At 38.8% G+C, this 72,089-nt stretch overlaps 2 protein-coding genes and 2 non-coding genes across 4 annotated transcripts; 1 reads left to right on the forward strand and 3 right to left on the reverse strand.

Annotated features, from left to right (window-relative positions):
* Positions 1 to 15,960: 15,960 nt before the first annotated feature.
* Positions 15,961 to 19,479, reverse strand: LOC107607415 (uncharacterized). The gene is made up of 4 exons (XM_088494840.1): positions 19,268 to 19,479; positions 18,450 to 19,183; positions 17,476 to 17,607; positions 15,961 to 16,334 (listed from the first exon to the last, which is right to left on the reverse strand). Exons 1-4 carry the CDS (start codon positions 19,477 to 19,479, stop codon positions 15,961 to 15,963), a joined length of 1,452 nt encoding a protein of 483 aa, XP_088350966.1.
* Positions 19,480 to 34,622: 15,143 nt separating this feature from the next.
* Positions 34,623 to 34,729, forward strand: LOC148553580 (small nucleolar RNA R71). The gene has a single exon (XR_015893442.1). It is a non-coding gene; the product is annotated as a small nucleolar RNA R71 (small nucleolar RNA).
* A 24,184-nt stretch (positions 34,730 to 58,913) lies between these two features.
* On the reverse strand, positions 58,914 to 60,620 carry LOC148553581 (uncharacterized). The gene is made up of 3 exons (XM_088494841.1): positions 60,187 to 60,620; positions 59,221 to 59,460; positions 58,914 to 59,103 (listed from the first exon to the last, which is right to left on the reverse strand). Exons 1-3 carry the CDS (start codon positions 60,618 to 60,620, stop codon positions 58,914 to 58,916), a joined length of 864 nt encoding a protein of 287 aa, XP_088350967.1.
* Positions 60,621 to 66,102: 5,482 nt separating this feature from the next.
* On the reverse strand, positions 66,103 to 66,206 carry LOC148553582 (small nucleolar RNA R71). Its single transcript, XR_015893601.1, has one exon. It is a non-coding gene; the product is annotated as a small nucleolar RNA R71 (small nucleolar RNA).
* Between the last annotated feature and the right edge of the window lie 5,883 nt (positions 66,207 to 72,089).

The raw sequence follows: 72,089 nt of genomic DNA on the forward strand, positions 1-72,089 counted from the left end.
ATATATATATATATATATATATATATATATATATATATATATATATCCTTACCTTTACCTCAGCCCCATTACAACCCTGAAAAGACCTCATGATGTTTGCATTGATATGCTAAACATTTATTGATTGGTTAGATGAAGAACAAAGTTTTAGAAAGCATGACTAGAGAAGAGTAGAGTGATTACCCTAGACACTTGAGAGACTAGAGTGATATACACTACCAGTGAGGGTTCAATGCTTGATTCTATGTTCCCTGCTTTCATGAGCTATCTTCTTACAAGTTTACTTGTCTTTTATTATATGATTTGAATTAGTGAAATTTGAATTATTTTTGTCATAGAAAACTTATTTACTTTTAACCAAGTAGGTAGAAACATTTTGTATGCAGTTGCATTCACATAGATAGGTTGCATTGCATACTCTCTATCATTCCTCTTCACTTCTTTATAGCTTCTCTTGAGCTTAGCATGAGGACATGCTAATGTTTAAGTGTGGGGAGGTTGATAAACCACTATTTTGTGGTTTATCTTGTGCTCAATTGAGTGGATTTTATCAATCTTTCATACACTTATTCATATGATTTGCATGAGTTTATGTTTTCTTCCTGATTTTGTGCTATAATTGAAAACATGCTTATTCGGCCTTAATTTTTATATGTTTAATCTTCTCTTATTACCATTCAATGCCTTGATATGTGTGTTAAGTGTTTTCAGATCTTCTAAGGCAGGAATGACTTAAAGGATAGAAAGGAAACATACAAAAATGGAAGGAAAGCACAAAATGGAGTTTTTGAAGAAACTGGCAGCGACGCGAACGCATGGACGACGCGGTCGCATGCCCAGCGCGAAAAGGCAGCGACAGGAACGCGTGACTAATGCAGACGCGCGCCATGACCAGAACACAGATGACGCGTACGCGTGACCGAAGCGAACGCGTGATAAAGAAAACTCCAGATGACGTGACTGCGTGACCCACGCGGACACGTGACAGACGCCACGCACCAGAAATTACAGAAAACGCTCCCAGCGATTTCTGAAACCCTTTTTGGCCCAGATCCAAGTCCAGAAGGCACAGATTAGAGGTTATAACGTGGGGGAATGCATCCATTCATTAACAAGTCTCCAATTATTCACTTTTCATAGTTTAGATGTAGTTTTTAGAGAGAGAGAGGTTCTCTCCTCTCTCTTAGGTTTTAGGATTAGGATTCCTCTTAAAGGATTTAGAATTTCAACTCTTCATCAGGTTCAATATTCCTTTTACTTTATATTTCTCTTTTACTTTAAGATATTTTAATGCTATCTTTTAATTACTTATGTTGCCAGATTGGCTTATGCATTCTTTATGTTTAGATTGATTTTATCTTATTAATGCAATTGAGGTATTTCAGATCTAAGATTCTTATTTATCTTTTTATATTATTTGCTTTAATTGATTAACTAGAAGCTCTTGAGTTATCAACTATCCGTGATTGGTTGTTATGTCGGCTAAATTGACTGGTATTCCACTAACTCTAGTCTTTCCTTAGGAGTTGGCTAGGACTTGGGAATCTGACTAATTAGTTCACTTGACTTTCCCTTGCTTTCATAAGGGTTAACTAAGTGGGATTAACTTCCATTCTCATAGTAGTAACTAGGATAGGACTTCCGGATTTTCATACCTTGCCAAAAGTTTATTTTATAGTTATTTATTTATTTTATTTGTCATTTAAATTACTTGTTCCTTACTTTCAAAACCCCCAATTTACAAAACTCATAACCAATAATAAGAACATACCTTCCTGCAGTTCCTTGAGAAGACGACCCAAGGTTTAAATACTTCGGTTATCAATTTTAAAGGGGTTTGTTACTTGTGACAACCAAAACGTTTGTAAGAAATGAATTCTTGTCGGTCTAGAAACTATACTTACAACGGGAATTTATTTGCAAAAATTTTAGATCACGAGAGTTTCGTTCTTCAACGACCTGGGATTCCTACTCCCAGTATTTTTATTTTGATTTTGTAACAACCCTTCTAAATTGATAAGCGGATTTTCATCGATTAGGATCTGTACTTGCAACGTTATTTCTATATTAATTTCTTAATCGGCTAATTTCTATCGCATCACGCTCCAATCATCAAAATGAAACCACCAAGCTTGATCCAAAGCCTCAACCAACTCCAACAAACACCAAAGCTCAAACTAACAACACATATATCACCAAATCAAAATCTAAGATACACAAAACAACTGAACACAAGGGTTTAGTGAAACCCTACCTTACCCAATGAGATTACGGGTAAAATCCAATAATTACCCACTACTAGAGATCACCTAAACAAGCAAAACCACAAAATCTCCTCAAAAACCAAACCCCAAAAATGCAGAAACTTAGGGCTGGGAACTAGAGCATGAAAAGAGAGATCTTACCATATTTTATTAGATAGAAATGTAGAGCTCGATAAGAGCTTCGCGTGGTCACAAACGGCTCGTCAATCGGAGTTTTGTAGGTCAAGATATGGCTCCCGGAAGATGGAGGTGAATAATACTCTCCTTCTTCCTCTCTTCTTACCGCCCCTCTCTCTCTTTCATTTCTGAAAATTGAGTCCAAATGCCTCTTAGTTAGGGCATTTATATGTTGGACTTGGGCTCGGTCCAACCCGCTAAGTGTTTTTGGTCCGTTTGGCTCACTTTGGGCCAAAACCTTTAAGATTAGTGCCCGATTTTCAATTCTAAATTATTTTTTTCTTTTCAAAACAATAAATCAATTTTTCAAAATCTTATTTTTCTCAAAACACAGTATCAGACAGACTTAATCCGGTTTGACCGGTTCGACTACCGGTTCGCGGTTCTTCTCGATTTTTGTCAGAAAATACATTTTCTGACTCAGAAAAATTTACTGAAATCAAATTTTACCTTTTTATTTTCAAATTAAAATTTCTAAATTTTTAATCTATCTTGGGCACTTAAAATTATTAGTTTTATTAAAATGGTTTAGCTGGTTCTTACATGCGAGCCATAGGATCTATGTGAGGCGGTGAGGTAGGAGGAGAAGGTGACAATGTAAAGGTTTGGTCTTGGGAGCGTGTAGAGGGTTTTAATTTCGTTGGAAGCTTGAGAACTTTTTCATTGGGAGGCTTTTGCAGAATGGTTTTCTTCCTTATTGGTTGAACCTTGGTTTTGAATGAGGAGCACTAATGGTAGTCGGGAGAAACTGAAGAGATGGATGAGGGAGTTATGAAGAGAGAAGCCCGACGGTTGGTAACTACTTCAAGAAAAAGGTTTCTTGAAATATGCAACTGCATCACTGATGAGATATTTTGATGAGAAACGAATTTCTACCAAAACACCCAAAACTAACCGGCAAGTGTACCGGGTCGTATCAAGTAATAAAAACTCACGGAAGTGAGGTCGATCCCACAGGGATTGAAGGATTGAGCAATTTTAGTTTAGTGGTTGATTTAGTCAAGCGAATCAAGTGTTGGTTGGGTGATTTGTGATTTGCAGAATGTAAATTGCATGAAATTAAAGAGAGCGGGAAAGTAAATTGCTGAAACTTAAAGGACAAGAAATTAAATGACAGAAACTTAAAGTGCAAGAAATGTAAATTGCAGAATCTTAAAGTGCAAGAAATGTAAATTGCTTGAAAAGTAAAGGGGATTGGGATGAGGATTTGCAGAATTTAAACAAGGGAAAACTAAATTGCATCAAACAGAAGAGGAAAAGGGAGTTGGGATTGAACCGGATCTTATAACAGCAAAGTAAATGAACAATGAAAGCATTAAACAGAGAATTGAAATGAGAATTTAGATCTCAGGACCCAGAGACTAGAAAACCAAGTCTAGATCTCAATGCCTTCCTAGATCCCACAAGAACAATAGCAAGGAAATTGTAAATTGCAAAGAAAAGAGATGAAGATCAAGTAACAGAAACAGAAATGCTAATTCAATTAACAGTAAAGGAAATAGAGAGATCCAAGATTGAGATTGAAACAGAATTTCTTCAATTCTCCAATCCAAGATCCAAGACAAAAGTCAAATGAAATTGAAAGCAATGAAAGCAAGAAATTAAAGTTCACTCAAGTTCAAAAGCTCTTCGAAAACTATTATGAAAATTCTAAAAGGAAAGCTCTAAAAGAAAACTCTCCAGCAAAAAGCTCTCTGAACAAATTGAATTCTATCCTATTTATACACTTTCCAAAATGATCTTCAAGCCTTGAGTTGGGCCTTTGTTCTTGGTGGAATTGGGTTGAAAGAGGCCTTGGTTGATTGCTCTTGAAGATTGAAGAAGAACCGAAGTGAACCAATTGAACCGGAAATGGAGTTAGCCAACGTTGGTCTTCAACGTTAGGGTCAAAGTTAGGGGTCTAACTTTGACCCTAACTTTTCATATCAGCAAACCACATTCTTCTGGTTTAGACGTTGGCGCCAACGTTAGGGGTCTAACTTTGACCCTAACGTTGGCCTTGCTTGGTGTGATTGGTGCCAACGTTAGCCTCCACGTTAGGGGGCTAACGTTGGCGCAAACGTTGCCTACTCCCCCATTGTGATTTAAGTGCCAACGTTAGCCTCCAAGTTAGGGGGCTAACGTTGGCGCAAACGTTGGTAGCCCAGGGAGAAACTCTCAAGTTCCAACGTTAGCCTCCAAGTTAGGGGGCTAACGTTGGAGCTAACGTTGGCTACTTCCAAAGAGTGATTCATATGCCCAACGTTAGCCTCCAAGTTAGGGGGCTAACGTTGGGGCTAACTTCATGCAACCCGGTTCAATTTTCACTTATTCCATTGTCCTCTCTTCACTCCTAGCCATTCCTCTTTGCTTCAACCTTTCTCCAAGCCTTCTTCACCTATCATTGATCAACCAAACTAATCAAAGTTTTGCTCAAAATCATGAGGTATTCAATCTTCCACAATATGCAACAAATATAGTTCAAAACCTCATGAAATGGCATGAATTCACATATGGTTGGTTCAATCAAGGGAAACATGAAAATCTACTCAATTAGCTTGCTTGTAGCTTAAGAAAGTGCATAATTCTAATGAAAACAAAAGAAAAAGACTAGCTAAAATGGGCTAAGATGACTTGTCATCACAACACCAAACTTAAAGCTTGCTTGTCCCCAAGCAAGAAATGAATTTATTAAGAAGAAAGAATGAAATGGAAGAGGAAGTTCATGCTAGCAAAGTGTTATTGATAGTTCATGGGGTTTTATGTGGATATGCAAATGCTCACTTCTTATTGACTCCTAGGCCTAGAAAGTTTCCTTCAAGTTTCAAGTGACATACTGCTATGACCTCTCATTATTCCTTTATCCTTGGCTATTACTTTATTCAAAAGCTTTATTTGAGTGTCATGTGTAGCAAGTTCATTTTCTTTTTATACTTGACACATTATTCACCATAGACACTTGGCTCACATTCCTTCTTAAAACATTGATGCCCAGCACCTCTTTGGGCTACTAAATGCTTTGTAGTTAGGTTGCTCTTGATAGTGGATTTTCAGCTGATGATCCCGGGTTAGTTAACCCAAGTCACCAAGTGTTGAGGCACTCCTAAGAGCTTACTAATCCAAGCAGATCCTAGTACAAAAACATCACAGGCATATATTTCAGAGTTCAAGCTATTGGTGTCCAGCTTTATTTCTTTTTGTTTTTCTTTTGTTTTGCCACCTTTTAGCTTTCTTTGTTCTTTCTTTCTTTTTTTTGTTTTTCTTTCTAACCAAGGAATTCTATTCAATTGAGATTCATAGACAATAGGCCACTCTCTACTTAGAAGGAGATATCTTAGCTCTTTATTCACTAAAGTGAGTTATAATGCAATCACACACACCACCACTTACTTTTATTCCACTTCTAACTAACAGAGACCATTTCACTTCACATTCAAACTGTTCTTTTATTAAATTTAAAGATGCAGGGGACAACACATACTTCTTGTTAAGTGAAAATGAACACACAAGCCAACACATAAAAAACCAGCCTACAAAAACATAATTGATGCATACTACACTAACAGTTTCTGTTAAAATGGGCATATTCATACTTCCAAATTTGAGCAATTCAATACTGATGGAGTTAAATGACAATACAACCTCTTGGTGGCTCCTTCTTCTTTCATCTCAGCTAATGGTGAGTAGTCCTCCCATAAGAGTGATTGATTTTCTGCAGTGTTAATGGAAGTTGCTTGTTTCTCAAGCCCTTATGTGATTTGTTAGTGTGCAAGACTTTCTTGTAGGCGTTTGAACTTACTTTGGTGTGTGAACACCAAACTCAGTCTCTTGCCATGTTTCTTATCCATAACCATATGTGAAAGCTTAAATCTTCGCTAAAGGTAATAAAATTGAAAACTAGAAACAGACAATGCTTAAATGATTTGTCAGATTGCTTGGAGCTGGTAGCTCTTTATATAGAAAGTGAGAATGTGCTTTTAAGTAAGATTTTGGTGGAACACCAAACTTAGAATCCTTCATTCCCCCTTAATATGTTTTGGTGTGAAACACCAAACTTAGCTCCTTGCAATACATACTACTCATTTAACCTTTTTATTGAACTAACTATGAAAGAAAAGTACCTCCGGTTGGGTTGCCTCCCAACAAGCGCTCTTTTATTGTCACTAGCTTGACATCTTTCAATTCTTTTTAAGAGGGCTGTAGGTGTTGAACCTCTTTTTCCTTAACCCATTGTCCTCCTAAGTACAACTTTGCTCTGTGCCCATTCACAGTGAATTGATTCTTTGTTGCCTCATCTAGCAGTTCAATATTCCCATAGGGAAAAATCTTTGTCACCAAGTATGGGCCAGTCCACTTAGACTTCAGTTTGCCAGGGAAGATTTTAAGCCTTGAATTATACAGGAGTACTTGTTGTCCAGGCTTGAATTCCTTCTTTGTGATCTTCTTGTCATGCCACTTCTTAGCTTTCTCCTTGTATATCTTCGCATTTTCATAAGCTTCCAGTCTGAATTCATCCAGTTCATTTAGTTGTAACAACCTTTTTTCTCCTGCAGCTTGGGGGTCAAGGTTGAGGAGTTTAGTGGCCCAAAAAGCTCTATGTTCAAGCTCTACAGGGAGGTGGCAGGATTTGCCATACAATAGCTGAAAGGGTGACTTGCCAATAGGAGTTTTAAAAGCTGTCCTATATGCCCACAGTGCATCCTCTAGCTTTCTAGCCCAATCCTTTCTTGTGATTCCCACTGTTTTCTCTAGGATCTTCTTTAATTCTCTATTTGCAAGTTCAGCTTGGCCGTTAGTCTGAGGGTGGTAGGGTGTGGCTACTTTGTGAATTACTCCATATTTGTGAAGGAGTTTCTCCAATTGTTTGTTGCAAAAGTGACTACCACCATCACTAATAAGACTTTTGGGCACTCCAAACCTAGTGAAGATGTGCTTTTTGAGGAATTGGAGGACGATCTGTGCATCACAGGTGGTTGTGGCTATAGCTTCTACCCATTTTGAGACATATTCCACTGCTACCAGGATGTATCTAAAAGAATAGGAAGGAGGAAAAGGCCCCATGAAATCAATTCCCCACAGATCGAACAATTCTAATTCCAAGATAAAATTTTGAGGCATCTCATTCCTTCTTGTTAATCCTCCTGCTTTCTGGCATTCATTACATTGGTGTACATATCTTCTGGCATCCTTGAAAATAGTTGGCCAATAGAAGCCACTCTGTAGTATTTTTGCGGCTGTTTTTTCTGGGCCAAAGTGTCCACCATAAGCTGAACCATGACAATGCCACAAGATGTCCCTCACTTCACTTTCAGGAATACACCTCCTGATCACTCCATCAGAGCATCTCTTGAATAAGAAGGGTTCATCCCATAAAAATTTCCTTGCTTCTTTAATCAACTTCTTCACTTGTTGCTTAGAGAATTCTTGCGGTATCTTCCTTCCCACTTTGTAATTTGCTATGTCAGCAAACCAAGGTGCTTGATGGATCTGCAGAAGGTGCTCATCTGGGAAGCTTTCATTTATTGGCTGGGATGCTTTTTGATTTGTTTCATGTGGTAGTCTTGACAGATGATCAGCGACCTGGTTTTCAGTGCCCTTCCTATCTCTTATTTCAATGTCAAATTCTTGTAGAAGCAGTATCCACCTGATGAGTCTTGGTTTAGCATCCTGTTTTGACATCAAATACTTAAGTGCAGCATGATCAGTATAAACTACAACCTTCGATCCTATCAGATATGATCTAAACTTATCAAATGCATAAACTACAGCTAGCAACTCTTTTTCTGTTGTAGTGTAATTTCTTTGGGCCTCATTCAACACTTTACTTGCGTAATATATGACATGATGCAAATTCCCCTTCTTTTGCCCAAGTACAGCACCAATTGCAATGTCACTTGCATCACACATGAGTTCAAAAGGTAATCCCCAATCTGGGGGTGTGATTATTGGTGCTGTTGTGAGTTTATTTTTTAAAGTTTCAAATGCATGCTGACAGTTTTCATCAAAAACAAAAGGGTTATCAAGCATTAACAGATTACTTAAAGGTTTGGCTATTTTTGAAAAGTCCTTGATAAACCTTCTGTAAAATCCGGCATGCCCCAAGAAACTTCTAACAGATTTCACATTAATTGGTGGAGGGAGTTTTTCTATAATCTCAACTTTTGCCTTATCAACCTCTATCCCTTTTCTTGAGACTTTATGGCCAAGAACAATTCCTTCGGGTACCATAAAATGGCATTTCTCCCAGTTTAAAACCAAATTAGTTTCTTGGCACCGTTTCAAGACAAGAGTTAAATGGTTTAGGCAAGCATTGAAATTATCACCAAAAACAGAGAAGTCATCCATGAAGACTTCTAAAAATTTTTCGACCATATCAGAAAAAATGGAGAGCATACACCTTTGAAATGTGGCAGGGGCGTTGCAGAGCCCAAAAGGCATCCGCCTATACGCAAAAACTCCAAATGGACATGTGAAGGCAGTTTTCTCTTGGTCCTTGGGGTCTACCACGATTTGATTATACCCAGAATATCCGTCCAAGAAACAGTAATAGGCATGGCCGGCTAACCTTTCCAGCATCTGATCAATGAATGGGAGAGGGAAATGATCCTTCCTGGTGGCATCATTCAATCTTCTATAGTCTATGCACATTCTCCACCCAGTCACTGTTCTAGTAGGGATCAACTCATTCTTCTCATTAGTGATGACTGTCATTCCTCCCTTCTTTGGTACAACTTGAACTGGGCTTACCCATGGGCTGTCAGATATTGGGAATATTATCCCTGCATTCCACAACTTCATTACTTCCTTCTGGACAACTTCCTTCATTGTAGGATTTAGCCTTCTTTGTGGTTGAACCACTGGTTTGGAATTATCTTCCAAGAGGATCTTATGCATACATACTGCAGGGCTGATTCCCTTCAGATCATCAATGGTCCATCCTAAAGCATCTTTGTGAGCTTTGAGTACATCAAGAAGTTCTCCTTCTTCCTTCTTTGACAGGGATGAATTAATGATTACTGGGAGGCTCTCCGATGTGCCAAGGAATGCATATTTGAGATGGGTGGGTAAAGGTTTCAATTCTTGTCTTCGTACATCTTCTTTCTTATCTTGCCTTTCATATTGCTCAGTAAAGGTCTCAGCCACTTGTTCCTCTGTTGTTTCTTGATTTCCTTCTTGCTCTTGAAACTTTTCTTCCAAAGTTTCTTCCACCAAACTATCTATCATATCCACTCTCACATAATCTTCTTGCTCAGGAGCGTTTTGCATTGATTTGAACACATTTATAATCATTTGTTCATTATGGACCCTGAAGGTCATTTCTCCTTTTTCAACATCAATGATGGCCCTTGCTGTGTGTAGAAATGGCCTTCCCAGAATGATTGAGTCGTTTCCTTCTTCTTCGGTATCCAAAATTACAAAATCTGCTGGGAAGATAAACTCCCCAATCTTTACTAACAGATTCTCCACAATTCCATTAGGTGTCTTGATTGATCTGTCAGCCATGACTAGCGACATCCTGGTGGGTTTAAGTTCTTCTATGGCAAGTTTTCTCATCATTGAGAGAGGCATTAAGTTGATGCTGGCACCCAGGTCACAGAGGGCCTTGTTGAGAATTATCTTGCCAATAGTGCATGAGACTACAAAGCTTCCCGGATCCTTAAGTTTTGGTGGAATACCCCGTTGGATTACAGCACTGCATTCCTCTGTGAGTAATATGGTTTCCCTTTCAAGCCAACTTCTTTTCTTGTTGATAAGATCCTTCAGAAACTTGGAATATAGAGGCATTTGCTCAAGTGCTTCGGCTAAGGGAATATTGATTTCTAACTTCTTGAAAATCTCAAGGAATTTGTGAAAATGCTTGTCATTAATCTCTTTGTTGAACCTCTGAGGGTATGGCAAGGGAGGAGTGAAGTTATTTCCCTGCCTTTGGTCCTTAGTTGGTCCTTCAATTACTTCCTTTCCCTTTCTTGATTTTTGTGGCTGATCTTCTTTTTCTTGAACTTGATTCTGAGTTGGCTTGCTTGCTGCCTCCTTCTTGTCATTGACTTTCTCTTCTTCAGCTTGTTTCTTGTCACTTTCCTTTGGCTTCTTGGTTGCTTCTTCATTTTTCACCAAGACTTTTCCACTCCTCAATTGTATTGCCTTGCATTCTTCCTTAGGATTTGGGATTGTGTCACTTGGCAGTGAGCTTGAAAATTTCTCAACAGAAATCTGTTTGGAGATTTGCCCAATTTGCCTCTCTAGGCTCTTCATGGAGGCTTCATGGTTCTTGGTTGTCATTTCTTGGTGTTTCCACATTTTGTCTATCAAGGTTTCCAAGTTGGTGAGTCTGTGAGATTCAGGTGATGCTTGTGGTGGGTTGTGAAATGTGGATGGTGGATGGTAGACATTTTGGTTGGTGGGTTGGTTATTAGATTGGTAATGGTTGGGGTTGGAGTAGTTGTTTTGAGGTTTTCTGTAGGGGTTTTGGTTGGTTTGCTGCTGGTTGTGGTTTTGGTTGTTTCTTAAAGTGTTTTGGTTTGAGTTTCTCTGCCATGGTTGTTGATTTTGGTTGTGATTGTCTCCCCACCTAAGGTTTGGGTGGTTCTTCCAAGAAGGGTTGTAAGTGTCACCATATACTTCATTTGGCCCAGAATTTTGGTTGTGCATGTACTGGGCTTGTTCTTGTTGTTGCTCCTCTTGAGTCTCTTCACTCTGACCCCATGTGGTTGATGGCTGGCTAGTGTTGACTGCTGCAACTTGGAGACTGTCAATCCTCTTAGCCATTTGCTCAAATTGTTGTTGAAATTGCTGCTGCATCATCTTGTTTTGAGCTAGGATTGAATCCACTCCGTCTAGTTCCATTACTCCTCTTCTTTGTGATGGTTGGCGGCTTCTTTGATGAGCAAAGAAATATTGATTGTTGGCCACCATGTCCACAAGATTCTGAGCTTCCTCAGCAGTTTTCATTAGTTGTAGTGAACCTCCAGCAGAATGATCTAATGCCTCCTGAGATTTCAATGTCAGGCCTTCATAGAAATTTTGCAGCACATCCCATTCATTGAACATCTCTGGAGGGCACTTTCTGATTAAGGCTTTGTACCTCTCCCATGCTTCATACAAGGATTCAGCATCTAATTGTGTGAATGTCTGCACCTCAGTTTTCAGCCTGATGACTCTCTGGGGTGGATAGAATTTGGCTAGAAATTTAGCCACCAAGTCATCCCAACTAGTGATACTTGCTTGGGGAAAAGTTTCAAGCCATTGTGCAGCCTTATCCCTTAATGAGAACGGGAACAGCAGAAGCTTGTAAGTCTCAGGATTCACACCATTGGATTTGACAGTGTCACAGATCCTCAAGAAGGTAGATAGATGTTGATTTGGATCCTCCAATGGTCCTCCTCCAAATGAGCAGTTATTCTGGACCAATGTGATGAGTTGTGGCTTCAGTTCAAAGTTATTTGCATTGACATTAGGGGTGAGAATGCTGCTTCCACAATGTCTAGCATTTGCAAAAGTATAGGAAGCCAATACTCTCCTCTGTTGTGGTGGATTATTAACTCCTTCTCCTGGATTAGATGTATCTCCTTCCATCTCGTGGTATTCTTCCTCAGATTCTTCTTCTCCAACAATACTTTTCCCTCTTTCGGCTCTTCTTAACCTCCTGAGAGTTCTTTCGTCTTGTTCATGAAAATTGGGTATGGCTCTTTGTGTACCTGACATACAAGCAGAACATAAGAGCACACAAACCAGTGATACTTCAATCTACTGCTAGAATGAAGTTTTAGTTAGCTTAAGCAAAAATTCAAACAGTTAGTGGGTTAATCAAAGGTTAAAGAAAAATAAAGAAAAAGTGCTTGATCTAGATTACCACCTCACTTAATCATTGTCAATCTAATCAATCCCCGGCAACGGCGCCAAAAACTTGATGAGATATTTTGATGAGAAACGAATTTCTACCAAAACACCCAAAACTAACCGGCAAGTGTACCGGGTCGTATCAAGTAATAAAAACTCACGGAAGTGAGGTCGATCCCACAGGGATTGAAGGATTGAGCAATTTTAGTTTAGTGGTTGATTTAGTCAAGCGAATCAAGTGTTGGTTGGGTGATTTGTGATTTGCAGAATGTAAATTGCATGAAATTAAAGAGAGCGGGAAAGTAAATTGCTGAAACTTAAAGGACAAGAAATTAAATGACAGAAACTTAAAGTGCAAGAAATGTAAATTGCAGAATCTTAAAGTGCAAGAAATGTAAATTGCTTGAAAAGTAAAGGGGATTGGGATGAGGATTTGCAGAATTTAAACAAGGGAAAACTAAATTGCATCAAACAGAAGAGGAAAAGGGAGTTGGGATTGAACCGGATCTTATAACAGCAAAGTAAATGAACAATGAAAGCATTAAACAGAGAATTGAAATGAGAATTTAGATCTCAGGACCCAGAGACTAGAAAACCAAGTCTAGATCTCAATGCCTTCCTAGATCCCACAAGAACAATAGCAAGGAAATTGTAAATTGCAAAGAAAAGAGATGAAGATCAAGTAACAGAAACAGAAATGCTAATTCAATTAACAGTAAAGGAAATAGAGAGATCCAAGATTGAGATTGAAACAGAATTTCTTCAATTCTCCAATCCAAGATCCAAGACAAAAGTCAAATGAAATTGAAAGCAATGAAAGCAAGAAATTAAAGTTCACTCAAGTTCAAAAGCTCTTCGAAAACTATTATGAAAATTCTAAAAGGAAAGCTCTAAAAGAAAACTCTCCAGCAAAAAGCTCTCTGAACAAATTGAATTCTATCCTATTTATACACTTTCCAAAATGATCTTCAAGCCTTGAGTTGGGCCTTTGTTCTTGGTGGAATTGGGTTGAAAGAGGCCTTGGTTGATTGCTCTTGAAGATTGAAGAAGAACCGAAGTGAACCAATTGAACCGGAAATGGAGTTAGCCAACGTTGGTCTTCAACGTTAGGGTCAAAGTTAGGGGTCTAACTTTGACCCTAACTTTTCATATCAGCAAACCACATTCTTCTGGTTTAGACGTTGGCGCCAACGTTAGGGGTCTAACTTTGACCCTAACGTTGGCCTTGCTTGGTGTGATTGGTGCCAACGTTAGCCTCCACGTTAGGGGGCTAACGTTGGCGCAAACGTTGCCTACTCCCCCATTGTGATTTAAGTGCCAACGTTAGCCTCCAAGTTAGGGGGCTAACGTTGGCGCAAACGTTGGTAGCCCAGGGAGAAACTCTCAAGTTCCAACGTTAGCCTCCAAGTTAGGGGGCTAACGTTGGAGCTAACGTTGGCTACTTCCAAAGAGTGATTCATATGCCCAACGTTAGCCTCCAAGTTAGGGGGCTAACGTTGGGGCTAACTTCATGCAACCCGGTTCAATTTTCACTTATTCCATTGTCCTCTCTTCACTCCTAGCCATTCCTCTTTGCTTCAACCTTTCTCCAAGCCTTCTTCACCTATCATTGATCAACCAAACTAATCAAAGTTTTGCTCAAAATCATGAGGTATTCAATCTTCCACAATATGCAACAAATATAGTTCAAAACCTCATGAAATGGCATGAATTCACATATGGTTGGTTCAATCAAGGGAAACATGAAAATCTACTCAATTAGCTTGCTTGTAGCTTAAGAAAGTGCATAATTCTAATGAAAACAAAAGAAAAAGACTAGCTAAAATGGGCTAAGATGACTTGTCATCAATCACCTATGATTTGACCTTGAAAATACTTGACATCAAGAAAAGAAATAGTGATTTTAAAAAAATAAAAAATTAAAAACATTATTTACATGAAACCTTTTAACTAAAAGACAAAACACATAAAAAATCACATGGGTTTAAAGAAACATATTGGACCACCACATGTAACACTCATTGGGCCCAAAGATGGTTGTGTTTAAGGAAACATATTAGACCACACAGAATCTGAATTTTGAGATTGGTCCAGATGATTCAGCACGTGCCTTAGAGCCCAGAAAACGAAGTTCAAAGAGACAATTCTTCATTTGCCCAAAATTGTCTCATACCTTCATGTGAGACAAAAACTTCAACAAACCCATCAGCAATGCGCAAAAAATGAATCATGACTAATAATTCCTAGATTAGTCCTAAGCATGCAAAATCTGTCTTCAGCTAGAGGTTTGGTGAAAATATCTGCTAATTGGTCCTCTGATTTAAGAAATTGAATGCTAATATTCCCCTTCTGAACATGTTCCCTTATTGAGTGAAATATCACTTCAATAAGTTTAGTTCTAGAGTGCAAGACTGGATTTTTAGAAATATTAATGGCACTCATATTATCACATAACAAAGGAATATTTTCAGCATTTAATTTATAATCAGCAAGTTGCGTTTTCAACCAAATAAGCTGAGAACAACAAGAGGAAGTAGCTATATACTCAACCTCTGCAGTGGATAAGGCTACTGTGGACTGCTTCTTGCTTGACCAAACGTTTAGGGACTTCCCAAGAAAGCAGCATATGCCTGATGTACTCCTTCTATCCACTTTATCTCCAGTAAAATCTGCATCACAGTAACCAACTGCAAAAAAATCATCAATCTTAGGGTACCATAAGCTAAAATTGGATGTGCAATGAACATATCTAATGATCCTCTTAACTGCTGAAAGATGTGACTCTTTAGGTTTAGATTGGAATCTAAAACACATTCCAACACTTTGCACAATATCAGATCTAGAGGAAGTTAAGTACAAAAGAGAGCCAATCATTCCACTATACTTAGTCTCATCTACATCTTTCTCAGCTTCACCCTTTTCTAATTTTGAATTAGGGTGCATGGGAGTTCCCATGGGTTTAGCATTTTCCATACCAAATTTCATAACTAGTTCCTTGGCATACTTTTCTTGATTAATGAAAATACCATTTTCCGTTTGCTTAATTTGAAGCCCAAGGAAAAAATTAAGTTCACCCATCATACTCATGTCAAATTTACTTGTCATGAGTTTTCCAAATTCAGTACAAAGGGATTCATTTACTGATCCAAAAATAATGTCACCAACACAAATTTGGACTAGAATGAAAGAATCATTTGAATTCTTAATAAATAGAGTAGTGTCTGTGGTGCCTCTTTGAAAGCCATTTTTCAAAAGAAAAAAACTAAGTCTCTCATACCACGCCCTAGGAGCTTGTCTTAATCCATAGAGAGCTTTAGAAAGTTCGAAAACATGGTTAGGAAATTCCTTATTTTCAAAACCAGGTGGCTATGCCACATACACTTCTCTATCTATCACAGCATTTAAGAATACACATTCACATCCATTTTATAAAATTTGAAACCACAATAAGCAGCATAAACAAGAAGAAGTCTTATGGCTTCCATTTGGGCGACATAAGCAAAGGATTCATCAAAATCTATTCCCTCTTCTTGGCTGTATCCTTGTGCCACCAATCTTGCTTTATTTCTAGCAATGCTTCCATCCTCACCCAACTTGTTCCGAAATATCCACTTGGTGCCTGTCACTTTCTTGTCACATGGCTTTGGAACTAATATCCAAACTTTGTTCTTTTCAAACTCATGAAGCTCTTCCTCCATTGCTTTTACCCAGGATGGTCATCAAGAGCTTCCTTGATGTTTTGAGGCTCCATTTGAGAGAGAAAAGCAATGTTTGTTTCTTCATTTTCTTTTCTAGTGGAGGAATGAGTTTTGACACCTTGTGAAACATCCCCAATGACGAATTCGTAAGGATAGTTCTTGAGGAATCTCCACTTACGAGGTCTTGTGGACTTAGTAACAGAATCGATTACTGAGGGATTCAATGAACTTTTGGTTTCAGGATGATCACCAGATTCATGAGACAAAACAAAATTGTCTCCTACAGGATTTTCTGCAACTGCAGTTTCAGATTCATTTTGTTCAGAATTTTTACTCTCATGATTTTGGCCTTTTTCATCATCCTTTTGACCCTGGTTACCTGCATCACAATCTTCCAAAATTCTTCGAACCAATTTAGTGTCACAAAATGTAACATGTATGGACTCCTCAATTATTCTAGCATCTTGATGATTAACACTCATATGCCTTTGGATCAAAATTTTCCAAATTATCTTTGTTATTTTGAACAAAACATTTGCATCCAAAGATATGCAAGTAATTTAAGTTTGGTGGGTGACCTTTCCAAAGTTCATAATGTGTTTTCTTCAAAAATTTCCTTATGATGGTTGTATTCAAAATGTGGCAAGTTGTGTTAACTGCTTTAGTCCAAAGGAATTTTGGAACATTACTTTCACAAAGCATGGCTCTTGTCATTTCTTCAATACTTCTATTTCTTCTTTCCACAACACTAGTTTTTTGTGGTGTCCTTGGATAAAAGAATTTGTGTGATATCCTAAATTCCTCACAAAAAGATTCAAATAATTGATTTTAAAATTCAATTCCATGATCACTTCTTATTGAGGAGATCTTTAAATCCTTTTCATTTTGAACTTTCTTGCTAAAAGTTTCAAAAGCCAAAAAGGCTTCATTTTTGTGTGCAAGAAATAAAACCCAACCAAATCTAATGTAGTCATCCACTATTACTAAACCAACATGTTTACCACCTAAGCTCTGAGTTCTTGTTGGACCAAATAAATCAATATGTATCAATTCCAATGGTCTATTAGTGGAGATGTCTTCCTTTGATTTAAATGAATTCTTTGTTTGTTTTTCCATTTGACAAGCATCACAAGTGATGTCTTTGTCGAATTTTATCAAAGGAAGACCTCTTGCTAATTCTTTCTTAACAAGCTTGTTTATTTGAAACATGCTAGCATGGCCCAATCTCTTATGCCATAGCCAATTTTCAAATCCTTTAGAGTGAAAACAAGCTACATTTTGATCCTTTAGTTCATCAAGTGTAAGTCCATACACATTATCACAATACTTAGCAATAAACATTACATCATTGGTCTTTCCATTCACAACACAGTACTCCAATCTTTTGAAAGTCACCAATTAGCCCAGGTCACACAATTGACTTATACTCAAAAGATTATGCCTTAAACCATTAACCAAAAAGACATCACTAATGAAAGTAGAGTGATCATTACCTACTTTTCAAACAGTAACAATTTTACCTTTTCCATCATCTCCAAAGGTCACAAAACCTCCATCATAGTTGTTTAATTTGATGAAGAAAGTGGACCTTCCAGTCATGTGCCTAGAGCACCCACTATCCAAGTACCACATATCTTTCTTTTTCTTTGATGCTAGGCAAATTTGTATATGATTTCAATCAACCTTAGGTATCCAAATTAATTTGGATCCTTTGAAGTTAATCCACCTTGGTTGCCCAAGTGCATTAAAGTCACAAACAACATTGTAAGTTTGGTTTCCTACTTTTTTTTCAATGAAGCATTGTAAGTAAGAGTAACCAGTTTTCTTACAATTAAAGCAACTATTTCTTGATGCATGTTGCTGAAATTGATTTGAATTTCGATGCTAAAAATGATTAAGGACTTGAGTTTTTTTTATTTTTAGAAGATGTGCATTTCTTTTAACACAGTTATTTTTGTTGTTAATGTTCCTTTTTGTAAAGGCATTCAAACCATAATTTTTGAAAGTATTTAGGCCTTTTGAAGATGAGATTCTTTTTTGAAAAGATGGATTTTTGAAGGTAACCTCATTGGTTGAAATATAGCCCAGACCCGCCATGTTTGGTATCGGATCAGTTCTTGAAGATGATTCAATTTCCCCAAAACAAGAATTTTCAAATATCTCTTCATTGGTGGGAAGAAGTCCCAAACTAGATTTGTTGATAATTGATATTGTTTTTGAGGAAGAGGCCATGGATTTTGTGGAGTTATTAAAAACTGCATCATTTTTTGTCACATATCCTAAACCAGATTTTTCAAACGTCGATCTTTAATTTGCAAGTAGTTTGTCCAAGTTTCTTGAACCATGAGCAAACTTTGCTAAATTACTATTCAATCTCTTGATCATTTCATTTAATCTTTTGTTTTCAGCAATGAGCTCTTGAGAAGAATCCACAATGTGCTTTCCTTTTAGTTTTCAAGTTCAGATTTTAGAAATCTATTTTCTTCAATAATACCCAAAGCACATTTAGTTTCCTTCACCTTTTCTTTCAAAAAATCATTTTCATCTTTCAGCATTTCTTTTTCAGATTTGCACTTATTGTATTTGATCAACAATTTTTCAGAATTTAAAGTGAGATCATCTATGATAACACGTAGGTCATCAATGGACAAGTCATAGTAATTTACCTCATCAAGTTGATCTTCACCAGCCATGTAACAGATTTGAGCTTCGCATTCGGAGTCTTCTTTCTCATCCAAGTCGTTCTCAAGATCCTCCCAAGATGCTATGAGCACTCTTTTCTTTTCTTTCTTTCCTTTATCCTCCTTTTTTAGTTTCGGACAATTGTACTTGAGATGCCCAGCCTCCTTGTAATAGTGGCAAATCACTTTACTCATGTCTTTCTTGTACTCCTTTAAGCTTGAACCCTTGTACTTGCCTTTGTTCCTCATTAGCCTTCTAAGTCTCCTAGCAAAAAACACAAGTTCATCATCTGAAAAACTGCCACTGGACACACTTTCTTTTGATTCAACTCTTGACTTAAGGGCTATTCCCTTTTTCTTTGAGTCTGGGTTTGTGTTTGTGGTTTCATAGGGAAGGAGTTTCATTCTCAGCTCATCATAGGTTATGGGACTTAGGTTATTACTCTCAGCTAGGACAGTGGCCTTTGTTTCCCATTCCTTTGTGAGGCTTCTAAGGATTTTTCTCACTTGGGTTTGTTCCGAGTAGGTTGTACCCATAGCATCGAGGCTGTTGATTATGATTGAGAATCTCTCAAACATTTCATCAATACTTTCTCCATCCTTTATATTAAACATCTCGTATTTTTTTCACAGTATATCAATCCTTGTTTCTTTTACTTGCTTGGTGCCTTTGTGTGTAACCTGGAGTTTCTCCAAAATTTCTTTGGCTATCTTGTATCTTGACACCTTTCGATACTCTTCAAAACTAATAGCACAGTGTAGAAGGTTGATGGCTTTAACGTTCAGCTCCACTTTCTTCTTATCATCTGCATTCCATTCAGTTTCTTCTTTTGGAGTCACCATTCCATCAGCACTTGTTTTTGTTGGAATTTTGGGGCTGCTTACAACGATCTTCAATATGTTGTAATCAATGGATTGGATGAAGATTCGCTTCCTCTCTTTCCAGTAGGTATAGTTCTTCCCGTTGAAGAAGGGAGGCCTGTTGTTTGACTGGCCTTCAGTTAGAGTGTAGGCAACTGTGGTTGTGCCCAAGTTATTTGCCATTAGACCTTTGCTCCAAGCGGTGACTGATGAATGATTTTATACCGGTGTAGAATTTATCAATAAATCTAATCGTAGTATAGTCTAAACTGACACGTAATTCCACATCAAACAATCTAAAATCAATAACCGAGAGTATGACTCCCGAATCGTTCTCCCTAGGAGTGCTCTAAGATGTACGTTGTTGGTTAGAAAGTGTAGTGCTGTTTGGAGTTTCATACAAGAGAGGAACAAGCCAATAATGTGAATGAGAATCAAGCAATATAAAGGCCTTGGCTAGAAGTGAGGATTGGACTTCCCATCATCATCATCTCTATTAATTGTGATCACAATTAGTTATTGCTTCACTTAGTTAACCTCTAGTATTAAGGAAAGTCAAGTGAAAGTAATCAATTTGAGTTCACAAGTCCTAGTCTAACCATAGGGAAGTCTAACTTTAGTGACATTCAAACCAATTAGCAATCTCCAATTGATAATCAACAAAGGACATTGATAATTCAAGTGTCTCCAATATCTCAATCCCTAAGCCAAGTATGAAAAATCTACTCCATAGATAAAGTTGGCATTTTCTCAAACACTTGGAGAGCAAGAAAGAAAGGCATTGTAAAATTGAGAGTAAACTTGCAATCAAAGATATACCCTACAAGATATTAACAACAATCAACAATTGACAACTAGGAACATGAAATTACCTCAATGTATTAATGGAAATAGAAGTAACAACATCCAAAAGCTAAGATCCACAAGTAACTTGAACAACAAGAACTAAATTGAGAGTAGGAGAATCTAGATCTACAACTTGTAGTAATGTAGAATTCAATTGACAATAGATCTCACCAATGGATGCAAGAAAAATTCTAATTTGAGAAGCAAAACCCTACAGAGAAGCTAGAGTTTCTCTCTTTACAAAATGTAACTTCCAAAAACTAACTAGAAAATATCTAAAAAAGAGTGAATCAATCAGAATCCCCTCATCCCTTGGTCTTCTTATGGGTTTTGGCGCCATAATCAGTTCCAACTGGACCCTACAGCTTCTGTGAATTTGCTGGGCACGTCTTCACTTAAAAATCACGTGCGAGCCCTAATTGATGAGAATTTGCCGTGTCGGTCTAGAATTTCTCTAGTAGAAATAATAACTTCGTTGTAAGCATAGCTCCAAACAAACAAACAATTCTCAAATAAAAAATTTGAGTTGTCACATGTACAAACCCCAAATAAGAATTAACCAAAGTATTTAGACTTCGGATCGTCTCACGAGAATAGCAATGAAGTGGTCAATTATTAGCTATGAAGGGGTAAAAAGGGGGTTTGATTGATAAGAGGGCAATAATATAAATGGCAAGGAAAATAATTCAAACAAGCAATTAAATGAAGCAAGGTAAATGACTCTTGGCTAAGACTTAGGTAATTGAGATCACTATCCTTGTCAACAATTCAAGCATTGGTAATCATGCGGAACTGAGCTCATTAGGTCTATTCTCTAAAGCCTTAAGTACATAATATCTACTCCTAGGCTTGGAGTACGTCAAATGGCTTGATCAACATCAATCCATAAGTCCCAACCTAGCTACTAATTGACTTAGTAGTAGGTTAGAGTCAATGGTTATCAAATTGATCCACAAGGGTTCTAAAATTGCTAATTCAACAAAACCCAAGGACTCAAGATCACTCAATCCCATTAGCTTAAGCCAAAGGTCAATAGAACTACTCAAAAATTATAGGAGGCATTATATCAAACACCTAATGTGCAATAAAAGTAAACATCATAAATTGCTAAAATTAAGGAAAACCATGACTACCATAAACAAGAACTTAACAATAGCAAGCAAAATCAACATGAAAGAAACATCAACATTAATTTGCATTAATTGTAAACCAAATCCATCATGAGTTATAATAAAAAAAGAGAGCGAAATGAGAAATTAACATTACAACTAAAGAGATCAAGTCATAGACGTGAGAAATTATAAAAGAAGCAAGATGAAAGAAAGGAATTAAACATGGATCTACAACAATTTAATCTAACCCTAACCTAATTCTAGACAGAAGAGGGAGCTTCTCTCTCTAGAAAACTATCTAAAGGCTCATGTTGGCTAAACTAATTGCTCCCCCTTTGCTTGAACTTCAATTCTGCATGAAATACACTTAGAAACAAGTTGGATTTGGGCCTGGGCAGCTCAGAAATCGCCCGCAGCGTTTTGCCTTTAAGTGGGTTACGTGAGAGTATCGGCGCGTACGCGCCATGTGCGCGTGCGCGTTGATTTGCATATTTCTTCATCCGTGCGGACGCGGCATGTACGCGTGCGTGTCTCTATGTAATACCACTTTCGCGCGTGCGCGTCCTTATGTGAAATCACTTCTGCGCGTGCGTGCCTTGTATGCTTGCACGCCCATTGATGCATCACCAATCTTTGTTTCTTCATGCATTCTCCACTTTGTATGCTTTTTTCCTGATTTCTTCCGTCCAATACTTGCCTTATGAACCTGAAATCACTTAACAAACACATCAAGGAATCGAATGGAATTAAAGTGAATCAAAATCACCAATTTAAGGGCCTAAAAAGCATGTTTTTACACTTAAGCACAATTCAAGGGAGAATTACAAAACCATGCTATTTCATTGAATAAATGTGGAAAAAGGTGATAAAATTCCCCAAAATAAGCACAAGATAAACCATGAAATCGGGGTTTATCAAATCTCCCCACACTTAAACCAAGCATGTCCTCATGCTAAAATTAAGAAAGAAGCAAAGGGTATCAACATTTATTCAATGCAAACTAACTAACTGCAATCTATCTATATGTAACCTATTTACATGAATGCAATGGCTTAGTCAAAATAAATCAATATCCAAGAATACATATGCAAGCACAGGGGCTAAGGCATTAGCAATCAACGAAACCACAATTGGATTGAATCATTGAAAGATCTTACAAGCTTGCAAGAAAAGATGATCATGGGTGGAAACATGTAATTGAGCGATCGAACCCTCACCGGATATGTATCCACTCTAGGCACTCAAGTGTATGGGGTTGATTCACTCAATTCTCCCCTAATTAATCATGCTTTCCAAGATTTTTTTTTCATCCAACAATCAACAATTACTTTATGCATACATACAAATATCATGAGGGCTTTCCCATAGGTTGTAATGGGGCTAGGGTCAAGGTAGGATGCATATGGTTAAGTGAGCTAGAGATTTGAATCTTTGATTAACTTAAACTTCCCACCTAACCTATGACAACCTATACAATTCTAAACAAACCTAGCTATCCATTCTTCACTTTTTCACACACTCATGCATTTCCTTTAGATCACCACACACATGCATCGATCATTATTAAACTTTGAACCTTGGGGCATTTTTGTCCCCTTTTTATTGCAATTCTTTTTCTAATTTCAATATTTTTTTTGAAAGCTAAAATATATACAAGAACATCAATGCATATGGTTTACATATGATTAAAACATGAGTATATACCTAATTTCCAAGATTTTTCAACAAAAACATAAACACACTTTTATCTCTACCCAATGTAACCGACTTTCCCAAAATCTAATGATGAGCACTCTTACTAGCCTAAGTTAATCAAAGATCCAAACAAGAGACATTTATTATTTTTCACTTAGGCTTGTAATGTGCTATAATTAAGAGCAATTGGGTTAAGCATAGGCTCAAAATTGGTTAACAATGGAAGATAAAAGGTTAGCTATTTGGGTAAGTGAGCTATTTGAACAATGGCCTCAATTATGTAATTGCATGTATACATAGAATAATGGACATATAGAATTAAACAAATCAAATATTACAATCATAGAAAGAGAATGATGCACACAAGAATGAAAATAAGTTGCTATATGATGTAGCCACACAATTAGGCTCAAATCTCACATGCTTATGTTCTTTGCTCAAAACATGATCCACAAGGTGTATAATTTAAGCAAGTTCTAAAAAAAATTTCAACCAATTGGGGTGGTGCCTTAGAAATGAAATTCTTGGAAATTTTCATCATATTGACTAGGCTTATTCTAATGCAATGTTGTGATTTAGAAAATTTAAAAAAAAAATTTCTCTAGTTTACCCCTATTTCAATCAAAACACATTTCTTATACAAAAAGGGTCTACTAAGTTTTACAATCCAAAATATTTTTCTAATCACAATAAAAAACTAAGATGCAATATACCTATATATATAATAAAAGTGTGCAACAACCAAAATAAAGGTATCTACAATGACAAATATATACAGTAATCCCAAAATGATCTCAAAGATAAAGTGCAAAATAAAATAAGGCAGCAGAAATGATGAGGCGCAGAAGTTGGTGAATTAAAAATTATTAAAATAGTTACGTTGCAAGTATAGTTCTTAACTCACCAAAAATCTGCCTATCAATTTAGAAATATGTCACAGAGAGTTTAAATTAAAAACTACTGGGAGTTGGAGTCCCAGGTCATCTCCCAATGAGTTGCAGAAAAGTGTGCTATTTTATTAATCAGATGTTCCAAGAAGTTGAGTTAAGTAGAGGGAAAATTAAAAAGAGGAAATTTAAATAATATGAATAAAAGCCTTGACTGGGAGTTGATTAGTTGGAATCTATATTATCGATGGAACGATCTCGAGATTAATTTATAATTAATGGCTGTTCTGTTTAATTATCCTTTACTAGGTAAGGGAAAGTCAAACAAGTTGGAATGCTAGATCTGTTCACGAGTTGCAACCCACTTAGTTCAAAGGGATTGGTGTTAGTGATTAGATAACAATCCAACATTTAACCCAATTACAATTTTTCTTTCAATCCTTCCAACCCAAGAGTTCCTTTCAATCAACTCCCTATCAAGTGGGGGAACTACTCGCTCATTGTAAATAATAAATCCATAACACATGAAAGGGAATTAAAAGAAGACATGATTATTGGAATGGAAAAATAAATTAAAATGGAAGAAATAATCCTTGTATCAAATAATCATGAAAGTATTCAAATGACAAAATTGAACAAAGCAAAGAACATGGAAGAATAAAACCAAGTTAAGAGAACGAACTAGAATGATGAGGTCTTGATGAGGAAATAACTCTTCTCAATGTTCCAATGCTAAGATCAATTCCCAAAATTAAAATTCTAAAACCTAGAGAGAAAAACATAGAGGAGGAAAAACTAGATCTAAAACTATAAACTGTGTAGAATAAATGTTGTCTTTTGTTTCTGCATATTCTCTGGCTTTAGTCTGCTGTTCCGGGCCAAAAACTGGGTCGAAATAAGGTCCAAAATCGCCCCCAGCGAATTCTGCAGATTATGCAGATCGCACATGTCATGCGATCGCGTCATCCATGCGGACGCGTCATTCGCACTTTTCCTTGCCACGCGTTCGCGTCGTCCACGCTACCGCGTCGCCTGAGATTTTCCAATCCGCGCGGCCGCGTCACTGCGATTTGCTCTCCTTCGCGTGGTCGCGTGAGCCATGTGACCGCGTCACTTCTCGCTGGTTATCTCCTTACTTCTTGTGTTCCTTCCATTTTTGCTAGCTTCCTTTCCAATCTCCAACTCGTTCATGCCCTATAAAGTCTGAAACACTCAACACACAGATCACGGCATCGAATGGAATAAAGGAGAATTAAAAATACATAATTAAAGTCTCTAGGAGGCAGTTTTCAAACATGTTATAAATTCAGGAAGGAATTATAATTTCATGCTAATTTAATGAATAAGTGGGTAAGGATCATGATAAAACCACACAATTAAACACAATATAAACCATAAAATAGTGGTTTATCAACCTCCCCACACTTAAACATTTGCATGTCCTCATGCTTAATTGAAGGAGATAAGGAAATAAGTATGAACATGTAGAAACTCATGAAATGCAATGCAAGCCTATATATATATATATATATATATATATATATATATATATATATATATATATATATATATATATATATATATATATATATATATATATAAACATGTCGAAACTCATGAAATGCAATGCAAGCCTATATATATATATATAAATGCAACTATATGATTCTTGCTCACTTGATCAAAAGTAAATAAGCTCTTCAAAACAATTACAAATCAAATTCCACTAATTCTATCATTATACAATAAAACAGATAAAAGTGCTAGAAGATAGCTCATGAAAGTAGGGAACATGAAAATTCAAGCATTGAACCCTCACTGATAATGTATGTACGCTCTAATCTCTAGTGTATAGGGTAATCACTCTATCCTTCTCTAATCATGCTTTCTAACTTTTGTTCTTCTCCTAACCAATCAACAACAGTTAATATACCAATGCAAACATCATGAGGTCTTTTCAAGGTTGTAATGGGGTTAAGGTACAGGTAGGGGTATACATTTGGTCAAGTGAGCTAATAAATTGAATCTTTAATTAACCCAAGCTTCAACCCAACCTATATATTTTTAATGTAATCTTAAAGTTCATACCTAGCTACCCAAAATTCCCTTTTTCAATCCATACTCATGTGTCAACTTTATATTTGATTCTATCATATGTGCATTGATCTTTGAATTCTGAATTTAACATTGGGTTAATTTTTGTCCCCTTTATTTATTTATATAAATATAAATATATATATATATATATATATATATATATATATATATATATATATATATAGCTTATCAATGCACATAGATTTTTAATTCTTATAGTTTCACATGAGTAGGTATCCAAATTTCCATTAAATTCTCATGAGACATTCCCTTAACAACTTTTGTTCCCACAATTTCCCATACTTAACTAGCACACACAATTCTATCTTAAGCTAACCAAAGATTCAATTTGGAATATACAATTGTTTTTCAGCTTAAGGTTAGTAATGTGGTAAAATATAGAACAAATGGGATTTAAAGGCTCAAAGTGGTTAACAAAGGAAATTGAAAAGGGGTAGGCTTAATTTGGATAAGTGAGTTTAAACAAATAATGGCCTCAATCATGTGCAAGCATGTAAATATAATAAATATTGGACATATAAGATAAAACAAAATATAGATTACAATCATAGAGAAGTAAACACACAAGAATGAAATAATTATGGTTAAATAATGTAACCATGCATAAAGGCTCAAATCCTCACAGGTTGTGTGTTCTTTAGCTCAAATATCATGTTCCAAATACAACTCAAGCAAATTTATCAAAAAAAAATTTGAAAAATTAGTGAAATTTTGTTCCAAAGATAGAGTCTTAAAAGAAACTTAATGTCTTTTCAATCAAGTAGAACATGCATGCAACTATCTTAACCTATGCAATTTATTCTATTCTATAAAAGAAAGAAAATCTCACTAAAGTATCCTAATTATTGGTGCTGGGGAAAAGAAATTACTTCCGGAAGTCAGGTACCGACCGACCTCCCCACACTTAAGGCTTTGCACCGTCCTCGGTGCCGTCTGTCAGGAACAGGGGTGGGCTGGTGGCAGTGTCTCCACAGTCCCTGAAGTGGCTCCCTGTGCTGGTAAAAAAAGTGGAGTTCGGGGTATCTGAGTCCCTGAAGTGTCCCTTAAGTAGCTCCTTGAGGTGTTTGAATCGGCGCTCGTTACGGCACTCTCTCAACTTAGCTTTGTGTTCTTGCCGATCTAACCTTTCGATTATCTGATGGAGTAATTCATCAGTTGTAGGTGCTTGTGGTGTTGAAGAAGGATTATCTTCAACTGGAGCAGTAGGAAGACTTGTAGTGGCTGCTGGAAGTCTGAGGTATTTCCCGTTAAGGACATACTGATCATCCCGTGGAAGCACGGCTTTGGTGTCCCCAGCTCTGTAGGAGACTCCGGCTACTGAGACAAGATCTGAGACTAAGGTAGGGAAAGGTAAGTTGCCCGCAATTTGTACGTGTCCCATAGCATTCCGGATATGTCTTGAGATATTCAGAGGTTGGTCTGTAAGGATGCACCATAGTAGAACGGCCATGTCTGCAGTGAAGGAGGACTCATGAGTGCTCGGAAAGATGTAATGGGACATGATCTGTGCCCATACATGAGCCTCCAAGGTAAGCGCTGAAGCCAAGATTCTCTTAGGGCGGGTACGGTGGTATCTGTAGATCCAACGGCTGCTAGGTAATGCGATAACTTCGAGAACAGAGTCCCAGTCAAATTGGTACCTCTGGCGCTTAAGTGCGGCTTCTTGGAAGGCGTCCATTCCTTCTGGAATAGGGGGAAGACTCAGAGCTTACTAAATGGCCTCTTCTGTGATAGGGACTTGCTTCTGCCGGACATAAACAGACTGCAGGGTTGGCATGTAGAAGTTAGAGTAGAACTCAACTACCCAAGAAAGATTGACCTGCCTCGGCTGTCTCCGTAGGAAATCCCATTGTCTTCATTCAATTTGCGGCTCAACAAAGGTAGCAATGTTGGACGGGAGTATAAGAAGGTATTCATTGTTATAGTTTCTTTCTGCCAGGATAGGGAACATCTGCTCACAGTAGCGATTGGGAAATCACGCAGTGTCCTTTGCTGGGAAGGCTTTCTCCTTTTTATCAACCTTTATTATCCTCTTAACTCTTTTTGTTGAGGGCTTGACTGCGGTTGAAGAGGGCTCTGCCACTAATGCTCTTTTAGTTCCTCTTCTTACTGGTGGTTTGGAAGTAGCTTTCTCTTTTCCTTTCTTGGTGGCCATCCTGAAAGAAGGGAAGAGAAAGTAAATTAAATTCAAAAAGATATACAGCAAGGAAGGAAACGGAAAAGAGGGTGATGGATGCACATTAAGATATACTGACATTATCACATGCTCGCGAGTACATGTGAAAAGCCAACAATGGGAAATAGCTAGTGCATGTAAAGACAAGTGAATGCAAGGTGTTTATTGGCATGCTGGCAAAGGGCATGAGTAGCATAGACCAAGCAATACTTTGTAACAAACCATCACATTTGTATTGACAATTAAATTCAATTAAAATAATAGTAAAGGAAAGTTGTGAAAAGCAAGCATTGAATAGTATAACAACATAGAGAAGTACATAATGCCATTTGAGCTTTTCCACAAACATATAGAATGCATGGTGAAAAAGGTATAGAAAATATGAAGGGGAACATGCAAGCAATCCCTTAAATAGAATAAAAATAATTGTCAAACAATTTGCAACAATCCACAAGCATATAATGAGGGATGATGACTAAAAAATTTCTGACACCATGTAAAAAAGAAAAGAAAAAAGAAGGAAAATATGAATAGTGAAAAGAAAAAGAAAAGAAAAGAAGATACATATAAAATAATAAGAATGATGGAAAAAGAAGGAGGGAAGAAGAAAATAAAACCTTGTTAATAGAGGTGAGAGAGATAGAGAGTAAAAGGTGAGATGGAAGGGGGAAGGAAGAAATAAGGGGGGGGGGGAAAGAAAAACTAGGATTTGGAGGAGAGAAAGATAAGATATGTGGTAATTTTTGGTTGAGCTGTGCGGCGCACGCAACGCGGCCGCGTGAGGCACGCGTTTGCATGAATGCGCTTCAAGTAAGGTGACGCGATCGCGTCGGTTACGCGGTTGCGTGACCCATATTATGCTTATGGCGCGAGTGCAGCCTCGCACCAGCACAACTCTCTGTTCAAATTAATTTAGTTGCCAAAATTAGGGTGGCGCGATCGCGTGGGTCACGCGATCGCGTGAGTGTGCGTCTGAAAATGGATGACGCGGCCGCGTCGGCGACGCGGTCGCGTGATAAGGATTGTGCCTCCAGCACCAATCCAGCATCACTCTCGCACAATATTTCATTGTTCACCCTTTTACGTCGAAAACTCAGGGCACGCGGCCGCGTGGGGCATGCAGTCGCGTGGGAGGCCATGATTCCCATGCGACGTGAACGCATCAGCGACGCGGTCGCGTGGGTTGATTTGTGCCATTGGCACGCCTCCAGCCACACTCCAGCGTAACTTTCTGTTCATTTTTATTTTTCTTTACTCTCCCTGTGATGCGGACGCGTCGCTGATGCGATCGCGTCGTGTAGCGAAATTTTTTTTTTTACGTGTAAATGTAGATGCACGAAAGTACTACGAAAGAGAAGAGTTATTGAATAGGAAAAACTAAAAATAAAGAAAAGAACGATCATACCTTGGTGGGTTGTCTCCCACCTAGCACTTTGCTTTAACGTCCGTAAGTTGGACGCTCCACTAGCTCAATATTCTGCTATGTGGGGATCTTCCAAGAGGAAGATCTTAAGCTCCTTGTTTCTCTGTACCTTCTCGCCATGGTATAGCTTCAGGCGTTGTCCATTAACCTTAATAAGTTTAGAGCTTGAAGGATGGCTTAGGTGATAAACTCCGTACGGTTCGGCCTTCTCTACTCTGTATGGACCTTCCCATCGTGATCTCAACTTGCCTGGCATGAGCCTTAGTCGAGATTTGTAAAGGAGGACTAAATCCCCAGGTTGGAACTCCTTCTTCTTGATGTTTTGATCATGTACAGCCTTCATCTTTTCCTTGTATATTCTGGAGTTTTCATAAGCTTCTAGGCGAAGGCTCTCCAGTTCCTGCAGTTGCAACTTCCTTTCAGCTCCGGCTTTTTCAATTCCCGTGTTGCACTCCTTAACTGCCCAAAAAGCTCTGTGTTCTACTTCAACTGGGAGATGACAAGCTTTTCCATAAACCAAGCGGAAAGGGCTCATCCCAATGGGTGTCTTGTATGCTATTCTATATGCCCAGAGTGCATCTTGTAGCCTGGTGCTCCAGTCTTTTCTATGAGGCTTTACTGTCTTTTGCAAGATACACTTAATTTCTCTGTTTGACACCTCGGCTTGCCCATTAGTTTGGGGATGGTAAGCTGTTGCAACTTTATGAATTATCCCATGCTTCTTCATTAATCATGTCAGTCTCCTGTTACAAAAATGGGTGCCTTGATTGCTCACGATTGCTCGTGGTGATCCGAAGCGACATATAATATGGTTTCTCACAAAGGAAACAACAGTGTTAGCATCATCAGTGCGGGTAGGAATTGCTTCCACCCATTTGGAAACATAATCCACAGCTAACAATATATAAAAATATCCATTAGAATTTGGAAATGGACCCATGAAGTCAATGCCCCAAACATCAAAAATTTCACAGAAAAGCATAATTTGTTGAGGTATCTCATCCCTCCCGGATATATTACCAAATTTCTGGCATGGGAGACAAGATTTACAAAACTCGGCAGCGTCTCTAAAAAGAGTAGGCCACCAGAATCCACAGTCTAAGATCTTTCTAGCTGTTCTTTGAGGGCCAAAATGTCCTCCACTCTCAGATGAGTGACAAGCCTCTAAAATGGACTGGAATTCTGATTGAGGTACACAACGTCTAATTACTTGATCAGCACCATATTTCCATAAATATGGGTCATCCCATATATAATATTTAGACTCGCTTTTCAGCTTGTCTCTTTGATGCTTAGAAAAATTTGGAGGAAATGTGCGGCTAACTAAATAATTAGCAACAGGTGCATACCAAGGGACTACCTCAGATACTGCTTGCAGGTTATCAAAAGGAAAATTATCATCTATAGGAGTAGAATCATCCTTAATATGCTCAAGGCGACTCAGGTGATCTGCCACTAAATTTTGATTACCACTCATATCCTTTATTTCTAAATCAAATTCTTGTAACAGCAGTATCCAACGTATAAGTCTTGGTTTGGACTCCTCTTTAGCTAATAGATACTTTAAAGCTGCATGGTCCAAATACACTACTACTCTAGTACCAAGTAAATAAGCCCGAAATTTATCCGGAGCAAAAACAATAGCAAGAAGCTCTTTCTCAGTAGTAGTATAATTGGACTGGGCAGTGTCTAAAGTCTTAGACGCATAAGCAATAACGAAAGGATCCTTACTTTCATACTGAGCCAGCGCTGCTCCTACTGCATGATTGGAAGCATCACACATGATTTCAAACGGCTGGCTCCAGTCTGGTCCTCTCACAATTGGAGCTTGAGTCAGAGCAGTCTTCAGCTTATCAAACGCTTGTTTGCAATCCTCACTGAACTCGAACTCAATATCCTTCTGCAGTAATCTGGATAAGGGAAGTGCGACCTTACTAAAGTCCTTAATAAATCTCCTGTAAAAACCTGCATGGCCAAGGAACAAACAGACTTCCCTCACAGAAGAGGGGTAAGGTAGACTAGAAATAACATTCACCTTTGCTGGGTCTACAGAAATGCCATTATTGGATACCACATGTCCTAATACAATCCCTTGTTTTACCATAAAGTGACATTTTTTGAACTTCAATACAAGGTTTGTATTAACACATCTATCTAATACTCTAGATAATCCATCTAAGCAAAGGCTAAAAGAATCACCATAAACGCTAAAATCGTCCATAAAAACTTCCATATAGTCCTCAATAAGATCGAAGAAAAAACTCATCATGCACCTTAGGAAAGTAGCTGGTGCATTGCACAAGCCAAAGGGCATTCTCTTGTAAGCATAAGTCCCAAAAGGACATGTAAAAGTAGTCTTTTCCTGATCCTCAGGAGCTATATGAATCTGGAAATAACCTGTGTAACCATCTAAAAAGCAATAATGTGATTTACCTGACAGGCGATTCAGCATTTGATCAATGAATGGAAGTGGGTAGTGATCCTTACGGGTAGCTTAGTTGAGACGCCTGTAATCAATGCAGACTCTCCAAACATTCTGAACTCTAGTTGCTATGAGCTCTCCATACTCATTCTTGGGCACCACTTGTACTGGGCTTACCCATTCACTGTCTGAAATGGGATATATGATACCGGCTTCCAATAGTCTGGTCACTTCCTTTTTGACAACTTCCAAGATGGTGGGATTCAATGTTCTTTGAGGTTGACGGACAGGTCTTGCTCCCTCTTCTAAAAATATTCTGTGCTCACATACTTGAGGGTTGATGCCTACTATGTCTGCCAAGCTCCACCCAATTGCCTTCTTATGCTTCCTCAGCACATCAAGTAACTGCTCTTCTTGTTGAGAAGTAAGTTCCCTTGCAATGATAACGGGAAACCTCTGCTCATCTTCAAGATAAGCATATTTGAGATGTGGAAGGAGGGGTTTCAATTCTAACTTTTGATCATGGGCAGGCTCTAGATTATTTGGAGCTTGTGAAAATGGCGAAGTGCCCTCATTGTCAGTTAAAAGGGTCCCCACACTTGGACTTTTTCCAGTGTGTCTCTCTTCAAACTCTTCCTTGTGAACTTCAGCTACACTTTCATCTATGACATCACACTGGAAGATAGAATAATCTTCTGGGGGGTTGTCAATGATTCCATTCAGATTGAAGATTACTATGCGGCCATCTATTTCAAAGGAGTATGTTCCTGAAAAAGCATCCAATTTGAATTTTGATGTCTTCAGGAATGGTCTTCCAAGTAGGATTGATGATGGCTTATCTGAATTATTATGGGACATCTCCAAGATATAAAAATCAGTGGGAAATGTAAGCCCCTTAATTTTCACCAAAACATCTTCAGCAACTCCAGCCACTGTAATAATGCTTTTATCTGCTAACACAAAACGAGCTGCCGACCTTTTTAAGGGAGGGAGCCTCAAAATATCATATATAGACAAAGGCATTATACTGACACATGCTCCTAAATCACACATGCAATCATAAATTACTACACCACCAATAGTACAGCTAACTATACAAGGACCTGGATCACTACATTTTTCAGGTAATCCTCCCATTAAAGCAGATATAGAACTACCCAAACGAATAGTTTCTAATTCATTAATTTTGTCTTTATAGATACATAAGTCTTTTAGAAACTTTGCATATTTAGGTACCTGCTGAATAACATCAAAAAGAGGAACAATTACCTCAACCTTTTTGAATATTTCTACCATTTTGGGGTCAGGTTCCAGCTGCTTCCTGGGCTTCCTTGCAAGTTGTGGAAATGGAATAGGAGTGGTGTCTTCTGTGGTGTCTGTGCCTTTTGGTGCTTCCTCCTGTGGTTGAGCTATTTCTTCTTCAGCTATGTCCTGTATGTCCTCTTCCTCTTCAACATCTTCTATTTCTACTACCTCTTCAGCTGAGGTGTGTTCTGGTGGGCTTGGTTCTTCCTGACTCCTCTCCTGCAGTGTGGTTCCAGACCTTAGGGTGATGGCATTAATGCCTCCCTTTGGATTGGGTAATGGTTGAGAGGGGATTCTAGTGGAGCTTGAAGGTTGGTTACTGGAATTTTGCGTTGATCCAAGCTGTGACATAAGAGCTTGCAAAGTAGAGGTGAGACCATTCAGACTGGCGTTAATACTATTCATGTTATTTTCCATGGTCTGTTGTCTTCGCTCAAAAGATTGTAGTAGCTCTTCATTAGGAGATAAAGAAGAATGAGTAAATTGAGATGTCTGCTGTTGATTGTTCTGTGGTCCTTGGTTTTGCCTCAGGTGAGGTGCTCTGTAAGGTTGATTCTACTACCTGTTGTTGTTATTATTCCACCTCTGATTTCCCTGATTATCTCTGCCTCCTCTGTTATTGTTGTCCCTCCAATTCTGGTTAGAATTGTCCTGCCATCCATGGTTATTATTTCCACTTTGATTGTACCCTTGGTTGGGGTGGTCATAGCAGTTATGAGTGGATGCCACCATGTTGTCTTCTTGTTGGAGCTGCGGGCATTCATCAGTGTAATGGCTATAATCAGCACAGATTCCGAAAATTCTTTGTAGGACTAGTTGTTGGTTTTGCTGTGGTGGAGGAGGTTGAGCTTGCTGAGCTTGTTGTTGATTCAATTGCATCTGCTTCAGCAAGTTAGTCATCTCACATATACTCTGAGCTAGAGCAGCAGTCTCTCTATTAGAGGATACTTCTGCAACGGCTTTCGAACGGCCTTGCTTTTGCCTGTGGTTCCTAGTGGATTCAGCTAAAACACTGATCAATTGCCAAGCCTCATCAGTGGTCTTGTACTTCTTCATAGACCCATTGCTTGCACTTTCCAATGTGGTCTTATCTTGGGGCCTCATGCCCTGTGTGATATAGCTAAGTAACACTATCTTGTCAATCCTGTGGTGGGGGTATGCTTCCAGAAGATTATTGAAGCGCTCCCAGTATTCAAAGAGAGTCTCATTGTCATCCTGAACAATTTTGGAAATATCCTTACTCAGTTTATCAGTAACTTTAGGTGGAAAGAATTTCTCCAAAAACTCCTTTTTAAGTGTATCCCAGTTGGATACATTTACCAGAGGTTGAGTGTAGTACCACTCTCTTGCTTTTCCCTCGAGAGAAAACGGAAAAGCTTTCAGCAAAATTGAAGTTTCATCAGTACCATCACGCCTGACAGTAGAACAGGCTGCCTGGAAATCTCTCAATTGCTTGATAGGCTCTTGAGCAGGTAGGCCATGAAACTTGGGCATCAAGTTTAGCAGTGCGGTCTTTATTTCAAAATTTGTAGCTACTGCTGGATGATGCGCTTGAAACGGTTGCATTGTAAAATCAGGGGCTCCTTCCTCCTAGATGGTAACTCTCCTAGCTGCCATGTCTTCTGCACGTAAAACAACCGAATCAGTAGAACGGGGGCTGGTTTCTTCCTTAAGTTCACTTTCAAATCTGCCCTCAGAGCGGACTAACCGATGCTGTTCTCGCCTTATTCGTGAAATAGTCCTTTCAATTTCAGGATCGAATATTAGCAAGCACGAATCAGGAAGTGAACGCGTCATTTGACGGAAGAAACATGCAGCTCATAGTAGCAAAATAAAATAAAATGCAAATAAATAAATTTTAATTAATAACTTTAGCACTCTATTGCAACTCCCCGGCAACGGCGCCAAAAATTGATGAGGCGCAGAATTTGGTGAATTAAAAATTATTAAAATAGTTACGTTGCAAGTATAGTTCTTAACTCACCAAAAATCGGCCTATCAATTTAGAAATATGTCACAGAGAGTTTAAATTAAAAATTACTGGGAGTTGGAGTCCCAGGTCGTCTCCCAACGAGTTGCAGAAAAGTGTGCTATTTTATTAATCAGATGTGCCAAGAAGTTGAGTTAAGTAGAGGGAAAATTAAAAAGAGGAAATTTAAATAATATGAATAAAAGCCTTGACTGGGAGTTGATTAGTTGGAATCTCTATTATCGATGGAACGATCTCGAGATTAATTTATAATTAATGGCTGTTCTGTTTAATTATCCTTTACTAGGTAAGGGAAAGTCAAACAAGTTCGAATGCTAGATCTGTTCACGAGTTGCAACCCACTTAGTTCAAAGGGATTCGTGTTAGTGATTAGATAACAATCCAACATTTAACCCAATTATAATTTTTCTTTCAATCCTTCCAACCCAAGAGTTCCTTTCAATCAACTCCCTATCAAGTGGGGGAACTACTCGCTCATTGTAAATAATAAATCCATAACACATGAATGGGAATTAAAAGAAGACATGATTATTGGAATGGAAAAATAAATTAAAATGGAAGAAATAATCCTTGTATCAAATAATCATGAAAGTATTCAAATGACAAAATTGAACAAAGCAAAGAACATGGAAGAATAAAACCAAGTTAAGAGAACGAACTAGAATGACGAGGTCTTGATGAGGAAATAACTCTTCTCAATGTTCCAATGCTAAGATCAATTCCCAAAATTAAAATTGTAAAACCTAGAGAGAAAAACCTAGAGGAGGAAAAACTAGATCTAAAATTGTAAACTGTGTAGAATGAATGTTGTCTTTTGTTTCTGCTTATTCTCTGGCTCTAGTCTGTTGTTCCGGGCCGAAAATTGGGTCGAAATAAGGTCCGAAATCGCCCCCAGCGAATTCTGCAGATTATGCAGATCGCACATGTCATGCGATCGCGTCATGCATGCGGACGCGTCATTTGCACTTTTCCTTGCCACGCGTTCGCGTCGTCCACACTACTGCGTCGCCTGAGCTTTTCCAATCCGCGCGGCCGCGTGAGCCATGCGGCCGCATCACTGCGATTTGCTCTCCTTCGCGCGGTCGCGTGAGCCATGCGACCGCGTCACTTCTCATTGGTTATCTCTTTATTTCTTGTGTTCCTTCCATTTTTGCTAGCTTCCTTTCCAATCTCCAACTCTTTCATGCCCTATAAAGTTTGAAACACTCAACACACAGATCACGGCATCGAATGGAATAAAGGAGAATTAAAAATACATAATTATAGTCTCTAGGAAGCAGTTTTCAAACATGTTATAAATTCAGGAAGGAATTATAATTTCATGCTAATTTAATGAATAAGTGGGTACGGATCATGATAAAACCACACAATTAAACATAATATAAACCATAAAATAGTGGTTTATCAAGAAACTAGAGATAAATGTCTGAAAGTTCACCACATAAACGCAATACACCGGTCACGAACGGTGACCTCCCCACACTTTAGAATGAAGCATCGTCCTCAATGCTACTGCTGAAGCTCAGGAGGGGGGTCATCAGTCGCGCCAGGCTGTGGCTCATGCTCAAGCTGTGGCTGTGGTACTGGCTCAAGCTGTGGTTGAGGAGTGTCCTGCTGAACCTCAGGAGGGTGCTGAACCTCCGTGGCAGCCTGTGTCTCTGGAGGTGCATCCTAATGTGTCGGCTCCTCATCATGCTCGTCCTCCTGATCCTGCTCGTCGGAGGAGGGGGATTCTGGGAGCGGAGGTAGCTCAATGCCCTGTGAGGCAAACTCCTAGTCTATGCGTTCGAGACGTCGCATGATACGATGCTCGAGGCGCTCCATCAAGTGAAATAGGTGTTGCACCAACAGGTAAGTCGGCTCAGGTGCTGGTGGTGGTGGTAAGGATGCTGCGGCTGCTGAAGTAGAGGGGGGTCCTGCTGCGGCTGCTGATGATGAGGGCTGAGCTGCCTCCTCCACTGCTCTGGCTCAAGAACGGCGCTTGGATGGGGGCTTCTCATGCACCCAACCACCCCATGGAATGGTAACCTCCTTGTCGTCCTCATCTGGGGGTGGTGGTGTCACATCATCATCCTCCCATGTGACATCAGCCAGCTCAATCATACTGGTAACCAGTGTAGGGAATGGCAAGAGGCCACGTATATGCACGCGCCATATACTCTGCCTGATCAGTCGGGGGAAGTCTACCTCTTTCCCCTCCATTATTCACCCTATTAGAACCAACATATCCATCGGAATCTCTGAGAAGTGAGTGACGGGCAGGACACAATGGGCAAAAATATGCTGCCAAGTCTTAGCCTCTCTCGACAAATAAGTGAAACGCATCCCCTTGGGCCTCTTGTTCCCAGAATCCAACACCCAAGGGGCATCAGGTGTGGCAATCACACGCTTAAGCGCCTCATAATAAAAAGTCATGCAGTGGATGGCTACCTCTGCTTGCTCATAGGCGCATGTATCCTTAGTGCGAGGTCGGCAAAGCAATGCCTCCCTAATAGCAGCCTCGGTGATCAAAATCTCTCTACCCGCACTTGGACTGAATCCAGAGTGGGACAAAAGATATTGCAATAAAATTCCCTCACCCATGAGGTGTTTATCCTCCCCAAATCTCTGTCAACAAAGTCTAATCCCAACTCCAGAATGCGAGTGTTTATGGCACACCTCACATCATTGGGAAGGACCAGTTTTTTCTCAATGTTTAGGTTCTTATTCTGAAAAGCGGGGAAGCGAAGTTCACAGTAAAGGTTTGGTAATTTGATTGGGTCAGTGGAAGGTAGCAACTGATTTTTCTTGTCCTCTTCATTAAGGGGATTCTTAGCATAATTTGCATAAGGTGAAGGGGTAGAGGTTTTAGAGTGCTTTCTCTTCTTAGAAGTAGTAGCTATGGCTTTCCCTTTGCCTGACATCCTGAAAAACAGAGATGATACAACATAAGCAGCCAGGCAAGCAGATATAAAGCACTCAAAGCAAAGCATGTTCATGAAGTGAGTAAAAGAAAGAGAATTCTTGGAATGCAAGTAACATAATATATGATTCAAATCAGGCCACAATCTAAGAATTCAAACCATAATTGCACAATACTTGTCTATTGAGCCTAAGAAACGCCATATCCAAAAGAATGATGAAAAGGGTTAAGTTGAAAACCAAAAGAGAAGTTAGTTGGTTAAACAAATTAAAGTTATAAATCAGTTGAAAATCAGTGATATGGTGGTTACCGGCTCAATTCAAGAGGAATGTACAAAATAGGGGTGGAAGCACACTCACAATCATGAAATGGATACAGTCACTGATGATGAAATATGATATTGCTAGAGAGCAACTAATATGAAAACAAGTCACCAATCAATGTGAAGATCACTATGGTCGTATTGAATGTTGTTGGTAAAATCAAGACATTGAGGGACAAGTAAATCAAGCAACATTCAATACCAATTCTAACGATGCATAAAAGTCACAAGTTCGGACAAGAATGGAAAGTTTCAGGATCCATGTGACTTGATGAAATTAAGTGTGAATAAAATGAATCAATTAGTCACATAGATTAAAACCTTCAAACTTGTAAGTTTATGCACAAGAGGCACGAAATCTTAAAAGAGTTACAAGTGATGGCCAATTTGAAAATTCATTCAAACTATTCAATGCATATAAGCAAATCAGCATGAATAACAAGCAAGAATATGATAGCATGACCAAAACTTGTTCTTGAGGAGTTTCCGAAACCATTTAGCAAACAAAATCCTATTGACACAGAATTTTGTTAAATTGAAGTTTGTTGCCTCAACTAAAACAATGTCACTTATGAAATATGGTTAGGAAAAATCTGGCAGCATTACATCCGTAAATTGGCTATTTACCAAATTCAAACAGTCAAATCAGATTCCATATGAATTCATTAAAATTCAAAAGCATAAAAATTATGTATAAGTTCATATGAATTGAACAAATAGCCAAATTTTAAGCAGCAAACCTCAGAAAGCAATTCAGACCAAACCAGCTTGCTACAATGAGCATTCTTTCCTTAAATAATGCACAAAATACTGGTTTTCAGCACAGCACCAGAACAGCATCATGAACAAAGTAAAGCAGGCATTCAGCAACAACAGGGTCTTGAAACAAGAACAAAACGGAAAATTAAAGTGGAGCATTTGACAATTCAAAATGAATTCGAGAAAAATAGTATCACTCAATCAACAACAAACCATTCAATAAGCAAGTAATCTGAATTCCAAAACTTCACACCAGATTGAATTCAGGGAATTGAGTTCAAATTAGAATAAGACTCAGTATCACTAGGCATGACAAAACAGCATTAAACTAGCCAAACATGTAGCACGAGCAAAGCAGGAAAATCAATGGATGGCACACTTTCAATCATCATCATTATTCAAACAAGCCTAAATCCACCACGCAGCCCAGATTCTCTAACTAGCTAATCAAACTAAACTAACAAAACTAATCTAACTAAGCTAATTACAGAATTAATATAAAATAGTGAAGAAAGCAGAACAGGGGAAGGTATAAACCTGGAAGATAGAGAAGAAGCAGAAATGTAGGATGGGAGAAACAGATAAGGGAAGCAGCACGGCAGTGCTGCCAGCGGTGGTGCTCACGGCGGCGCTCTTGGTCATGATGGCTGTCGCTGATTGTAGAGGGAAAACAGAGACAGAGCAGGGGAAACAGGTGAGAAAGAGAGAGAGCAAAGGAGTGAGAATGGAGAGAGAGAGGAGAAAGAGTGGAGGGCGAGGAGAGAGGGGGATGTGTGGCGACGACAGTGGTGTTCACGGCGGTGGTCGTAGGGATGATATTTGGAAATGGAGGGAGAAGGGGAAATAGAATGTTGCAGAGGGGAGCTGCACGAATGCGCTAGGGCTTCGCGTCCCTGGGATAAGTGGAATTCGAATCCACGCATGCGCGCAGCGTGCACGTCCGCGTGGGTGAGAAAATAAAGAAGTGGCGCGAAAGCGCCATCCGCGCTTACACGTAGATGGGATAATTGGGAATGGGCACGGACGCGTACAGTGCACGTCCGCGCGGGTGAGCTGGGCCAGAGGCACAAAACTGGCCCAGAGTTGGCATAACTCTTGGATCTTTTGGCCTGATTGATGCAAAAGCGCATCGACGCACGCACGCACCGTGCACTTGCGCGTGGATGGGTTGACGGACGATGGGGGCGCGGAGGCGCCAAGTACGCCTACGCGTGGTTAGGGAAACGCTAAGCGGCGCAGACGCGAATGGCGTGCGTGCGCGTGGGTTTGGGCACAGAGTTGGCCCAATAGTGGCACAACTTTCTGGTCCTTGGCCCAGAAAACTCAGATGCGCAGCCAACGCGCGCGTGTACTGTGCGCTTGCGCGTGGTTGGTTTGTTTTTTTTTTTAAGAGCACCAAGAAGAGCTCATAATTTTCCCAACCTTTTATAGGACTCTAGAACTAGCTAAGATGCAAAATCAAACATGTTTTTGAATTTTTGAGGATTTTTCAAACAATTTGAGGAAACTTACAATCCAAGCAAAAACTCAAATTCAAAGAATCATCCCTAATCAAAGCATAAAATGTATAAATGAATCAGCAAGCAAGACAAAATGTACTACGAAGGAAAGATCTATATACAATGGAACTCATTTTATTCATTCATTATATCTACATGAGAATGGGAAGAGTTTACCATGGTGGGGTGTCTCCCACCAAGCACTTTTGGTTTAAGTCCTTAAGTTGGACATTTGGAAGGTTCCTTGTCAAGGTGGCTTATGCTTGTATCCATCCTTGAACCTCCAAGAGTGCTTGTCCTTCAATTGGTTGTCAGAAGTTTCAACCATTTTCACCAAGCCTTGGTGAAGTTTTCTCCAAGATATAAGCTCCTAAAATTGGTTCCCATAGTGTGATTCAGGATCCCATATCTTGTCTTCGCACCCATCTTCTAGTTGATCGCCTTGATTCTGTCCGGGTGACAAGAAAGTTGAATCCTCATGAAGGCACCAAACTATCCTCCTAGACCCATTCAATTGTGCATAGCACCAATCTATACTCTTTAATTTTGAGCTTCCAACCATAATGAGTCTAGATTTAGAACGCCAACCACTAAACATCCTCCTCTTTCGCTTAATTCCACATAGCGCCCTAAGTTGGCCATCCGTCTCAAGCAAACCGTACTCAAGTAAGATAATAAAGCTAATAGTTAGAAGTTTTACCCACCCAAATGAAAGATTGGATGACAAAGCACGCTCTACTCCCGTCCATCCTCTTTTAGGGGCTTCCACCACTTGGCGAGGTTCGTCGAGCTTTACTTCTCGCCAAGCTTCTTCAAATTTACACTCTTCTTCACCAATTTCTTCTATCTCTTCCACATCGCTCTCATCATAGATAGGAAGTTTAGTGAAGTCTACCTCGTCATCAATTCCAGGCAAAGTGGGGAAGGAATCATCAAACTCAAGAGGATCGTATGTCGATTCGGAATCATCATAAATGGGAGGGCTTGTTACTTGGGACACTTCTTCCAATTCTTCATTCACAATATGCCTAGGAGGTTGCACGTCCTCCTCGACATTGCTTTCCAATTCACTGGAAGAAGGCTCGACAAGATTATCAAGGGGATTGATCCATGTGGACAAAAATTCACTAATGATGGAATCCACTTCTTGATCAATTTCCTTTGACTCTCTATCTACTTCCTCAACATCACTCTCCTCTTTAACATCCCTTCCAAACTTCATGGAAGAGGGCTCTTCGACTTGAGATTCCTTTATGTTCTCAACATATCCTAGACATCCAACCACTACTTCCTTCTGTTCACTAACTTCTACCTCCTCCTCTGGTTGTATTTCTTGTTTTAATTCCTCCTCTTCTCCATGGAACTTCAAGTTCACTCCCTCACCAAGCTCTTTGGTTGCTTCTCCACATTCAACAATGGAAGCACCTTGATCGCATAAGCTTAGGTGGGACGAGATCATGTTACCAATGGCTTCTACCATAATAGCCATTTTTGATCTTTAACTCCGCAAACTTCTTTTCATCCTCCTCTTGTCGCCTTGAGATAAGAGATTTAAGATCTCTCAATTTCGTCATAGAGGCTTCATTCAGAGGTGATGGTGGAAGATTTCAAGGAAGGTTGTTGTAATTGGAAGGTGGTTCATAATGGTAAAATCCCTGAGGTGGTGTGTATGGATTTTGTAGTTCATGGGAGTATTGGTGTTGGAAAGGCGGTGGTTCTAGATATGGTTCATATGGTGGTTGTATGGTGGGTATGAGTTGGGGTCATATGGCGGTAAATGGTAATAATAAGCTTGTGAGTAGGGTGGTTCAAAATTATGTCGCGGAGGGGGTTCATATGCATGTGGTGGTTGTGGTTGACAATCACAGTAGGGGTCATCACACACATTGGATTGGTATGCATTAGGATCAGGGTTATACCCATATGAGTTCAGAGGAGGTTGTTGCCAAGAAGGTTGTCCTTGAGCTTGGGGTTCCTCCCATCCTTGATACACATCCTCATTGAAGCTTCCATTTTCTACAACATAGTTTGAACTACACTCATAGCCAAAGTGATAAGAATTCATGGTGATAAGAGAAAACAAAAATAAAAATAATAAGAAACAAAAAATAAAATCCTATAACTAGAAAAAGCCAACAAACAAACCAAAAATTAAGATATTCACAATATATACAGTAGCTAATAACGTAGCACCTTTGCCATCCCCGGCAACAGCGCCATTTTGATTGATGAAAATTTGCCGTGTCAGTCTAGAATTTCTCTAGTAGAAATAATAACATCGTTGTAAGCATAGCTCTAAACTAACAAACAATTCTCACATAAAAAATTTGAGTTGTAACATGTACAAACCCCAAATAAGAATTAACCGAAGTATTTACACTTCGGGTCGTCTCACGAGGATAGCAATAAAGTGGTCAATTATTAGCTATGAAGGGGTAAAAGGGGGTTTGGTTGATAAGAGGGCAATAACATAAATGACAAGGAAAATAACTCAAACAAGCAATTAAACGAAGCAAGGTAAAGGACTCTTGGCTAAGACTTAGGTAATTGAGATCACTATCCTTGTCAACAATTCAAGCATTGGTAATCATGCGAAACTGAGCTGATTAGGTATACTCTCTAATGTCTTAAGTACGTAATGTCTACTCCTAGGCTTAGAGTACGTCAAATGGCTTGATCAACATCAATCCATAAGTCCCAACCTAGCTACTAATTGACTTAGTAGTAGGTTAGAGTCAATGGTTATCAAATTGATCCACAAGGGTTCTAAAATTGCCAATTCAACAAAACCCAAGGACTCAAGATCACTCAATCCGATTAGCTTAGGCCAAGGGTCAAGAGAACTACTCAAAAATTATAGGAGGCATTATATCAAACACCTAATGTGTAATAAAAGTAAACATCATAAATTGCTAAAATTAAGGAAAACCCTGACTACCATAAACAAGAACTTAACAATAGCAAGCAAAATTAACATGAAAGAAACATCAACATCAATTTGCATTAATTGTAAACCAAAACCATCATGAGTTATCATCACAAAAGAGAGCAAAATGAGAAATTAACATTACAACTAAAGTGATCAAGTCATAGACGTGAGAAATTATAAAAGAAGCAAGATGAAAGAAAGGAATTAAACATGGATCTATAACAATTTAACCTAATCCTAACCTAATTCTAGAGAAAAGAGGGAGCTTCTCTCTTTAGGAAACTAACTAAAGGCTCATGTTGGCTAAACTAATTGCTCCCCCTTTGCTTGGACTTTAATTCTGCATGAAATACACTCAGAAACAAGTTAGATTTGGGCCTGGGCAGCCAAGAAATTGCCCCCATTATTTTGCCTTTAAGTGGGTCACGTGAGAGTATCGGCGCATACACGCCATGTGCGCGTACGCGTCGATTTGGCTATTTTTTCATCCGCGCGGACGCGGCATGTACGCGTGTGCGTCTCTATGTAAAACCACTTTCATGCGTACGCGCCTTTTACGCGTGCGCGTCCTTATGTGAAATCACTTCTGCGCGTGTGCGCCCATTGATGCATCGCCAATCTTTGTTTTTTCATGCATTCTCCACTTTTAATGCTTTTCTCCTCATTTCTTCCATCCAATACTTGCCTTATGAACCTGAAATCACTTAACAAACACATCAAGGCATCGAATGGAATTAAAGTGAATCAAAATCACCAATTTAAGGACCTAAAAAGCATGTTTTACACTTAAGCACAATTCAAGGGAGAATTACAAAACCATGCTATTTCATTGAATAAATGTGGAAAAAGGTGATAAAATCCCCCAAAATAAGCACAAGATAAACCATGAAATTGGGGTTTATCTGGCACCGACGCGTGCGCGTCCCTAGGGTTTTCACGATCCACGCGCAAGAGCCAAGCACGCGTACGCGTCCATGAGGTTCTGGCTAAGCCACGCGAATGCTCCGGCTTCTAGCTTTGGCTTCCTCGCGCCGATCCAGTAGCGCGCATCCACCCGTATGTGCAACGTACGCGTGCGCCTCGCTGCTCAAGCTCCAAAGCTTCATTTTCCATGCTCCTTCCATTCATGCATGCTTCCTTCTTCTCTTCTAAGCCATCCTTGCCCTAAAAACTCTGAAATCACTTAACATCCAGATCACGGTATCAAATGGTAATAGAAGAGGATTCAAATATGCATATTTAGTGTAAAAGAGGCATGTTTTCATCCATGAAGCAAAATCGGGAAGGGAACACAAAACCATGCAATATTTATGAATAAGTGTGAAAGAACATCGATAAAACCCTCAAAATCCGTACAAGATAAACTCTAAAAATGGGGTTTATCAACCTCCCCACACTTAGACCAAGCATGTCCTCATGCTTAAAAGAGAACCAAAGACCGAAGAATCACAAGAGAATGGGATTTATAAGATGCATTCTACCTACATGAATACAACTAAAATGAATACTACTATCTAGTTGGTCAAGAGCAAAGTATCCTTCCAAGGCACATCTATAAGCAAGTAGGGCAAAATGATAAACAATATATGAACTCTACCAATTCCAATCATCCACGTGAAGTGCGCATAACTTGCATGAAGAATGCTTGCGAGAGCCGGGACCATGGAATTGAGCCTCGAACCCTCACCGGAAAGTGTATAAGGTTGATCACTCAATTCTCCTCTATTTCATTCTTTCCAAAATTTGTTCTTCCTCTAACAATCAACAGTTATTCCATGCAAGCATACACATATCATGAGGTCTTTTCTTGGGTTGTAATGGGGTTAGGGTCAAGGTAGGAGTATATATGTACGGGTAAGTGGGCTAGAATTTAAATCTTTGATTAACCTAAGCATCCCACCTAACCTATATACAACCTATACATTTAAGTGCTAACCTAACTACCCATTCCTCACTTTTCCATATACTCATGCATTATTCTTTGGTCACTAGACATATGCATTGATTATTATTGAACCTTACTTTGGGGCATTTTGTCCCCTTTTTTTTTCTTTTTTTTTCTTTTTTTCTATATATATCTTTTTTTCTTTTTTCTTTTTCATTGTTCATTTTTCTTTTCTTTTTGTTTTTCTCTTTCTCCTCTTTTTTTTTTCTTTTTGAAATATTCATATACAAAAGTACCAATGCATATGGTTTACATGTTCAATAGACACATGAGTATGTATCCACTTCCCAATATTTTTCTTAAAACAAAAACATGCTCCTACCCCAACCAATGTCCCCTGTTTCCCATACTTGAATGACACCCACACATTAGCCTAGGCTAATCAAAGATTCAAATAAGGACATTTATGGTTTTCCGCCTTAGGCTTGTAATGTGCTAAAATTAAGAACAAGTGGGTTAAGCGTGGGCTCAAGTTGGCTAACAAAGGTTGTTGTAAGGTAAGGCTATTTGGGTAAGTGGCTAAGTGAAATGATGGCTTCGATCACATACATGCATTCATACACACAATAATGGACATATAGAGTCAAGCAAATCAAGGATTACAATCATAGAATGAGAATAATGCACACAAGAAGGAAGATAAGTGGTTCTAAGATGTAACCACGCAATTGGCTCAAGTCTTACTTGCTTGTGTTCTCTACTCTAAGACCATGTTCCAAAATACATTCCCCAAGCAAGTTTAGCAACAAAAATTTTCAAATTGGTAGGGTTGCCCAAAAATTATATTTTCTTGGGAAGGGAGTCATTACACTAACCATGTAGACCTAACATGAAATAACTATCATGAAAAAGGTGGTCAAAAGGCAAAACCTAACCATGCAATCTAACCTAATTACCTAAAGAAAATCAAAGTTTAGTTGGGTGTTACCTACAGAGACCGGTCGAATGACCTCCCCACACTTAAGAATTTGCACCGTCCTCGATGCTATTGGTGAGGCGCAAGGGGTGATCGGCCTTTGAGCTTCCATTATCCATTCCATCCAAGCTATCTTCACGCAAGTTCGAGGTGGAAGTGAAAATCTCCAGTTCCTCCACAGGTGGGGTCACAAAACTCAAAAGCTTCTTAACATAAGCAAACCGGCATTGTTTCCGCCATTCATATCGGTCTATCTTCTTATGGAGATCTTCAAGGCGTTGGTGGGATGATCTAGGTGGTGCGGATAAAGTGGTGGGAATGCCCATGGGATTGGCTATGTCAAGGTTTCCGGTGTACGTCGGAGGCTTGAGATATTTTCCGAATGGGACGACATCGCCATCCACAGGAATTAGTGCCTTCCGATCCTTGGTCTCCCGAGGAATACCAGTGGCAGCAACTAACTCAGTCACTAAAGCAGGGAAGGGTAGGTTTCCTCTAGTATGGACACAACCCATGGCTTGTCGGATAAGAAGGGGGATATTGACCGGTTTTTCTGTAAGTATGCACCAAACCAACAAGGCTAGCTCCGCGGTGATAGATGACCCGTGGGTGCTTGGAAGCACATAATGAGATAAGATTTGGGCCCAGGCTTCGGCCTCCACAGTGAGATAGCGCACGTCAATGCCCTTGGGCTGGGATCTCATTCTTCCTTGGATCCAAATTGCTTTCAGTTCGGCAATTACCCAGAGAATGGCATCCCAATCGAAATTGAAACCAAATTCACAACACTGCTTCAAGACCTCTTGGAAGGAGTCTATCCCATCCACCAATAGTCCGGTTTTAAGTACTCCTTGAATAGCATCCTTCGAGACGGGGACTTGCCTCCGGCGTACGAATACGGAATTAAGAGAAGGTGAATGGTAATTGGAGTAAAACTTCACCACCCATGACAAGTTAGCCTCCTGCGGTCTTCTCATGAGAAACCCACACTGCCGCCGCTCGATGTAGGGTATGACAAAGTCAATAATATGGGCCGGAGGGGTGAGAAGAGGTTCTGGGTGATAGTTCTTTTCAGTCATAAGGGGGAACATGAGCTCACAATAACGGTTAGAAAACTTAGTAGAATCTCTCGCAGGGTTTTCCTTCTCTTGTTCATCAACTCTAATGATGCTCCTCACCTTCTTTAGGAGGGGTTTGGCTTGGTGCACCTTGGTGGTAGATCTTTGAGGTGCCTTTTTGGTGGCCGGCTTCTTTGGTGCCTTTCCTTTATCCTTTGTGATGACCATCCTAAAAAAAGGAAGAAAGAGCATACATAAAACTCAAAGAAACAACACATGGAAAATATCATGCAAGTGATAGAGAGGGCCACAAAAGAATAGGTGTCTTGTAAACATGACAGCTGCAATATGTAAGCAAGACCAAAGTGAAAATAATGGCAAGTCACTTAGCATGTGATGCAAGAGGTGTATAAGCATGCAAATAAAAGGCATGAGAAGTATATACTCAAGCATCAATAACAAGAAACAAGTTATAAGGGTTGAGCATATGAATGGAATAGAGGAAAGACAATAGGCTCAATGCACATAGGAACAAGCAAAGGAATGAGAAAGGGCACTAAGGTGAAAGCATGATGTCAAATATGAAACAAAAACTCATGTGTGCCTTTCATCAAACACTTGGTGTGCAACTTCAAGCAATAAGCAAATGGAGGAGATATAACAATGTAGCATCCCACAAGGTATTATCAATCAACATATAGTACCACATAGTACAAAGAAAGCAAAACATAGTGAAAGAACCCACCAATGCAAGAGAGAACTCCACCCTCAACACCCATGGCAAATAGAAAAGAAGAGCAAAGAAATGAACAAAAATGCATGAATGAGAGTGTAACTAAGAAGTAATGCAAAGAAATGTAACTAAATAGTGAAAAATGGGAACAAAACAAAGAAGAAAAAAAGTGACTAGTAGCTTGAGATGAGAAAGAAAGCAATGTAGAATGTAAGGAAGGAGAGGATAAGAGAATTGGGAAAAAGAGAAGAGAGAAAATAGTGGGGACCGCCGGAGGTGGTGGTCGCCGGTGGAAAGGGGTGAGAAGGGGTGGTAGAAGTGGGTGGAGAAGAGGGGAAGATGGTAGTACCTTGAGAAGAAGAAGATTGGAAAAGTTTGAAAACAGGCGCGCTTCAAGTAAGGAACGTCGCAAGATCGACGCGCGCACGCCCTCCACGCGTGCGTGTAGATGTTGCAGAAGGAAGCAAGGACACAAAAGCATCGCCAACGCGTACGCGTGGGCAACATAAGAAGAAGGGGCGCGTACGCGCAAGTGGCGCGCACGCATCGGAGTAATTGCGCCAGTGGCACAGTACCAGCATGAATATCGCACAACTCTCTAGTTGAGGTACCATGAGTTGGCCATAGGAGTAACGACGCACACGCGCACGATGCACACACGCGGGGGTTAGCAGAAAATAGATGGACGCGAGAGTGTCAGGTACACTTGCGCGTGGGAGAGGGGATATGCTCCCAACGCAGTGGTGGCGCAATGCTAGCACAACTCTCTGGAAAATATACGAAGAGTTGGGGTTGCGCCACCAACGCGGACGCGTCATACACGCTTACGCGTGCATGTGCAGAGCAGCAAAGGGGCGCGGACGCGGCAAGTGCTCGTACGCGTGGGATGAGTCATGTGGGGGGCTCAGTGTTGGCCCAGTTCTTGCATAACTCTTGGGCAAAATGTACTAGAGAGTGAGGAGGCGCAATCGATGCGTATGCGTCTAGCACTCCCACGCATGGATGGTGCGATCTAGGTCAGGGACGCGTAAGCGTCATGTGCGCACATGCGTGAGTAGGGTTAGGCGTGGGGCTCAATGCTGGCTCAGAGTTGGCACAACTCTCTGGTTGAAATACCAGGAGTCGCGCTGGGCCAACGACGTGGACACGTCTTGTACGCCCACGCGTGCATACTTTTTTCTTTTTATTTTCATAGACATGAAGGAATGCATTTTCATCATAAATGTGGTAGGTTTTCAAGCTGAAGGGTACAAAAATACCCAAAATTTCATGCAACATGTAACAGCCCTGATTTTCGAGTATGCGAGATCTTTTCCGAAGGCACGGATTTTTCCAGAAGATCAGTAAAGGGAACACCTCTTCTATATCAACAAGTATCTCAATCCTCATTTTCATTATGTCATCTTTAGGATAGAACCTTTTCCGAGACACGTTCGATAACGCAATCACGAAGAACCTAGTTTTTGAACCGTACCGGTTAGGAGTTTTAATTTTGATTTTTGTAAGTAGTCTCAGTTTGATGAACCGGACTCGATTCATGAGAGAAGAGAGATAATAGTATAATATTAGTATTATATTAGTATTAGAAGATGCTTGAATAATATTATAAGGTTACTTGGTATGTTTTAGTTAAAAACAGAAAACTGGTTTAACTGGGTTCACAATTTACTGGTGCAGCTTAGCACCAGCACTCTCTGATGACTTTAGCAATGCTAAGGCCTCATTATACATGTTATATTCTCATAATAAATATGTTACTAGTGTCATTTATGCTAGTAGCTCAGAAAATAATTTTTAGAGATGTTTTTGCAAGTGTTCCGATACATCTAGTTTTAGTAGTTATACACCTGAGATATTTTAATATTATTTTAATCCACCTCCAAGCCAACCAATCACAACACACCTTACATCCCCAAGACCTCCAAAGCTGTCTCATTTCATCATTTTGGCCGAAAATAACAAGAGAGAAAAGAGAGAAACTTTCATGAACACTTAATCTTCAAAGCTTGATTTCTTCTGAACTAAAACTCAAATCAAAACTCCGATTTCACCAAAATAATCCTCTCTTCTTCCTCTACATAACCATATAACTTATCAAGGATGGAAATAAGGTGAGATGGTTGTCTCCCTCCCATTTCAATTCGGTTTTCAAGGAAAACCATGCAAAACATGTATTTTCTTGATGTTCTTCCTTAGGAATCATGCTTAACTTGACTTGAGGGCCAAGAAACGTGAATTTTCAGTAAGTCTAAGGTTAGATATATCTTCCTAACATACTGAGTGAGATTTGGTCAGTTGAGGATTTTTGGATTTAAAGTTGTTCTTGATGTGATTTAGGAGGAAAAAGTGCTTAAGGACCACCTGAAAGTTTAATTGAATTAGGTGCAGCAAAACCAGGTAGGGTGTCACGAAATTAATCTTGATTATTTGTGTTTGAGTTGTGTGAATTTTGTATAAATTGGCTGTGCTAAAAATTGGTTGCATATATGACTGATTCTTGGTGAAAATTTGGTGAAATTTTGATGAAATTTGATGAAATTCAAGCTTTAAAGTTCATGTTCTTGGGCAGCTGGAAAAACGAAACCCTAAGCATAAATTGAGGTTCAATTTGTGTTGAAATCATGTAGAAAAGATGGGGTGTTAGTGGCTGCTAATTTATTATGAATTATAGTAAAAATCGGTTGCTGAAAAGACTGAAAAACGGGTAAAAACAGAGAAGGAATCTGAAGAATTTATGAAGAACATGAAGAACACTTTGAGTGTGATAAAGAACAATGAAGAACACCTTTTTGATTCATAAAAGGGCAAGGAAGTAATTAATTTGGTGTTTGAGGGGTTATATGGTAATTTCTGGAAGTTAGGATGGTAAAAGTAGAAATATTAAAAGTTACGGGTGGTAAAAAGTGAATTTTAAAGGTTAAAAGTAAAAGTAAGTTAATTTTCGAAAATTTAATGATAAAATAATAAATAATAATAAAATATTAAATAATAATATTTAATTAAAAATAATATTTTAATAAAAATAATAAAATAATACGGAAAAGGCAGTTTTCTGTAAAAGCTTTAGAAAGACAACTTTAAGCGCAGAATCTCATAATTACCTTCATAAAACACTTAGGGAGTGGTAAAAACATATTAGTGAGGCAAAGATAAAGGAAAGATATAAAGTTAAAGAAAAGATAAAAACGAAAGAAAAGTCTGTAAAGTTTTAATGACAGAAAAACAGACAGAGACTAGTGAACGAACTAGGGCAACTTAGTTAGTACTTGAGTCGCGACTAGGGTTAGGTATTATATGAAAAGTTAAATTGTTTCAGTATAGACGTAATGAACCTATACTTGGGACAGACTAACTATGCATACCGAAATTTACATAAGCTTTAAAAACACAAGTTAAGCAGAGAAATCAGAGCAGAATAAAGTAACACAGAGAACAGAGTAACCAGAGTAAAGTAAAGTAAAGAGATAAAGAGAAAAAGAATAATATAGATACAGATGAAAAGAGTAATCAGAGAAGAGAAAAGGGATACAGATAACAGAGTAATTAAAACAGAGTAAAGAGATACAGAGAAAAGAGAAACCAGAACAGAGTAAAGAGATATAAAGAGAAGAGTATAAGAATAAAGAGTTAAGCCTTGTAGCATGATGTTCGGTTGGATGTTCATCTGCTACTTTTCCATTGGCCCTAGAGGTCCTGTAGGCCCAAGTTCACCTACAGTGAGTTGTTATTCCTCTAGGCCGAAGTTCACCTGCAGTGAATATCAATTGTGTATCTCAGAGTGTTGCTCTTGTAGGCCGAAGTTCACCTACAGAGAGTTGTGAAACCTGTAAGCCGAAGTTCACTTACAGGGGCGCTATTTCTGTAAGCCGAAGTTCACTTACAAAGGTGTTATTTCTGTAGGCCGAAGTTCACCTACAGAAAGTTGTTGTGATGTGTTTAGACTATCCTTGTAAGCCGAAGTTCACTTACGGGAGTGCTATTTCTGTAGGCCCAAGAGATGTGTTGATTTATTTGTTGCGCTAAGGCAACGCCGGATATACTTGTATGATGATCTACTGCGTGAAGGCAGTCAGATAGATAGTGGTGCGACCACTGAGAACGCTTTCCTGCAGTACAGATCCATATTTTATTTCTGTAAGGCAGAGGGGTTACTTCCTGCTACAGAAGTACCGTGACCACCTGTTCTATTTATGTAGTGACAGAGGGGTTATTTCTTGTATACAGAAGGTGTGTCGGCATACATCCCTGCAGTGGCAGATGTGTTATTTCCTGCGTGCAGTGGACCCTGTGGTGGCAGAGGGGTTATTTCCTGTACACAGGGGTATAGCCAACTGGAAAGCCATACCCGTTTCAGCTGCTTCGGGTTACGTCGGGCGCGGGTAGAAACAAATGAGCTCATTACCTGCACTAGGGCTAGACATGCATCATTCTTGTCTGCGCATCATTCTCTGTTGCATTCCTTTCTATGTGTGGTCTATTTCTTTATGTTTGTCTGCTTGCATGCTATTTCTGTGTTTTATTGTATTCTTTTGTTTGTGTTCTACTTTCTATTGTCTCTACTTTTTCTTTCTATCTTTATCTTCTGTTTACTGCTTCGTTATATTATGTTATTTGTCTGCTAATCGACCCCAAGTAAATGAACGTAACTAATAACCCCGACCCTACTAAGAACTCCCCAGTTCTTACCCTTTTTCTCTCCCTTCCCCCTCTAGATGGAAGCAAGAGTATCCTTCCATAGTTCGCTAATGACCGTTCATAAAGAGAATTCTGCTCTAGGTAGTCTTCTGAGTCTAAGGAGAATCCCGTTCTCTGTTCATATGTATAAACAGTGAGACCAGCCAACATCTGCAATCTGTTTGTACGCGAACTTTAACCTAAATCCTATGTACGAGACTCTTGTTATGTGGCTACTTGATGAGGTACTGGAGTGATGTCATATGGCAATGTCTGATTGTGCAGAGGAGTAGAAGATGATGATTCACCTTTTGATGACGTTCCACTTGACTTGAGTTTTTTAGACTTAGAACATACTTTCCCTCGCTTTAGTAGTTTAGAGAGACTAGGTGAGTTTAGAGTCTAGGCTAGCCTGGGCGCCAGCTTAGGGACTTCTTGAACAGGTCAAGACCTGGGATGTTGTATGTATATATGTATATAGTTATTATCTAGCTATGTCTAGGGGTGTTCTAACTAAAAGTCTATACTCTAATAAAGGCTGGATCACCGAATATTGTCAACTGCTTGTGATGTATTTATGTGTGGTTGTTTATAATTGTTTTATATATTATCAGTTGTGAATTGATTATGAATGATACTGTTTGTTAATCCAAACATTTTTTAAAAAAAGTACCTCGTAAAATAACTACGTTTTTAACAACGAATCAGGCTCATATGATAAATAATAGATAATAATTAGGAAGACAAGTTGGTAGCGCTCAGTTTCTAGTATGATCATGACGTACCAGAAATTGGGTTGTTACAATTTGGTATCAGAGCAGTTCGTTCCCAATAAAGCCTGGGGAGTGGACTGACTATGCTTCATTGCATACTCTGCTTGTGTGTCTCTTGCTGTTAGGGTATCTTCAAGATACATTTGGCATGAATGTCTATGAGTGCTCATTTTGGGAATGTTCGTGCCTAACTTGAGATATTAAGACTGATCACCTTAATATTGATTGTTTGGTGCGGATAAGACCTCAATGCTTGTGAATAGGCATGGTTTAATCGAGCTCCAAAAGATAAATCGACGTGAGCCACAGCTATCTTCATAGTTGTTATGATCTTCATGGCTATGGCTGTGTGAGATTTGGATGCTGTAAGGAACAAACCGATCTCTTTGTTAGGACAGCTTGAAGGAAATAGACCGCTTGAAAATGGATTCTTGCATGCGGCTGAAATTTTGAGGGCAAAATTTTCTTTTAGCAGGGTAGAATGTAACAGCCCTGATTTTCGAGTATGCGAGATCTTTTCCGAAGGCACGGATTTTTCCAGAAGATCAGTAAAGGGAACACCTCTTCTATATCAACAAGTATCTCAATCCTCATTTTCATTATGTCATCTTTAGGATAGAACCTTTTCCGAGACACGCTCGATAACGCAATCACGAGGAACCTAGTTTTTGAACCGTACCGGTTAGGAGTTTTAATTCTGATTTTTGTAAGTAGTCTCAGTTTGATGAACCGGACTCGATTCATGAGAGAAGAGAGATAATAGTATAATATTAGTATTATATTAGTATTAGAAGATGCTTGAATAATATTATAAGGTTACTTGGTATGTTTTAGTTAAAAACAGAAAACTGGTTTAACTGGGTTCACAATTTACTGGTGCAGCTTAGCACCAGCACTCTCTGATGACTTTAGCAATGCTAAGGCCTCATTATACATGTTATATTCTCATAATAAATATGTTACTAGTGTCATTTATGCTAGTAGCTCAGAAAATAATTTTTAGAGATGTTTTTGCAAGTGTTCCGATACATCTAGTTTTAGTAGTTATACACCTGAGATATTTTAATATTATTTTAATCCACCTCCAAGCCAACCAATCACAACACACCTTACATCCCCAAGACCTCCAAAGCTGTCTCATTTCATCATTTTGGCCGAAAATAACAAGAGAGAAAAGAGAGAAACTTTCATGAACACTTAATCTTCAAAGCTTGATTTCTTCTGAACTAAAACTCAAATCAAAACTCCGATTTCACCAAAATAATCCTCTCTTCTTCCTCTACATAACCATATAACTTATCAAGGATGGAAATAAGGTGAGATGGCTGTCTCCCTCCCTCCCATTTCAATTCGGTTTTCAAGGAAAACCATTCAAAACATGTGTTTTCTTGATGTTCTTCCTTAGGAATCATGCTTAACTTGACTTGAGGGCCAAGAAACGTGAATATCCAGTAAGTCTAAGGTGAGATATCTCTTCCTAACATACTGAGTGAGATTTGGTCAGTTGAGGTTTTTTGGATTTAAAGTTGTTCTTGATGTGATTTAGGAGGAAAAAGTGCTTAAGGACCACCTGAAAGTTTAATTGAATTAGGAGCAGCAAAACCAGGCAGGGTGTCACGAAATTAATCTTGATTATTTGTGTTTGAGTTGTGTGAATGTTGTATAAATTGGCTGTGCTAAAAATTGGTTTCATATATGACTGATTCTTGGTGAAAATTTGGTGAAATTTTGATGAAATTTGATGAAATTCAAGCTTTAAAGTTCATGTTCTTGGGCAGCTGGAAAAACGAAACCCTAAGCATAAATTGAGGTTCAATTTGTGTTGAAATCATGTAGAAAAGATGGGGTGTTAGTGGCTGCTAATTTATTATGAATTATAGTAAAAATCGGTTGCTGAAAAGACTGAAAAACGGGTAAAAACAGAGAAGGAATCTGAAGAATTTATGAAGAACATGAAGAACACTTTGAGTGTGATAAAGAACAATGAAGAACACCTTTTTGATTCATAAAAGGGCAAGGAAGTAATTAATTTGGTGTTTGAGGGGTTATATGGTAATTTCTGGAAGTTAGGATGGTAAAAGTAGAAATATTAAAAGTTACGGGTGGTAAAAAGTGAATTTTAAAGGTTAAAAGTAAAAGTAAGTTAATTTTCGAAAATTTAATGATAAAATAATAAATAATAATAAAATATTAAATAATAATATTTAATTAAAAATAATATTTTAATAAAAATAATAAAATAATGCGAAAAATGCAGTTTTCAGTAAAAGCTTTAGAAAGACAACTTTAAGCGCAGAATCTCATAATTACCTTCATAAAACACTTAGGGAGTGGTAAAAACATATTAGTGAGGCAAAGATAAAGGAAAGATATAAAGTTAAAGAAAAGATAAAAACTAAAGAAAAGTTTGTAAAGTTTTAATGACAGAAAAACAGACAGAGACTAGTGAACGAACTAGGGCAACTTAGTTAGTACTTGAGTCGCGACTAGGGTTAGGTATTATATGAAAAGTTAAATTGTTTCAGTATAGACCTAATGAACCTATACTTGGGACAGAGTAACTATTCATACCGAAATTTACATAAGCTTTAAATACACAAGTTAAGCAGAAAAATCAGAGCAGAATAAAGTAACACAGAGAACAGAGTAACCAGAGTAAAGTAAAGAGATAAAGAGAAAAAGAATAATATAGATACAGATGAAAAGAGTAATCAGAGAAGAGAAAAGGGATACAGATAACAGAGTAATTAAAACAGAGTAAAGAGATAGAGAGAAAAGAGAAACCAGAACAGAGTAAAGAGATATAAAGAGAAGAGTATAAGAATAAAGAGTTAAGCCTTGTAGCATGATGTTCGGTTGGATGTTCATCTGCTGCTTTTCCATTGGCCCTAGAGGTCTTGTAGGCACAAGTTCACCTACAGTGAGTTGTTATTCCTGTAGGCCGAAGTTCACCTGCAGTGAATATCAATTGTGTATCTCAGGGTGTTGCTCCTGTAGGCCGAAGTTCACCTACAAAGAGTTGTGATACCTGTAAGCCGAAGTTCACTTACAGGGGCGCTATTTCTGTAAGCCAAAGTTCACTTACAGAGGTGTTATTTTTGTAGGCCGAAGTTCACCTACAGAAAGTTGTTGTGTTGTGTTTAGACTATCCTTGTAAGCCGAAGTTCACTTGCGGGAGTGCCATTTCTGTAGGCCCAAGAGATGTGTTTATTCATTTGTTGCGCTAAGGCAATGCCGGATATACTTGTATGATGATCTACTGCGTGAAGGCAGTCAGATAGATAGTGGTGCGACCACTGAGAACGCTTTCCTGCAGTACAGATCCATATTTTATTTCTGTAAGGCAGAGGGGTTATTTCCTGCTACAGAAGTACCGTGACCACCTGTTCCATTTCTGTAGTGGCAGAGGGGTTATTTCCTGTATACAGAAGGTGTGTCGGCATACATCCCTGCAGTGGCAGATGTGTTATTTCCTGCGTGCAGTGGACCCTGTGGTGGCAGAGGGGTTATTTCCTGTACACAGGGGTATAGCCAACTGGAAAGCCATACCCGTTTCAGCTGCTTCGGGTTACGTCGGGAGCGGGTAGAAACTGACAAATGAGCTCATTACCTGTACTAGGGCTAGACATACATCATTCTTGTCTGTGCATCATTCTCTGTTGCATTCCTTTCTGTGTGTGGTCTATTTCTTTATGTTTGTCTGCTTGCATGCTATTTCTGTATTTTATTGTATTCTTTTGTTTGTGTTCTACTTTCTATTGTCTCTACTTTCTCTTTCTATCTTTATCTTCTGTTTACTGCTTTGCTATATTATGTTATTTGTCTGCTAATCGATCCCAAGTAAATGAACGTAACTAATAACTCCGACCCTACTAAGAACTCCCCAGTTCTTACCCCTTTTCTCTCCCTTCCCCCTCCAGATGGAAGTAAGAGTATCCTTCCGTAGTTCGCTAATGACTGTTCATAAAGAGAATTCTGCTCTAGGTAGTCTTCTGTGTCTAGGGAGAATCCCGTTCTCTGTTCATATGTATAAACGGTGAGACCAGCCAACATCTGCACCCCGTTTGTACACGAACTTTAACCTAAATCCTATGTACGAGACTCTTGTTATGTGGCTACTTGATAAGGTACTGGAGTGATGTCATATGGCAATGTCTGATTGTGCAGAGGAGTAGAAGATGATGATTCACCTTTTGATGACGTTCCACTTGACTTGAGTTTTGAAGACTTAGAACATACTTTCCCTCACTTTAGTAGTTTAGAGGGACTAGGTGAGTATAGAGTCTAGGCTAGCCTGGGCGCCAGCTTAGGGACTTCTTGAACAGGTCAGGACCTGGGATGTTGTATGTATATATGTATATAGTTATTATCTAGCTATATCTAGGGGTGTTCTAACTAAAAGTCTATACTCTAATAAAGGCTGGATCACCGAATATTGTCAACTGCTTGTGATGTATTTATGTGTGGTTGTTTATAATTATTTTATATATTATCAGTTGTGAATTGATTATGAATGATACTGTTTGTTAATCCAAACATTTTTAAAAAAAAGTACCTCGTAAAATAACTACGTTTTTAACAATGAATCAGGCTCATATGATAAATAATAGATAATAATTAGGAAGACAAGTTAGTAGCGCTCAGTTTCTAGTATGATCATGACGTACCAGAAACTGGGTCGTTACACAACACCTAAAAATGGAGTGTTTCTTTGGTACCAATAATTCAACCTGATCAATGCAAATCTTCATGAAAATCACAATTTAGCATAATAGAGTCTATCTAAGCAATCTCAAAAATTAAGCATTTACCAAATCAAGAAAGAGTTCAAGACTATATATACAAAAGAGAGAAAAGGGTAGATCTCACCATGGTGGGGTGTCTCCCACCTAGCACTTTTGTTTAACGTCCTTAAGTTGGACGGCCACTAGCTCAATTCTCTTTGCCATTAGGTGCATCTTCCAAAAGGAACACCTCCATCTCTTCGTTGTTTGTCATCTTTTCACCATAATACAACTTTAGACGATGCCCATTGACCTTGAAAATGTCGGAGCTTGAAGGATAGCGCAAGTGATAGACACCGTATGGCTCCGCTTTTTCTACTGTATAAGGTCCTTCCCATCTTGAATTGTAGAGAAGGACTAATTCGCCGGCTTTAAATTCTCTTCCTCTTATGTTCTTATCATGCACGGCTTTCATCCTCTCCTTGTAAAGTCTAGAGTTCTCATAGGCTTCTAGCCTCAAACACTCTAATTCCACTAGTTGTAACTTTCTCTCGATTCTGGTCCCTCCCAAACTTGAATTGCACTCCTTGACAGCCCAATATGCTTTATGCTCTATGTCCACCAGTAGGTGGCAAGCTTTGCCATAGACAAACCGAAAGGGGCTCATGCCAATCGGCATCTTGTAAGCCGTTCGGTAGGCCCATAGTGCATCGGTGAGCTTGGCACTCCAATGCTTTCGATGAGGCTTCACAATCCTTTCCAATATTCATTTAATCTCCTGATTGGAAACCTCGGCTTGGCCATTTGTTTGTGGGTGATAGGCCGTGGCTACTTTATGCATGATACCACATTTCTTCATTAATCCTTCCATTCTCTTGTTGCAGATATGTGATCCTTGGTCGCTCACGATTTCTCGTGGTGACCCGAATCGACAAATAATGTTATTTCTTACAAAATAAAGGACCACATTAGCATCGTCCGTCTGGGTGGGTATCGCTTCCACTCATTTGGACACATAATCAACGGCTAGTAAAATGTAGAGAAAGCCACTAGAATTTGGGAATAGCCCCATGAATTCGATACCCCACACATAAAAAATCTCACAAAATAGCATGGTTTGTTGGGGTATTTCATCCTTCTTGGAGATGTTACCAAATCTAAGACATTGAGAATAAGATTTACAAAAGAGAGAAGAGTCCTTGAAAAGGGTTGGCCACTGAAATCTACAATCTAGGATTTTCCTCGCCGTCCTTTGAGGTCCATAATGGCCTCCTCCTTCGGAGGAGTGGCAAGCTTCCAAGATTGATTGAAATTCAGTTTGTGGAATGCACCTGCGAATTTCTTGATCCGCACCACATCTCCATAGGTATGGGTCATCCCATACATAATATTTGGATTCGCTTTTTAGCTTGTCCTTTTGATGTTTGGAGAGATTAGGAGGAAAGGTGCGAGACACCAAGTAATTGGCAATTGGCGCGTACCAAGGTATGACTTCCGAGATTGCTTGCAAGCCCTCAAAAGGGAAAGAGTCATTAATAGGAGTGGCATCGCCTTTGGTGTGCTTAAGGCGACTCAAGTGATCTGCCACTAGGTTTTGCGAACCACTCCTATCCTGAATTTCTAGGTCAAATTCTTGCAATAACAAAACCCATCTAATCAACCTTGGTTTGAATTCCTTTTTAGCCAACAAATATTTTAACGCCGCATTATCTGAGTACACTACCACCTTGGAACCAAGTAGATACGCTCGGAATTTGTCCAAAGCGAAGACAATAGCCAACAACTCTTTTTCGGTGGTAGTGTAATTGGATTGGGCTCTATCCAAAGTTGTTGATGCATAGGCAATGACATAAGGATTCTTACCCTCGTGCTGTGCTAGCGCGGCTCCCACGGCAAAGTTTGAAGCATCACACATTATTTCGAACGGCCGACTCCAATCCGGCCCTCTCACGATGGGAGCTTGGGTCAATGCCACTTTAAGCTTGTCAAAAGCCTCCATGCACTCCTTGCTTAGATCAAACTCAACTTCCTTTTGCAACAGTCCAGATAGAGGCAATGCTACCTTACTAAAGTCCTTGATAAATCTTTGATAAAAACCTGCATGTCCAAGGAACGAACGGACTTCCCTCTCGGACGAGGGGTAAGGCAAACTCGATATAACATTGATCTTTGCCGAATCCACAGAAATACCATCTTTGGAAACAATATGTCCTAAAACGATACCTTGCCTAACCACAAAATGACACTTCTCAAAATTTAGGACAAGGTTCGATTTAGTACATCTTCCCAACACTTTTGCATGGTTATCCAAGCATTGATCAAAAGAGTCCCCATAGACGGTGAAGTCATCCATGAATACCTCCATACATTGCTCTAGAAGATCCGCAAATATGCTTATCATGCACCTTTGGAAAGTTGCCGGTGCATTGCATAAGCCAAACGGCATACGCTTGTAGGCATAAGTTCCAATGGGGCACGTAAATGTTGTTTTTTCTTGATCCTTTAAAGCAATGTGGATTTGAAAATACCCCGAATAGCCATCTAGAAAACAATAATAAGGTTTACCGGATAGCCGATCAAGCATTTGATCGATAAAACGGTAGCAAAAAGTGATCCTTCCTAGTGGCCGTGTTCAAACGCCGGTAGTCAATACATACCCGCCATGAGTTTTTCACCCTCGTAGCTATAAGCTCCCCGCTCTCATTCTTGATTGTGGTCACCCCGGACTTCTTTGGCACAACTTGGATGGGACTTACCCATTCACTATCCGAAATGGGGTAAATGATGTCCGCCTCTAATAACCGGGTTACCTCCTTCTTTACAACCTCTAGAATGGCATGATTCAAACGTCTTTGAGGTTGCCGAATGGGTCTAGCTCCTTCTTCCAAGAAGATTCAGTGCTCACACACTTGGCAGCTTATGCCCACTAAATCTGCCAAGCTCCATCCTATAGCTCTTTTGTTCCTCCTCTAAACATTAAGCAACTTCTCTTCTTGTGGAGGAGTGAGTTCCCTTGCAACAATTACTGGGAACTTGTGAGCTTCATCAAGATAGGCATATTTTAGATGGGGCGGTAGTGGCTTCAACTCTACATATTGTTCTTGACTTGGCATTTGAACTTCCGGTAGATCTAGAGGGGGTATGGTGTTCTCTTCACATCCGTGGGGGCTCCACACACTTGATTCTTCAATCTTTTCATCCATATTTGAATAATGCATTTCGGCCACAACATTGTCAATTAAGTCACACCGGAATTTGTAATGATTCTCTGGTGGGTGTCTCATGGCTTCATCAAGACTAAAGCTAACAACTCTTCCATCAATTTCAAAAGAATAAGTTCCAGAATAGACATCCTATTTGAATCTAGAGGTCCTCAAGAATGGCCTCTGATGAGTGGATAATTTATACCCTTTTTATTAGTATGTTTTAATTTATACCCTTTTTATTAGTTTTTATTCAAAAATCACATTTCTAGACTTTACTATAAGTTTGTGTGTTTTTTGTGATTTCAGGTATTTTCTGGCTGAAATTGAGGGACTTGAGCAAAAATCTGATTCAGAGGCTGAAAAAGGACTGCAGATGCAGTTAGATTCTGACCTCCCTGCACTGGAAGTGGATTTTCTAGAGCTACAGAAGCCCAATTGGCGTGCTCTCAATTGCGTTGAAAAGTAGACATCCTGGGCTTTCCAGAAATATATAATGGTCCATACTTTGCCCGAGATTTGATTGCCCAAACTGGCGTCCAAAGACAGCCTAAAACATCTTGGTGTAAAACGCCCAAACTGGCACCAGAATTGGAGTTAAACGCCCAAACTGGCACCAAAGCTGGCGTTTAACTCCAGGAAAAGCCTAAGCACGAAAAAGCTTCAATGCTCAGCCCAAGCACACACCAAGTGGGCCCCGAAAGTGGATTTCTACACTATCTGTACTTTGTTACTCATTTTCTATAACCCTAGGCTACTAGTTTAGTATAAAAACTACTTTTAGAGACTTATTTTACATCTTTTGATCTTTTGATCTTTTATATTTGGAACTTATATGACATGTTTGGAGGCTGGCCTCACGGCCATGCCTAGACCTTTCACTTATGTATTTTCTACGATGGAGTTTCTACACCTCATAGATTAAGGTGTGGAGCTCTGATGTTCTTCACGACTTAATGCAATTACTACTGTTTTTCTATTCAATTCACGCCTACTTCTTCTCCAAGATATACTCTCGTACTTAATTTAGTTTAGTCCGAATGAAGGGGTGACCCGTGATAATCACCCAATCTTCGTTACTCGCTTAGCCAAGGTCGCGTGCCTGACAACCACAAAGCGATCTACATGATGTTCAACGTAGTCCTTGGACGATAGCTGGAGTATGTTCTCTTGGGTTTCTAATCTAAGATTAGAACCTTCGTGGTATAGGCTAGAATTATTTGTAGCCATTCTTGGGATCCAGAAAGTCTAAACCTTGTCTGTGGTATTCCGAGTAGGATCCAGGATCCGAAAAGTCTAAACCTTATCTGTGGTATTCCGAGTAGGATCTGGAAAGGGATGACTGTGACGAGCTTCAAACCTGCGAATGTGGGGCACAAGTGACAGTGTGCAAAAGGACAATGGTCCTATTCCGACGCTAGCGGGAACCGATAAATGATTAGCCGTGAAGTGACAGTGCATATGGATTTATTTTCATCCGAGAGGATCATACAGCTTGCCATGGAAGGAGGTAACGCATGGTTGGAAGAAGGCAGTAGGAAAGCAGAAGTTTAGAAGCAACAAAGCTTCTCCAGACTCTTATCTGAAATTCCCACCAATGAATTACATAAGTATCTCTATCCTATTTTATTTTTTTATATTTTAATTATCAAAACTTCATAACCGTTTGAATCTGCCTGACTGAGATTTACAAGGATGACCATAGCTTGCTTCAACCTAACAATCTCCGTGGGATCGACCCTTACTCACGTAAGGTTTATTACTTGGACGACCCAGTGCACTTGCTGGTTAGTTGGCGCCATTGAAATCAAAATTTTGTGCACCAAGTTTTTGGCGCCGTTGCCGGTGATTGTTCGAGTTTGGACAACTGACGGTTCATCTTCTTGCTCAGATTAGGTAATTTTATTTTATTTTTAAGCTTTTTATTTTAGAAAAATTCAAAAAAATGATAAATAAAATTTTTTTCTGAAGAATAAAATAAAATATGTTTAGTTTTCAAAAAATTCTTAAGAATTTTTAAGAATGAATTCTAGAGTTTCAGATGATGCTTTTATCATCACAGGAGCTAGTTGATTCCCATCAATTTGGCTGTTGTATGTAATGTCCTGCTGAAGCTTGGCTAGCCATGTCTAATCTTTTTAGACAGAAGCTTTAGACTAACATTGCATGATTCCTGGAATTCCTATTAAAAATTTTGAATTTATTTATTTTCTCCTTTTCCAATTAATTTTCGAAAAATACAAAAAAATTTCATAACATAAAAAAAAAACTAAAAATTTTGTGTTTCTTGTTTGAGTCTAGTGTCAAATTTTAAGTTTGGTGTCAATTGTATTTTTTTATTTTCAAAAATTCATGCATGGTGTTTTTCATTGATTTTCAAGTTGTTCTTGTTGATTCTCTTTGTTTAATCTTTAATTTTTCTTGTTTGGTGTCTTTTCTTATTTTTCATGTGCATTCTTGAATTACTAGAGTCTATAGATTAAAAATTTTTATGTTTGTTGTCTTGCATATTTTTCTTTTCTTAAAAGTTTTCAAAAATAAGTTCTTGATGTTCATCATGATCTTCAAAGTGTTCTTGGTGTTCATATTGACATTCAAAGTGTTCTTGCATGCATTATTAATTTTGATCTTAATTTCTTGTGTTTTGCATCATTTTTTATGTTTTTCTCTCTCCTCATAAAAATTCAAAAATAAAAAATATATCTTTCCCTTATTCTTCTCATAAATTTCGAAATTTTGAATTGATTTAATCAAAAATTTTAAAATTTAATTGTTTCTTATTAGTCAAGTCAAATTTTAAATTTAAAAATTCTATCTTTTCAAATATTTTTTTAAAAAAAAATCAAATCTTTTTCAATTTCCTTCTTAATATTTTCAAAAGTTTTAAAATTTGATTTTCAAAATCTTTTTCTTATTTTTATTTCATATTTTCGAAATTAATACTAACATTTAATGTTTTGATTAAAAAATTTTCAAGTTGTTACTTGCCTATTAAGAAAGGTTCAAACTTTAAATTCTAGAATCATATCTTTTGGTTTCTTGTTAGTCAAGTAATCAACTTTAATTTCAAAAATCAAATCTTTTTAATTTCCTTTTCAAATCTTTTTCAAAATAAATTTCAATCATATATTTTTCAAAATCAATTTCAAAATCTTTTCTAACTTCTTATCTTTTCAAAATTGATTTTCAAATCTTTTTCAATTAACTACTTGACTTTTTGTTTGATTTTAAAAATTTACTATTTCAATCATATCTTTTTCAAAACTACCTAACTACCTTCTTCTCTCTCCAATTTTCGAAAACTCCTCACCACTTTTTCAAAATTCTTTTTTAATTAACTAATTGTTTAAATTTTAATTTTCTTTTATTCCTTTTAATAATTTCGAATACTAACCAATAATTAAAATAAAAATAAAAATATTTTCCTTTTAGATTAATTTAAAATTTGAATTCTCTCTCTCTCTCATCTCTTTCTATTTATTTATTTATTTACTAACACTTATTCTTATAATTCGAACCCTCTCTCCCTCTCTGTGTTTGAATTCTTCATCTTCTCTCTTCTTCATTCTACTCTTCTATTCTTCTACTCACAAAAAGGGATCTCCATACTGTGACATAGAGAATTCCTATTCTTTTCTGTTCTCTTCTTTTTCATATTAGCAGGAGCAAGGATAAGAACATTCTTGTTGAAGCTGATCCGGAATCTGAAAGGACTCTAAAGAGGAAATTAAGAGAAGCTAAAGCACAACACTATGGAGAGGACCTGACAGAATTTTTCGAAAAAGAAGAAGAGATGGTCGAACCCAACAACAATGGTGGAGATGCAAGGAAGATGCTTGGTGACTTTATTGCACCCTCTTCTGACTTCGGTGGAAGGAGCATCTCATTCCTGTAATTGGAGCAAACAACTTTGAGCTTAAGCCTTAATTAGTTTCTCTGATGCAGTAGAATTGCAAGTTTCATAGACTTCCATTGGAAGATCCTCATCAGTTCTTAGCTGAATTCTTGCAAATCTGTGACACTGTTAAGACCAATAGGGTTAATCCTAAGTTCTATAGACTTATGCTTTTCCCCTTTGCTGTAAGAGACAGAGCTAGGACATGGTTGGACTCACAACCTAAAGATAGTTTGAACTCTTAGGAAAAGTTGGTCAATACTTTCTTGGCCAAATTCTTTCCACCTCAAAAGTTGAGCAAGCTTAGAGTAGAAGTCCAAACCTTCAGACAGAAGGAAGGTGAATCCCTCTATGAAGCTTGGGAAAGATACAAGCAATTGATCAGAAGGTGTCCTTCTGACATGTTTTCATAATGGAGCATCATATGTATATTTTATGATGGTCTGTTTGAATTGTCCAAGATGTCATTGGACCATTCTGCTGGAGGATCTATTCATCTGAAGAAGGCGCTTGTAGAAGCCCAGGAACTCATTGAAATGGTTGCAAATAACCAGTTCATGTACACTTCTGAAAGGAATCCTATGAATAATAGGACAACTTAGAAGAATGGAGTTCTTGAGATTGATACTCTGAATGCAATATTGGCTCAGAACAAAATATTGACTCAGCAAGTCAATATGATTTCTCAGAGTCTGTCTGGAATGCAAGCTGCATCCGGCAGTACTAAGGAAGCTTCCTCTGAAGAAGAAGCTTATGACCCTGACAAACCCCAATTTGACGGTTTGTTTTGCCTTGAATTTAGAACATTTTGATAACCTTTGTCACATTTAGCCTAAGAATTAGCATGGTTTTGTTATCTCTTCCATGATTGTGCTTAAGTGTAAAAACATGCTTTTAAGCCTTATTTTGATGAATTCTAGTTCCTCTTTGATTCCATAAGATGCCTTGATGTGTTTGCTAGTAATTCCAGGATTGAAATAGGCTAGGCATGGATCAAAGAAAGCAAGGAAGGAAGCATACAAGTGGAAAGAAGCATAAAAAGTCAAAGAAGCAAAGTCAGCCATGCACGCACACGCGCACAAGGCGCTCACGCGCACATTGCAGAATCGACCAAGGGACGCGCACGCGTACCATGCACGCACGCGCCAATGATGGCACATGACCTCATTAATGCAACACGTGCCTGGCGATTTGAGAGGGTTTCTGAACCCATTTTGGCGCCAAATTTCTGAGGGAAAGGAATAAAAGGATGAAGGATTAAGGGATGAGCATTCATTCATTCATCACTTAGGAATGTTAGTTACCAATTAGTTGAGTTTTGAGCTTTGTAGTTAGAGTTAGAGAGAGAAGCTCTCCCTTCTCTCTAGAATTAGGATTAGGAATTAGGGTTAGATTAGGATCTCATAGTTCTAGGTTTAATTCAAGTCTCTTTCTACTTCTACCTTCAATTGATGATTGCTACACTTTAGTTCTTCTCTCTATCCCTATTCTCTTGTTGTAATTTCTCTTATTTTGTTTCTAGGTTTTGTAATTGAGATACTTTTGTTCTCTTTATTTTCTTTCAATAATGCAATTTGAGGTAATTCATGATAATTGTGATTTCCTTGATTGTTGTTGTTAATTCCTTTCAATAATTGTTGATTAGACTTCATTCTTGTTGTTGATTTACTATACTTTCCTTTTGTGCCTTCCAAGTGTTTGATGAAATGCTTGGTTGGATTTTAGTGTAGATTTTGTTCCTCTTGGCCTAGGTAGAGTAATTAGTGACACTTGAGTTATCTAATTCCTTTGTTGATTGGTAGTTGGAGAGATTGCTAATTAGTTTGGAGTGCACTAAAGCTAGTCTTTCCTTGGGAGTTGGCTAGGACTTGTGGCTCAAGTCAATTCATCCACTTGACTTTCCCTTAATTAGTAAGGGTTAACTAAGTGGTAGCAATGAACAACTCTCATCACAATTGAAAAGGATAACTAGGATAGGATTTCTAGTTCTCACACCTTACCAAGAGCCTTTTATAGTTGTTAGTTTATTTTCATTGCCATTTACTTTTCATGCTTCTTATCCAAAACCCCAAAATAACTCATAACCAATAATGAGACACTTCATTGTACGTCCTAGGGAGAACGACCCGAGGTTTAAATACTTCGGTTTATAAATTTTAGGGGTTTGTACTTGTGACAAACAACTTTTTGTATGAAAGGATTAGTGATTGGTTTAGAAACTATACTTGCAACGAGATTTCATTTGTGAAATTCTAAACCGTCAAAAATCCAATCGTCAGACCCTGAGAATCCTGCAATGGAAGAGGTGAATTACATGGGAGAATCCTATGGAAACACCTATAATCCTTCATGGAGGAATCATCCTAATCTCTCATGGAAGAATCAACAGAAGCCTAATCAAGGCTTCAATAAACAATGGTAGAAGAAATAGGTTTGGCAATAGAAAACCTTTTCCATCATCTTCTCAGCAACAGACAGAGAATTCTAAGCAGAGCCACTCTGACTTAGCAACTGTAGTCTCTGATCTATCTAAGACCACTCTCAGTTTTATGACTGAAGCAAGGTCCTCCATTAGAAATTTGGAAGCACAAGTGGGTCAGCTGAGTAAAAGAGTTACTGAACTCCCTCCTAGTACTCTCCCAAGCAATACAGAAGAGAATCCAAAAAGAGAGTGCAAGGCCATAGCTATAACCAACATGGCCGAACCTGGAGAGGAAGAAAAGGTAGTGATTTCCAGTGAGAAAGACCACAATGGACGTCTACTGGCCTCCAAGGAGTTCTATAATGAAGAACCAAAGGAATCTAAGGCTCATATAGAGACCATAGAGATTCCACTGAACTTACTTTTGCCATTCATGAGCTCTGATGAGTATTCTTCCTCTGAAGAGGATGAAGATATTGCTGAAGAGCAAGTTGCTCAATATCTAGGAGTAATCATGAAGCTGAATGCCAAGCTATTTGGTAATGAGACTTGGGAGGATAAACCCCCATTGCTCATTAATGAACTGAATGATCTGGTTCAACTGAAATTACCTCAGAAGAAACAGGATCCTGGAAAGTTCTTAATACCTTGTACCATTGGCACCGTGACCTTTAAGAAGGCTCTCTATGACCTTAGGTCAAGTATAAACCTCATGCCCATCTCTGTAATGGAGAAACTAGGGATCTTTGAGGTGCAAGCTGCAAGAATCTCACTAGAGATGGCAGACAATTCAAGGAAAGAGGCTTATGGACTTGTAGAGGATATCTTAGTGAAGGTTGAAGGCTATTACATCCCTGCTGACTTCATAATCCTAGAGACTGGGAAGGATGAAGATGAATCCATCATCCTTGGAAGACCCTTCCTAGCCACAGCAAGACCTATGATTGATGTGGACAGAGGAAAGTTAGTTCTTCAAGTGAATGAGGACTACCTTGTGTTTAAGGCTCAAGGATCTTCTTCTGTAACCATGGAGAGGAAGCATGAAAAGCTTCTCTCAACACAGAGCCAAACAGAGCCCCCACACTCAAATTCTAAGTTTGGTGTTGGGAGGCCAACATCAAGCTCTGAGTCTCTGTGAAGCTCTCTAAAAGCTTTACTGTCAAGCTACTGACATTAAAGAAGCGCTTATTGGGAGGCAACCCAATGTTAATTAATTATATTTATTTGTTTCCCATTGTTATTTTATGTTTTCTTTAGCTTGATGATCATGTGAAGTCACAAAAACAACAAAAAATTCAAAAATAGAATGAAAAACAACATTAAAAATAGCACACCTTGGAGGACAGACTTACTGGCATTTAAACACCAGTAAGGATAGCAGAATGGGCGTTTAACGCCCAGCCTGGCAGCATTCTGGGCGTTTAACACCAGAAAGGGCTGTCTGGCACAGGCTGGCGTTAAACGCCAGAAATGGGCATTTGGCTGGCGTTTAATGCCAGAAATGGGCAGCAGACTGGCATTTAACGCCAGGAAAGGTAGCAGGGCAGGCGTTTAACGCCATGAAATGTAGCAGAGTTGGCATTAAACGCCAGAATTGGCACAGAATGGGCATTTGAACACCAGAATGGTGCAGGGACTCAAATTCCTTGACACCTCAGGATCTGTGGACCCCACAGGATCCCCACCTACACCACTTCTTCTTCTCTCCTCTTCACACCTTTCCATAACACTTTTCCCCAAACACCATTGACCAATCACCTCAATACCTCTTCCCTAAATACCCTTTACCTATCAAATCTTACCCTCTTCCCCATATCCTCTTCATCACTCACATCCATCCATCATTAAACCCCACCTACCTCACCATTCAAATTCAAACCATTTCCCTCCCAAACCCTCCCCTTCATGACCGAAACCCCTCTCTCCCTTACCCTATAAATACCCCTCCTCACTACCTTCAATTTCACACAACATACACACTAAAACCCACCTTGGCTGAAACCACCACACATCTCCGTCTCCTCTATTTCTTCTTCTTCTACTCATTTCTTTCTTTTTTTGCTCGAGGACGAGAAACCATTCTAAGTTTGCTGTGGGAAATGCTAAAGCTTTTTATTTTTCCATAACCATCAATGGCACCTAAGGCCGGAGAAACCTCTAGAAAGAGGAAAGAGAAGGCAATTGCTTCCACCTCCGAGTCATGGAAGATGGAGAGATTCATCTCAAAGGTCCATCAAGGCCACTTCAATGAAGTTGTGGCAAAAAAAAGGTGACCCCAAGTCCCCTTTAAGCTCAAAAGAGTGAATATCCAGAGATCTGACATGAAGTTCAAAGAAGAGGTTGGGAAATCCTCACCAACCCTATTCAACAAGTCGGGATCTTAATAGTTCAAGAGTTCTATGCCAATGCATGGATCACTAAGAACCATGACCAAAGTGTGAACCCGAATCCAAAGAATTGGCTCACAATGGTTCGGGGGAACTACTTGGATTTTAGTCCAGAAAATGTGAGGTTAGCATTCAACTTGCCAATGATGCAAGGAGATCCTCACCCTTTCACTAAAAGGGTCAACTTTGATCAAAGATTGGACCAAGTCCTTATGGACATTTGTATGGAAGGCGCTCAATGGAAGAGAGATTCAAGAGGCAAGCTGGTTCAACTAAGAAGGCTTGACCTCAAGCCCGTGGCTAGGGGATGGTTGGAGTTCATCCAACGCTCTATTATCCTTACAAGCAACCGGTCTGAAGTTACACTAGACCGGGCCATCATGATCCATAGCATCATGAATGGAGAGGAAGTAGAAGTTCATGAGATCATATCCCTAGAACTCTACAAGGTGGCGGATAAGCCTTCCACTTTGGCAAGGTTAGCCTTCCCTCATCTCATTTGTCACCTATGCAATTCAGCTGAAATTGTCATAGAGGGAGACATCCTCATTGAAGAGGACAAGCCCATCACTAAGAAAAGGATAGAGCAAACAAGAGAGCCCACTCATGGACCTCAACAAGAGCATGAGAAAATTCCTCATCATGAAATCCCTGAGATGCCTCAAGGGATGCACTTTCCTCCACAAAACTATTGGGAGCAAATCAACACCTCCCTAGGAGAATTAAGTTCCAACATGGGACAACTAAGGGTGGAACACCAAGAGCATTCCATCCTCCTCCATGAAATTAGAGAAGACCAAAGTGCTATGAGGGAGGAACAACAAAGGCAAGGAAGAGACATCGAGGAGCTCAAGCACTCCATAAGATCTTCAAAAGGAAGAACTAGCTGCCATCCCTAAGGTGGACCCATTCTTTAATTTCCTTGTTCTTTATTTTCTATTTTTCGTTTCCTATGCTTTATGTTTTGTCTATATTTGTGTCTTTATTACATGATCATTAGTGTCTAGTGTCTATGTCCTAAAGCTATGAATGTCCTATGAATCCATCACCTTTCTTAAATAAAAAATATTTTTAATTGCAAAAGAACAAGAAGTACATGATTTCGAATTCTATCTTGAAATTAGTTTAATTATTTTGATGTGGTGGCAACACCTTTTGTTTTCTGAATGAATGCTTGAACAATGCATATTTTTGAATTTTTTGTTTATGAATGTTAAAATTGTTGGCTCTTGAAAGAATAAAGAAAAAGGAGAAATGTTATTGATAATCTAAAAAATCATAAAATTGATTCTTGAAGCAAGAAAAAGCAGTGAATAGAAAAAGCTTGCAAAAAAAATGGCGAAAAAAATAAAGAAAAAAAAATAAAAGAAAGAAAAAGAAAAAGCAAGAAGAAAAAGCCAGTAACCTTTAAACCAAAAGGCAAGGGTAGAAAAAGGATCCAAGGCTTTGAGCATTAATGGATAGGAGGGCCAATAGG

This window comes from Arachis ipaensis, chromosome B7, assembly GCF_059453495.1.
Source record: "Arachis ipaensis isolate K30076 ecotype BB chromosome B7, ASM5945349v1, whole genome shotgun sequence".
Classification (NCBI taxonomy): Eukaryota; Viridiplantae; Streptophyta; class Magnoliopsida; order Fabales; family Fabaceae; genus Arachis; species Arachis ipaensis.

Coding starts and splice junctions, on each gene's coding strand:
- LOC107607415 (XM_088494840.1), bottom strand. CDS start 19,479: ATGGTGACTCCAAAAGAAGAAACTGAATGGAATGCAGATGATAAGAAG. Junction 19,184..19,267: donor GAAACAAGGATTGATATACT/GTGAAAAAAATA, acceptor CATAATCAACAG/CCTCGATGCTATGGGTACAA. Junction 16,335..17,475: donor CTTTGGAGATGATGGAAAAG/GTAAAATTGTTA, acceptor ATTGTGATGCAG/GTAACCAGGGTCAAAAGGAT.
- LOC148553581 (XM_088494841.1), bottom strand. CDS start 60,620: ATGTGTGATGCTTCAAACTTTGCCGTGGGAGCCGCGCTAGCACAGCAC. Junction 59,461..60,186: donor ATCTCGGAAGTCATACCTTG/GTACGCGCCAAT, acceptor AATATTGGAAAG/GATTGTGAAGCCTCATCGAA. Junction 59,104..59,220: donor GTGGAATTAGAGTGTTTGAG/GCTAGAAGCCTA, acceptor CTACAATTCAAG/ATGGGAAGGACCTTATACAG.